Genomic DNA, 72,089 nt, shown 5'->3' on the forward strand with positions numbered 1-72,089 from the left:
ACACTATATTCATCAAAGGAAAAATTTTCCAAAAATTCTCAAAATCAGAACAGGGAAGTGGGAAGGGTTGGGTGGGAAAACAGGGGGAGGGAAGGGGACTGATGGGACTTTCGGGGAGTGGGGTTCCAGAAAAGGGGAAATCATTTGAAATGTAAATAAAAATATAAATAAATTTAAAAAAAGAGTTGATCATAAGCAATATTTGAATAAACTTTCCTAATTTGCAATATATATATATGTATATGTATATGTATATATATGCTCCAAATACAAGGGCACTCTCTTTCATAAAAAAAACTTTACTAAAGCTTAATACACACATTGCTAATCACAATAATTGTGGGTGAGTTCAACACCACAATCTCCTCAATGGACAGATCAGGGAAACACAAAATAAAGAGAGACACAGTGAAACTAACAGAAGTTTTGGACCAAATGGATTTAATAGGTATTTACTGAACATTTTATCCTAAATAAAAAGAATATACCTTCTTCTTAGCAGCTCACAGTACCTTATCAAAAATTGACCATATAATTGGTCACAAAGCAGACCTCAACAGATACAAGAAAATTGAAGTATAAGCATGCATCCTATCAGATCATTTTGAAGTAAGGGTGGTCTTCAACAACAACAAAAACAGAAAGCTCACATATACATGAAAGCTGAACAATGTTCTACACAATGACATCTTGCTCAAGGAAGAAATAAAGAAAGAAATCAAAGATATTTTAGAATTTAATGAAAATGAAGGCACAACATACCCAAAATTTTTGTGAGACTCTGTAAAGTTGGAGCAGGAGCTGTCTCTGACTCTCTATTCCCTTCTTTGGGGAATCTTTTCTTCCTCCTGGGTTGCCTCAACCAGACTTCACGTGAAAGTATATGACTAGTCTCATTGTTAGGCCATATTTGGTCAACATCTTTGGGAAGTCTAATTTTCTCTGAAGAAAAATAAAGAAAATTTTCTGAGGAAAAGATGATGCTGTTGAGGGAATGGGAGGACAATCTGTGGTCAGGATATAATCTATGAGAAAAAATAAATAATAAATAATTTAAAAACAAAAACTGTATTTGAAAGGGCTGGAAAGATGATGTGTCAGTTATGAACATTTTCTCCCCTTACACAGGAATTAGGTTCATTATTTAGCATCTGTATCATGACGCATAAATATCTGTAATTCCATTTCCAGGGAATAGGATGCCTTCTTTTGTCCTCCAAATACATACCATGAACACAGTATACATACACATGTAGACAAAACATCTACACACATAAAAATAATTCAAAAGCCCCACAGTATTTTAAATGTTCACTAATATGAGCTTTAATCACACTCTTATTCATATTTTACTCTGCTAATTTGCTTTAGGTATAAATTTTAATCTTATAGACCTAAACCAGTGTCTATTACATGCTAAATAATCTACCACTGAGACCTCTGAGGTTTATCCATAGATCACATGGAAATTATTATTTTGAGATTGACATCACTCACTTCCCTAGGCTGACTTGCATTCATTCTTAATCCTAAGCAGGCACTGAACTTACGAACCTCCAGTATCAGTTTCCTTAACCAATTTCAATCACAAACAGAATTTCCGTTTCCATATTCCAATGTATCATCTGTTTTATTTTATTCTGTTTGTGAATTTATGATTTAAAAATTATGATCTCTCACAAAGGTTGTATACTGTTATTCCAGGATTTCCTTTAAAACTTTGGAATTTTAATGAATTTCCCATTAAAAATTGTAAGTAAATATTACACAGGTGGGATTTTGGCTTTATTTGTTATTGACATTTTATTTTATACATACAATGAATATTTTCAATGGTTGTTAGTCAGTTAATTACATTTGCTAATGTGTGTGCTTATTAAATTATGATTCAAGTGTAAAATGCATGAAAACAGAAACATGAATAAATCTGAAAATTTCAACTTGATTAATTTTCAGAATATGAACATACATATGAATTACCAACTGTATTAGAAAAACAAAACCAAAATAAACCAAAAAATCAATAGTAGGAATTAGTAAAGTGTTTGTCATAAAACTTGGGAATTCTACAATTAAGCCCCCAAAACCACATTTAAAAGGCCAGGTTGTGATGTGACAATTTATAATTCCAGAGGTGAAAAAGAAGAAACCTTACATCACTTAGAATAGCTAAGATAAAAAAACTCAGATAACAGCAGATGCTGGAGACTATGTGGAGAAAGAGGAGTAGTCCTCCATTGTTGGTGAGATTGAAAGCTGGTATAATCATTCTGGAAATCAATCTGGTGGTTCCTCAGAAAACTGAACATAGTATTACCTGAGGACCTAGTTATAGCAATCCTGGCATATACCCAGAAGATGCTCCAACATGTAATAAGGCACATGCTTTACTATGTTAATAGCAGCCTTATTTATAATAGCCAGAAGGTGGAAAGAATCCAGATGCCCCTCAACAGAGGAATGGATACAGAAAATGTGGTACATTTACACAGTGGAGTACTATTCTGCTATTAAAAACATGAAATTCTTAGGCAAATGGATGGAGCTAGAAAAATATCATCCTGAGTGAAGTAACCCATTCTCTCTCTCTCTCTCTCTCTCTCTCTCTCTCTCTCTCTCTCTCTCTTTCTGTCTCTCTCTCTCTCTCTCTCTCTCTCTCTCTCACACACACACACACACACACAAACATGGTATGTACTCACTGATAAGCGGATATTAACCTAAAAGCTTTGAATACCCATGATACAATTCACAGACCACATGAAGCTCAAGAAGAAGGAAGACCAAAGTGTGGCTGCTTCAGTTCTTCTTAGTAGGGAGAACAAAATATTCACAGGAGGAAATATACAGACAAAGTGTGGAGCAGAGACTGTTGGAAAGGTCATCCAGAGACTGCCCCACTTGGGGATCCATCCCATATACAGTCACTAAGCCTAGACAGTATTGAGAATACCAAGAAGTGCTTCCCATCAGTAGCCTGATATGGGTGTCTCCTGACAGGCAATGCCTGAAACTGACAAATACAGATGTGGATGATCACAGCTGACCATTGGACTAAGGCAGATGCTCATATTCTACCACTGGACTGAGCACAGAGTCCCCACTGGAGCAGGTAGAGAAAGGACTGAATGAGTTTTAGGGGTTTGCAACCCCATAGGAAGAACAACAATATCAACCAACCGGAGCCCCCAGAGCTTGAAGGGATTAAATCACTAACTGAAGAGTACACATGGAGTAACTCATGGTTCCAGCTGCATATGTAGTAGAGGAGAGCCTTGACGGCCATCAATGGGAGGAGAGAATCTTGTTCCTGTGAAGGCTCAATGCCCCAATGTAGGGGAATGCCAGGGTTGGGAGGTGGGAGTACATGTCTGGGTCAGGGAACAACCTCATAGAACCTGTGGGAATTGGAAAGGGGGCTTTTGGAGGTGAAACCTGGAAAGGGGATAACATTTGAAATGCAAATAAAGAAAATATCTAATAAAAGATAAAAAGAAAAGAGAGAAAGTAGAGATGGGAAAATCCCTAAAGTGTACTGACCTAGCAGTCTATCCTACAAAATATGCTTCATGACATTAGGAGAAACTGTTTCAAAATCAAAAGTTGGAGAATTTACTGTAAAATGATATGGGGCATTGAAGATTGGCCTCCACTAATACATGTACATCTTTGTACACATAAACAAACAAATAATAAAATGGAAATACATTAGATAGTACACCATGAAAAAATTTTGTAGCCAGATATTTCCTTTCATTTTAGTGTGTGTGTGTGTGTGTGTGTGTGTGTGTGTGTGTGCATGTGCGTGTGTTTGTGTGTCTGTGTGTCTGTGTGTCTGTGTGTGTGTAGATTTAACCTAAGGTTACATGTATTGTGTCATGGATAGTCTTGCTGTCTACCTGTAGGCTCATACTTTTTTTTTTTTTTTTTTTTTTTTTTTTTTGGTTTTTTGAGACAGGGTTTCTCTGTAGCCTTGGCTGTCCTGGAACTCACTCTGTAGACCATAGTTGGCCTCGAGCTCAGAAATCCACCTGCCTCTGCCTCCCAAGTGCTGGGATTAAAGGCATGCACCACCACCATCTGGCTTCCATATTATCGTTTTATATAAAACTCAAAAGCATTTCACAATGCATCTTCTAGTGATAATTACTATCCTATATTTTGTATTTTTTTGTATTTTTATTTTTTATTAGATATTTTCTTTATTTACATTTCAAATGTTACACCCTTCCCTGGTTTCCCTCTGAAAATCCCCTATCCCATCCCCCTTCTCCTGCTCACCAATGCACCCATTCCTGCTTCCCTGTCCTGGCATTCCTTTATACCATCCTATTTTTTAAAGCTCAAAAATATTATGAAATTTTTAATTGTATATAAATGTAGACTATGTTGTGAGCTGTGATTTTCATATTCATAAAGACAACTGTTTATATTTTTCTATTGGGTGCTGTTCACTTATTTTTATTGCTTTGTAGTCTACTGGATATTAGCAGTGAAAGCTCCTTTCCAATTTCATGGCTCATTTAAGAAATCTTTGCTTTCATAGTTGGTTCTTTCTATAAATAATAAATAATATATATTATATAGAGATACAAATTACATATTATATAGATATGCAATGCTATATATTATATATGCATATGCATACATATATGTGTATATATATATATATATATTGAAAGAGAGAGAGAGAGAGAGAGAAAGAGAGAGAGAGAGAGAGAGAGAGAGAGAGAGACTATGTTAATCTCCTTATTTGATTTCCTGACCCTCTGTCCCTGTTTCCTGTGGAACTACAGGAGAGTCCTAGACACCAGGGAAGCAAAAGGCTCCCAGGATCCAAGAGAGATGACTTCAGCCCAAATTTGCAGTAAAGAGGAGATACGAACCTGTAGATATCACCTGCAGTAGACAGCCATGGCCCCTGACAGAGGGATGGGGCCACTCACCCATCTCAAAGTTTTTAACCAAGAAATGTTCCTGTCTAAAGAAAAGATAGGGACCAAAAATGGAGCAGAGACTGAAGCAAGGGCCATCTGTGGCCACCCACCTGAGGATCCATTCTGTGTACAGACACAAAGCCTGACACTGTTGTTGTTGTTGCCAAGTGGTGCTTGCTAACAGGAACCTGGTACAGCTGTTCCTTGGAAGGTTTGGCCAGCAACTGAGCAATGCAGATGTGGATGTTAAGAGCCAACCATCAGACTGAGCTCAAGGAAACTGGGAGGGGTGCTAGCAGAAGCACAGGAGGAACACAGGGGGATTGAAACATCCTAGGAAGAAAAACATCAGCTGGCTGGATGACCCATCTCACCAGGTACATATGTAGTGGAGGATGTCCTTGTCTAACAACAATGGGAGGGGAGCCCCTTGGTCTTGTGGAGATTTGATGCCCCAGCATAGAGGAATGCTGGAATGGTAGGGCATGAAAGAGTGGGAAGGTGGGGGAACACCCTCATAGAGACAAAGTGGAGGGGGTAGAGGGCAGATGTGAAGGGGATTTGGGGAGGGATAACTGGGAAATGGGATGCCATACTGGGATATAAATGAATGGAATGATTAATCAAAAAATAAAACACTGTCCAAGGGTAGTGATGGTAAAAATTAGCCTTAATTAATTCTATAAGGGAAAATGCAAACAGTTTTTAACAAAAAGCAAAATGCATTGGCCAAGGAAATTTTAACATCTACAGTAAAAAAAAATAGATTGTTTTCTGAAATTGTAATGAAGAAAATGAACTCAAACTGATTTTGCTGTCAAACCTAAAACTGCAAAAATTACAGCCAAAGTATGTGATGAATGCTTAGCTAAGATGGAAAACTACTTAATAAATGTTGTATATTTAAGTACATATGAAAACCATAGTTTATTGCTACCTGCAATTTCCTACATTTGCAGGGAATCTTAGAATGTTTCTAAGAAGGAATTACTATTTTCAACATTCCTTAGTCTTCAATGGTTTATTTATTCTTTTGGAAATATTATACTCTATTAAGATTTTGTACATTTTTGATACTTTAGCAGAAACAGATAAATTTACTTTTCTTTTAAGACTGTCTTGCTCATTATTGTTCATATATGCACATTAGAGTCAGCTTATTAATTTCTACTTTTTATGTTCAAAAAGTTTCTACCTAAGAGGCTTTGAATTTAATGTTAAATTGAATAAAACAAGATATGTAAAACATTGAATATTATCAACCAGTGAATAATTATTTGTTTAATTTCAGAAATATTTTGTAGATATATGTTGAACGAGTTTCTCAAACTTATTTTGGATTCAGAAACGGCTGGTTTTTAAATGTCTTATTGTTCATACATTTCTTTATTTAGTTAAGTGAAAGTATAAGACTGGAGGTATAAATATTCTCTAGAATGCATGAGGTCTTGTGATAAATTTCCTAGAACCACAAAAAAATTAAAAAATGTAATAAACTAAATAAAGATGAATTTTGCTCAATATTGACTTTGCTAAATACATTCTTGAAAATTTTGCTGAAAGACTTTATATATTTTACAATTTATTTCTGATAATTCCCTGCCAACTATCACATGCCAACCATGATAAACATGTGTGTGTGTGTCTGTGTGTGTGTGTTTGTGTGTGTGTGTGTGTGTTTGTATGTATACGTTCTCCTCATTATACTGACTTGTGACAGAATCTTTCTTTTTTGTATATATATATATATATATATTTTCTATATTCTTTGTTGCATTCCAAATGATTTCTCCTTTCCCAATTCCCCCCTCCTCATATGTCCCATAAGTCCTCTTCTCTCCATCCATTCTCCTATCTTTCCCCCTCTCTTTTCTCTGTCCTGGTACTCCCCTACAATGCTGGATCAAGCCTTTCCAGGATTAGGGCCCTCTTCTTCCTTCTTCATGGGAATCATTTGATATGCTAATTGTATCTTCAGTATTCAGAGCTTCAGGGCTAATTAATATCCACTTATCAATGATTGCATTCCATGTGTATTCTTTTGTGATTGGGTTACATCTCTTAGGATGATATTTTCCAGTTCCAACCATTTGCCTAAAAAAATCATGAATTCATTGTTTTTAATTGCTGAGTAGTATTCCAGTGTGTAAATACACCACATTTTCTGTATCCATTCCTCCACTGAGGGACATCTGGGTTCTTTTCAGCTTCTGGCTATTATAAACAAGGCTGCTATGAACATAGTGGAGTATGTGTCCTTATTACATGCTGGGGAATCCTCTGGGTATATGTCCAGGAGAGGTATAGCAGGGTCCTCTGGAAGTGTCATGTCCAGTTTTCTGAGGAACCACCAGACTGATTTCCATAGTAGTTGCACCATCTTGCAATCCCACCAGCAGTGGAGGAGTGTTCCTCTTTCTCCACATCCTCGCGAACACCTGCTGTCTCCTGAGTTTTTAACCTTAGACATTCTGACTGGTGTAAGGTGAAATCTCAGGGTCTAGTGCCTACGAAGACCAGAGTTATTAAGTGCTCCTAACCACTGAGCCATCTCTGTTTTTCTAGGACACTCCTTAAACTGTCAAAGAGTAGCAACAACAGTGTTATCAACAGGTGTCAGTTTCTTGTTTCTGTTTTGGAGGGAAAATTTCCAAACTATTAACAATTAACAAGATAGTTGTACTAAGAATTTTTATCAACTTTATTTAATCTTTAATTTTTCATTCCTGCTATAAATTAAAAGCTTTTAATAGAAAGCAACAAACAACATAAAGAGCGTCTCTAATGTTGATATATTACTTTTCTCTTTTTTCTCATTAATTTATAAAATAAAAGGGTTGATCATTTTATTGCTAAAAATGACCATGTAGCTTTTCAAAACATACATTATTTTCATTTATTTTATATGTTTAAAACATTTATCCTAATTTATATCTTAATTTATTTAAATCCACTTTTTAATGTATTGTAATTTTCTTGTTATATTTGCTTTATCATTTTTTTTACCAAAGAATTTATTGATATCAGATTTAGGACTGTTGCATCTGTTTTTACAAAAGGAATACACTGTGATATGACACCTCCATAAAGTTACTTGTAGGGTTGGGAGTAAAAACTGAGCTGCAGGAAACATGATGACGCATATCTATAATCTCAGAATTTGGAAGCTGCATGGGAGGATTGATACAAATCTAAGTCCTTCTTGGAATACATAATGGATTAGAGGTCTGTCAAGGCTATACAAAAAGATTGTCAGACAAACAATCCTCTCAAGTAGCATACATTATCATAACATAGTACAACCTAACAGAAAATAGAATAAGTTGGGATATTTACTTTATTTTATTTTTATATTTTGTGTGTGGGGTTATGCAGTGCAATGTTGGTTTTCTTTCTTATTTTTTACTTAAGATATCTTATTCTGATATATGTTTTTATTTTTTTTAATTCGATATATTTTTATTTACATTTCAAATGATTTCCCCTTTTCTAGCCCCCCACTCCCCGAAAGTCCCATAAGCCCGCTTCTCTCCCCCTGTCCTCCCACCCACCCCTTCCCACTTCCCCATTCTGGTTTTGCCGAATACTGCTTCACTGAGTCTTTCCAGAACAAGGGGCCACTCTTCCTTTCTTCTTGTAACTCATTTGACGTGTAGATTATGTTTTGGGTATTCCAGTTTTCTAGGTTAATATCTACTTATTAGTGAGTGCATACCATGATTCACCTTTTTGAGTCTGGGTTAACTCACTTAGTATGATGTTCTCTAGCTCCATCCATTTGCCTAAGAATTTCATGAATTCATTGTTTCTAATGGCTGAATAGTACTCCATTGTGTAGATATACCACATTTTTTGCATCCACTCTTCTGCTGAGGGATACTTGGGTTCTTTCCAGCATCTGGCAATTATAAATAGGGCTGCTATGAACATTGTAGAGCATGTATCCTTATTACATGGTGGGGAATCCTCTGGGTATATGCCCGGGAGTGGTATAGCAAGATCTTCTGGAAGTGAGGTGCCCAGTTTTCAAATATTCATTTAATTCTACTGTAAATTCTGACTATATATTTTTCAAATGTTTCAGATAAACTTAACGTTATGTTATATCCTAGCATACAGTCATATTTTAGAAGTTTCAGAATGATTTGGATAAAGGTATATTTATGAAAACTTTTAAGTTATGTATTTGTTCTCAGAACAGGAATCTTATGCCACCTTGTCTGCTTGCATTGCTCTGATATACCTGGATTAAGAAACAATGTAGAAAAACAAAACCAGATCTAACTCTGAAAGTAATAAAGGGAAATCTAATTATTTGCCAAAAATATAATTTTCTTATGAAAGAAAATTATTTGAAGAAATCAAATTTTAAAATATGTTAAAGTAAAAATAATAAAATCAAAATTAAAGCCACACCTCATAGGATAGAACCCTAAATCCTGGTTACTTTGGAGGAAGAGGCAAGAGAATTGAGTTCAAGTCACACTTCACTACAGTGAATGTTCAAAGGCAGCTTATACAATGTAATGAGACATCCCTCAAAATTAAAAGAAAATAACAAACAAAAATGGGGCTACAAGTCATCAATCTAAGTGGTTAATTGTCTGCTTACAGTGGGTGAGGCACTAAATTCAGCTACCAATAACATAAAACCAGATTAAGATAAATATATAAACACATGAAGTCTATTGACAATGTAATTATACTATATCAAGATTACCATTGATACAATGAAAAATATTCCATAAGAATGTTGACATGATTTACTGCAAAATTTAAAATGAATGTGAATGTTTTAAAATACTCTGATCAATTTTTATCTAAACTGTAAAAACTTTAAATTGAATCATCTCAGATTTTGCATAAGAAAACATTATATTTTGAACATTGCAATTATTCTTAAATTAAGAGTTGAACTTTTGAAAATTTATGTATAGTATCACAAAGATATTTTAAAAGATTGCTAGTGAAACCATCCAATTTTGAAATAGAAATGATTAAGTTAAGAATATCTTTAGAAATAAAAGCATAAGACTTTAAAATATAATATCCATATCTAATTGACCTGGATTGCAAATTGTAGTTATTATACAAATCTTAAAAAAAATACACAGCATACTGGTATATTTTTGTAGCTATATTAACAAATACTGAAATGAAGTTGTTTATTAAAATATTTCAAGTTTGTAGGTGAATGGGATATTGGAGGATACATAGCTGTACATTTTGAACAAAAATACAAATTCAAAGGTGCTAAATATGAAGCATATTCCAGAAGTAAGCATGTTTTCGCTATAAACTTGCAATAAAAAGTAAATGGAGCACCAAGAGTTATGAAAGCCAGAATATCTTTGGGTCAGTAACCAACATAATCATGTTAAGAAACTTTATTGAGAACACCTGGGGTGATCATGTCCCAAATTTTTCAACTCACAAACAGAACAGCTGGATGTAGTGAATTTTGCACTGAGAATGATGCTCAAGGAATTCATCTGGAAAAAGTCTCTTAGAAGGCAGGGTTGAAAGTTCTGGTCATTGTTGTTTGAGGAATAAATCATGCCAAAGTTGAGACATTATTCAAGATATTTAAAAGAAGAAATTATACATATAGATCTATTATTTCCAGAGCAAATGCCTTTGGTTTGAGAATTATTCTTAATATTTCTTGCTTTTCTGTTCCCTATTCATGCAGAGGTAAATAGGTATGTCAGGGTGCATCCTGCTTACTTTTACAGAAGTATAGGTCAGTTTTACATATGAGACAGGCACACTTGAGAAGGTATCCTCCAGCCATTATAGAATTCAATGACAAATAACATTGTAATTCATTCGGAAATACTGATAAACACTTGTGAAAAGACTCTTAAGCAGATATACAAAAACAAAGACATGGAGAATATCATACTAATTGAGGTAACCCAGACTCAAAAGATGAATCATGGTATGCACTCACTAATAAGTGGATATTAACCTAGAAAACTAGAATACCCAAAACATAATCCACATATCAAATGAGGTACAAGAAGAATGGAGGAGTGGCCCCTTGTTCTGGAAAGACTCAGTGAAGCAGTATAGAGCAAAATCAGAACATGGAAGTGGGAAGGGTTGGGTGGGAAAACAGGGGGAGGGAAGGGGACTGATGGGACTTTCGGGAAGGGGGGGTCAGAAAAGGGCAAATCATTTGAAATGTAAATAAATATATCAATAAATTAAAAAAAACAAAGACATAATATTATAATTACCATCTAAGAAGACAGTCGTAAGTACTCTGATTTTATTATTATCTATTGATGTGTATATATTAAATTATCATACTGTCTTCCCTAAGTATACACATAATATCTTTGAATAACAAAAAATAATGAAAGCAAAGTCAAAAGCTGTTAAACAGATTCAAGTAACTACATATGAGGACAAACTAGTCATCCAAAGCATTTCTGTGCTATAGAATGAACCAAAATCTCAAACTTAAAGGATCTATTTATTGTCTAAGCAAACTATATAAAGAACACACATAGTATATTTAACCAGTCCTGAATATATGGTTAACAATAGTAAACTGAGTGATGATTTTATAAACTCCATTACTTTGTATGTTAGCTTAAACTTATAAAAAGTAAAAGAAAGTGAATTTCTGGTAGGTAACAGTATCAATAAAAATCCTTCTCAAATACTTAAAAATAGAATTTCCATAGGACCCATCTACAACTTTTCTGTGGAAACACCCTAAGAGATACTTGAATACCTGTGTTTAATGGTATATTATTCACAACAGCAAATAAATGAAACTAGCCTAAGCATTTATAAACAGATGAATGGATTATGAAAATGTCATACTTTCAAATGGACATTTTATTCAGTTACAAAGAACAACAAAATTGTGAAATATGCAGCATAACATAAAGATAGAAGGATAAGGAAAATGGGAATAAGTATTATAAAAGTATTATATTAAGGAAAATAACCCAGATACAAAGATTAAAAATTGTATGTTTTTTTCTCCTATGTAGGTTGTCTCTATATGTGAGTGGGAGGATAGGCTATAAAACTAGGAAGGAAACCAAATGAGGGCAAGGGAATATGCAGAGACAGAAAGATTCTAAGAGCCAGAAGTGGTGGATGATTCCAAAGAAACTGCATCTTCCATACACAATAGAACTCATGTGAGTTCTCAGAGACTGTAAAAGCACACACATGTTTAAACCATACAAAATCCCAGCACAGAGAAGGGGAAGTTGAAACAAAATCCTACCTCTAACCAAAACTTGCAATTGATATCTACTATAAAATGGAAAATCAGTTTTCTTTATAGAATTTTCTTTAGGTATATCAACCAGAACAGGTCCCATGCTCACTATCTGGCCACCACAGAATGGCTACAGTGGTTTTTCTGAACTTTTATTTTGTTTTAGTTTTTATTTTGTCTTATTGGCTTCCTTCTCTCTCTCTCTTCTTTCTTCCTTCTTTTTATCTTTCCTTTATCCCTCCTTCCTCCTTCTTTTAGTTTGTTTTTACATTTTGTTTTTTTAGTTGGATGGAAAGTCAGGAAGAAAGGATGTGAGAGGAGTTGGGAAGGGAAAATAATACAATCAAAATATATTATATGAAAATATAAATAAATTTAAATAATTATTTAAGAAAGGATATGCAACAGGTCTCATGTAGCATGAAAGTATAAAGGAAACTATGGAAAAATACAGATGAGAATGAGGACTGGCCAGGGCTATGTAAAGGAGATCAATGAAGATAATAGATATGTATAAATTTTGTTTGATAAATTTTGTTTCATAATTAATCCTAATTATATAATAATTTAAGATATTGATTTTTAATTCACATGTTCAAAGAACATTCAAAGATTTCTTTAGACTTTTATAAGAAATAGCATTATTAAACAGGAAATATATCTATACAAATATCATTCTTATGTCACAAATGTCAAATCAATATATTTTCAGATATTTTTACACAAATTTAACTTTTACGAATACATTGGCCTAGAAAAATATTTAAAATAACAAAAAACTGTCAAGCACATTAATATGGCAATCGCAGGTGTCAGAGGATAAAAAAATTAAAATTCACAATATTTAATATATATAATCTAATAATCAAACACAGTTTAGTAAGTTTTGAACTTGCTAAAAATGTATAAAAATCATTTTAAATGGAAGCAATGTTAATTAAAAAATGAACTACTGTGTATCAGAACAAGAGTCAAATGTTATATATGAAAGCTTAAATACTGTTAAAGTGAGAAAGTAATATTAATTAAACATTATTAGAAAATTAGAAATCTATTAAGTAGTCATTTTTGATGAACTACACTTGAATATTTTTATATGAGAAAAATACTTTGTCATATACTCTCCTCTTGCCTTGTATAAATTATCATGCTGATAAGGAAAAATGTATATTTTTAAAAGCTTTTGCTCCCTCTATTATCTAATGATGACATCCATATTCACTTGTTTCTTTGTGAATTCTCCAGGTTTCTTGAGGAATAATTGGCAATGCACTGTTCCTATTCATGAACATAATGTAGCATCACAGAATGGTATATTGTTAAACAAACAAACAAACAAACAATAAACTTTAAAATGGAGAGCAAGTACATACAAAATATATTTGTATCAAACTTACCAAAGATATTGAAGTTATTAAGGAATAGTTATTAGGCAACACAAACTAATATTATATTCTAAGTCATCCTTCAGTGCTAAAGAATTTTATATTGCATATTGCAGTTTTATTTTGTTAAAACAGCTTCTGAGAAATTATTTAATGAGAGTTAGATTCCTTCTATACTAATTTACCATAATGAAAAATAACTATATGAAAAATATTCAGTCTCAGTAAAGCTCAAAAATGTATTTTATAGTAAATGTCTAATGATTTATTCCTATAATACTAGTGATAGGAATGCTGAGGAAGAAGGAACATGAGTTTGAGGCTACATTGAGCTATAAAGCAAGACCCTGTCTTTAACAATAAAAGAAAGAGTGATTTAATAACATTTAGGATAATCATATTAGCAAATGTTAAAGTGATAAACACAGTTTTGACAATGTGCGCTTTTTGATTCTTGTATAGGTATTCAAAAGCATAACCCTTCTAATAAATATTGAATGGCCTTCCCAGAAATGCAGTAAAGATATCTATGAGATGAACAATTGTAATATGTCATACCAAATATAATAGCAAAAGAGTTGAGTAAAATGCTTTAGGTTGTTAGAAATGCTCATGTACATTAAGCCCAAAGCCTATTTTCGTTAAGTACGATACAATTCACAGACCACATGAAGCTCAAGAACAAGGAAGACCAAAGTGCGGATGTTTCAGTCCTCAGAAGGGGGTGAACAAATATTCACAAGAGGAAATACAGGAACACAGTGTGGAGCTGAGACTGAAGGAAAGGCCTTCCAGAGACTGCCACACCTGGGGATCAATCTCATATAAAGAAACCAAACCTTGACACTACTGTGGATGCCAACAAGTGCGTGCTGACAGGAGCCTGATATAGCTGTCTACTGAGAGGCTCTGCCAGAGCCTAATAAATACATACGTTGATGCTCACAGATGACCATTAGACTGAGCAGGGGGACCACAATGGAGGAGTTAGAGGAAGGACTGAAGGAGCTGAAGGGGTTTGCAACCCCATAGGAAGAAAAGCACCGTTAGCTAAACAGAACTCCCAGGGACTAAACCATCAAAGAATCCAAATGGCTCCAGCTGCATATGGAGCAGAGGATGGCCTTGTAGTCAGGCATCAGTTGGGGGAGAGGCCCTTGGTGCTGTGAAGGCTCAACAGATGCCCCAGTGTAGGGGAATGCCAGGGCAGTGAGGTGGGAGTGGATGGATGTGTGGGGGAACACCCTCATAGAAACAGATGGAGGGGGGATTGGATGGGGGTTTGTGGATGGAAAACCTTGAATGAGTATAACATTTGAAAATGTAAATAAATAAGATATCCAATAAAAATAATATAAAAATAAAGAATAGGGAAAGAAAGTGAGAGAGAGAGAGAGAGAGAAGGAAGGAAGGAAGGAAGGAAGGAAGGAAGGAAGGAAGGAAGGAAGGAAGGAAGGAAGGAAATAAGTAAGTTTCTTAGCCAGGATTAAATTGCTTACATTCAATTGAGAAGTCCCAGCTCAGTGTCCTAAAGATGTTTTATAAAAAAAGATATAAGGCACCACAGATTTTATCAGGAAGAGCAGAAATATTGAGTTTTAGGAAGTAGTTGATATCATCATATTTCCTTCCATCATGGCAGATAAAAATGCCACTTCCCTTTATTAAAGGAGCATTTTGTAATAAGTTCCTTAAATGAATCTATATTTATTTGATATTTTGATAGATGAAATAAGAATTTCACATTTTTTGCTCCTAAATAGAAATACAAATCTGTCACTTGTGCTAGTTAGGCCTTTATTAAAGTGAGTTTTGCCACTTGAAGTCAGAGTAAGAAGGTTAGAGAAAAGTCAAGATTATTGGATAAAGTATTGTGACATATTACAGAGTTGGGTGTTGTATAGAAGAGGAGACATACAGCCATTTAAAGATAACCTTTTGTTTTTATCAAATACATACTCTATATTTTATCAGATTGACAAAAACTAAGTTTAGCTATTATAACTAAGCAAAAGAAAATCCAGCCATTTACCTAAATATTTTTGGAGTTAGATGGTAAGAATAGTCAGTAAATATTGAGAAATCTTCTAAAAGCATATAGATATTTATTTTTGTTTTATTTCCTTTTTATCTACTTTGATTCTGTAATTGTCATGTGCATATCACAATCCATATGTAGTTCTCTTATACTTAGGGAGATATGAACAGGTAAGAAGATGAGAAAATATAATAGTACTACATGATAATTAAAGAACATTTTATAATTGCCAGCTGTAGTTCTCCGTGCTTCACACCCTTTAGTAAGCCATTTCATACTGAAAACTATAAAGGATATATTATTGCCATTCCTATTTTACAGATGAGAAATAGGCAGGAAGTTATTGGTAGATCCAATATTTGAACTAAAGAAAAATGGTGACAAAGTTGATGCTAGTTGTCATTTAACCATTTGGTTCAAAACGCAATTGCTATATTTTATAATCTGATTGACTTATCGCTAATGAATATATCCTAGTAAGCTGAACAAGAATATGATTTTCGTATAAGTATCTGTAGAACTAAGATTTAATATAGCTTTTTTTATTGTCCTTGTCTCTGTGCTATGTGGCAGAAAGCATGGGAAAGTAGTCAAGTAATAATGATAATTTGTCTCCTTGCTTTTACTGCTTAGAACACATATAATCATTGTAATCCCTTAGTCAGCTAACTTTACCATTTACAGTGTAACTTTCAGAGCTTATGATACTGTTATAGACAAATAACATTGCTAAATATGATATAGATAATCTATACAGATCTTAAAATTTCAAATTGGCATTAATTTCAGTGAAAGAAAAATAATTATTCATTTGTTGTTCACAAATACATGTGTTCTGCTACCAATAATATCCAAATTAAAAAAAAGTATTTCATTTCTATAGTAAATAAAATTACAAATTATAACTAACCTATATAACTTTATTGAATGTTTAATATAGTGATTATTTCAGGAAAGAATTCTTAATAATTTCCCTCAACGTATACACAGTGAGAGGCAGTCAAATTTTAAATTGGTTTGCAGAAGTAAAACAATATTTCTGGAAACAGTTATGATACATAACTGATCTATAAAGCCAGTAGGATACCCGACATAATTCAAAATTTAATAAGAAAAAATAAAATGTTTGATAAATGATTTTTCTTCTATTCAAAGTTAAGCTGTTGGGAAATGGTTTCAGAGGCTTAAGCAGGAGCAATAGCTAGTGGAGCAGTGGTGATGGTGACAATGGCAGTGACAGAGAGCAAAGGTAATGGTAACTGATACTAGCCTCTAACACTGTGGCAGTGAGGGATACCTGTTCTCTTAAAAGGCCTAAGACTGACAATGGCTGGCTATCAAAACCTGTTGTAGTAAACAGAACTACATGAGCTGGGGCAAGCCACCCCATATCAGGAAATCTAATGAAAGTGGCATTGAAACTTACCTTGTACAGTAAAACCTATAGTCATTTCTACCCATCAGCTATATATAGTTGCAATTACTGACAATTGACTAGCACTGGCAGAATTAGAAGCTGTCTTCTAGGTTTGCAATATAAACTAGTTATTAACGTTATATATAATGCCACTAGACTTTCTATGGACATGAGAGAGCCATAAGTGAGTTCTTAAAAACATCACCTCCCTTTCTATGACAGAGGGTCAATGGAGAAGAGGTTCTGAGAGTGCTGAGGGTAAAACATGTAGGCCAAGGCTTAGATGAGGTGGGGATAGGTTCTCACTAAGGACAAGGAACCAAAAAGGGTTCAGTAGAAACATCAAATTGGATTTTGCAACTCTTGTTTTAGAACTTGGTTATGTTTGCTGCATTCTTGGTAGGCAAGAAAAGATTCTCTTACTCTCTGCTGTAAAGGCAGAGCAATAGGCCTAAAGCAAACAAACATACAAACAAATTTATTGAGACAGGACAGGTTCTATTTATGTATTTATGAAAACATATATCTACATACTTATGTGTTTAACAACAACTAGAGAAAAAAGAAGGCATGTATTTGGAAGAAAGCAAGGAGAAACATATGGCAGGATTTGAAGAGAAGAAAGAGATGGGGAAAATTATGTAATTATAACCTCAAAAAATAAATAAAATAATTTTATGAAAAACTAAACTTGTAAAGAAAAAGGACTCAAGGAGTAAGACACTTCTACTAAGTCTGACCACCTGAGTTCTATTCCCATAGTAAACAATGAACCCATGTGATTTGGCCTCTGACCTTAACACTACACTACTACATATGCACAGAGGCAAATTACATAAATAAAGGCATTGAAACATTTTTTGAAGTAAGTCTAATAGGGGTGTACTTGACAAGGGTTCCAGGAATTTTGAGGCAGAGCTTCTAAGCAAGCTTAACTTGGAAAAGTCAGAGACTAGATTGGAACATGGAAGACATGCTAGTGTTGTTTATTTGTAGAGGTGACTCTTTGTGAGAGGGACCTAAATAATTGACTCATTTCCTAATATCAAGATTGTCTTGCCACTTCTAGGAGGGAGAAGTGAGGGATTATAATTATAAAAGAGAATCATCATGTGTCATTAAGAAGGGTCAGACAGCAGGGTTCTATCTGCCTAACTAGGGCCTTAATTAGATATCTGGAACCTACATGGTGTAATTATAGAATCTACATAACTCACTTCTGAAACCTGCTCTAACCTTAACATGCCCATCATGGCATGTGTGTATCTGTGTGTGTGTGTGTGTGTGTGTGTGTGCGTGTGCGCGTGTGCGTGTGCGTGTGCGTGTGCATGTGTGTGTGTGTGTGTGAGAGAGAGAGAGAGAGAGAGAGAGAGAGAGAGAGAGAGAGAGAGAATGCACATACCCTTTCACACACACACACAAACATACACAGGGAGAGAAAATAAATAAGCACATGTAAAATAAAAAACTACAAACAAAAAAGCAGCCTATCATTAAGACTCTTCAGGTCTAGTATGTCAGACTAGGCTTAGAGAAAAGGCTGGTTACTGACAGTGAAGAGATCCTTAGGAGGCCATAGAACACCTGCACCCCAACTTCCTATTTCTAGGTAGACACATTTCTTTTATAGTCAGAAACTAGCTAGCAGGTTGAGTCACACAATACCCTCCCCCCATTTACCACTCCAGGATGTTCAAAACTTCTTGGCCTGGTTGCTTCCTCAAAAGACATTGGTAAATTGTAATAGAGTGACCAATAGCTATATATCAAATACACCAGAGAGGCCAATAGCTATATAACCACTGTCAGAAGCATGGCAACTATACATTTCTTATCCAAGGGATATAAGTTGGTGGAGTCAAACTTCAGGACCTACTGCAAGGGATAGCACTGCCTATGCATTGGTTTTGATGACTACAGTTATAGTTTACCAAACCCTGTAGCCAAAACCCACAAACTGAATAGATATTTTGGAATGAGAGCAGTGTTTCATCACCCCACAATCCTGAAATTATAATTCAAGACTCTGCCACTGGACATTGCTCATCAATATGCATTGCACAAACACACTACCTCCTCTTAGAAAACAAATATATAGCCTCCATCATAATTCCAGACACTGTAACGGATTAAGCTCACTATATCAAGAATGCCAGTTTTGTTTTGTTTCCTTTTGTTTTACTTTGGTTCTGAGGATCAAATAAGTAGGTCCTCAAAACATAAGGTTATGCCAATCTTTTCTTTAAGGAGGACATTTTAGAGATCTCTCTGATTATTTTCTTAGGATACAAATACTTTAACATTTGTTAGAGGTTATATAAAAGTAATTTCCACTGATCAATAAGAAGTAACTGGTGATATAGTTCATATTTCTGGACATGCTTTAATCATGTAAAATACTACCTTGTCAATCCCATTGAAGATTTAATTTGTAGTCCCTTATGTAGTTGAATAACTTGTAATTTCCAAATTCATGTGTCAGAAACTTCTCATCTAATAAATATGATCACATGTCTTATTCATATTTCATTCTACTTTTCTGAAATTTAGAATGTAAATTTGGCTGCTGATTTCTATAGTATCTATGCTTTGAAATTAAGCTGTCAGTCATAAAAGAAAACTACCATGTTCACTGTATATGGAAAAAAAACTTGAGACTGATTAAAAGATATGAAGCTAAACAACAAAAACAAAAATTAAAGTCAAAGTATCAGAAGTCCATCAGTCTGTTAACACAAAGCTCTTAACAGGGCCTGTATCTCTTTGTGAAACTCCCCTCCAAGCCTCTTTTCTCTCAGTCCTTGCCTTTATCCAACCCCAGAACTGCTATTTTCTTTGAAACACCTCTATAAGGAAACTTCCTGTATTCAGGAAGTTTATTTTTTTCAGAGGTCTTGATAAAAGCCATTGGTGAGAAATGTCATCATTTGTAAATCCTTAAGTGCTTTATTTTTTATAGTGTTCCCATATTCTTGTTACTGTTTCCAATTTTTATGGCTATAAACTTTATTATAGAAAATTGTGCAAACACATAAAAACATCACTCTACTTCCTCTTTCCTTCTTCTTTTCTTATAGTTTCACAAATGCTATCACGTTCCATTTCTCATTTTTCTCTCAAAACCATTCATGAAGTTGGGTAAATAATACATAGCATCATTTTATAAACAGGCGAGTTGTAGTACAGCTACATAACTAACTAGTAGTCATCTTTCATAGTGAAAATAATTCTACAAGGTAGGGTTCTTTGCTGTATATACATACATATATATATATATTCTAAATATATATATATATATATATATTCTAAAAGGAATGATACAATGTATGTAAGGATCAGAGCAAAATTGCACCGTATAACCTTTAAATTCTCCATTGTGAAATAAAATAATATTTTGCTTTAATTGTAACTAAAAAAGAATCAGTCAGCAAGTTATTACTCAGATTAATGTAACAGATCAAAATATAATTGAAAAAGTCAATTACATAGATTTAATCTAATTCTTTCATGAAATTCTCTGAATAAATCAGTCATAGCTTCTTATAATTGATAAATATATGCTGAAAACCCAATGGCGAGATTATTACATTTTTTCTAATTATCTCTGTTAATTTGCTCTTACTGTTCTTAATAGATTTTCCCTACTGACTACCTCCTTCATTTCTTCAGAGTAGCAATAAGAAATCAAAGTAAAAATTCTGTTCTGGATTTAGACAGATAAACTGTAAAATCCTTACAGGCTCTCTTGCACATTGCAAAATGGGAACAACATATTAGGAGGAGAAAAATAGCCTTCTTTTAATTATAAAAAATGCAGGTGCATTTTTTTTCCAAGCTCAGTAGTGAGAAATAATAATCCTATACTGTGGTGTTCAAACCACAGGTAATGTTCTGGTCTTGACGTACCAGGCATGTCTGTTGGTTATAGGTAAACTTTGCATAAGTTTGGAGATAACATATGTGGTTGTTTGAATGAAAAATGACCATGTTGCGCTCAGGTAGTTGAAAGCTTGATTACCAATTCGTGGACTGTTTAAGGTTATGTAGGAGGTGTGTACTTGCTGGGGAAAGTATATCTCAGGAAACACACTTTGAGATGATGCAGTTTTACCCTATTTGCTGTTCAAGCTTCCTGATTTCATTTGAAGATGTGAATGCTCTGCTTCCTGCTCCTGCTACCATACCTGCAACTTGTTTCTATGCCCTTCTTCTCTAGTGGACTCTTAATCTTTTGGAACTGTAAAGCAAAATAAACTCTTTCTTAAATTGCCTCTGTTATGGTGTTTTATCACAAATAAATAATTAAGTAATTCATCCCGTTAAACAAGCTTCTACATAATAAAGTGTTCAGATAGAAAGGTAAATACCTTCTAACAGAAAACATCTAGGGCCATAATGGTTATACAATAAGACAGAAAACACTGAATCATTAATGACCCAACTAAGTTTTATCAGTTTTAACTCCTTAACCCATTTCTATGCATGAATTTCAACAAACCTCTAAGTCCTGGGAAAAATTTCTATTGAGTTAGCAAGAATGGTGATCTTCAATCAGTATGAGACAAAATATAATATAAATAAAATATAGTTTGCATACATAAGCTTGATGCACCAAGTATCACTCTAGATAGATATTGGATAGATAGATAGATTGATTGATTGATAGATACATAGAATCTATGTATATGTGAGTACATGTATGTCCCTTCCTTTCCTTAATTGCCTCTTTTTGTCCCTCCTTGAATAAACTCTTAGAGAGAATATTTATAGGTGTGAATGAACAGACATATGTTGATCTTTTCTTACTATATGATATTCTTTGCACCAATTGAAAAAAACAATGAATCAATATGTTTGGATCTCAAAAAATTTTAGCCAGATACAAATGGAGAAATTAACTTTATATTGTTAGAAAATTTTCAACACATAATTTTCAATTTTGAATAGTTGCTAAAATGTGAAAAAAACAATGCTTTCTTAACTTATTTACCAGAGCTAAAGGTAAAACACATGCATAGGCCCAACAAAAATACGAGTCCTTTCTCTTTCATGTTTCTGAGCAATGATTTTTAAAGATTTATCATAAAATAATAATATTCTATCCTGGGGTGTGGTATTTATGCTGTGACCTGCTTCACTGTTCATCTCATGAACCATTTCCAGTCACTGAATGAAAATAAGAACATTTCTTTTTAGTAAGACCTGACTGATAATCTGGCTTCCACAGTTAATTTTTTGATGAACATTTTTTTTTCATATTTTAGGAAAATCCCTACTAAGATCTTATATTTTTCTCTGTATCTAACACAGATTGGTTTCTTTATAACCCACTTTAGCAATTAAGGACATGAACAAATTCCTTCTCATATGCTATATGGCCATTATTGGAATACCTAACAATAGGAAATTTCCTAGGAATATATTCAAAGTATAAAAGTTAATAATCTGAAACCCTATTTTCATTAATTATATAAAAATCCTGCTCCCCCCATAAATAGGTCATAGGGACTATTGTAATGAAATTTTATTGTTTTCCCCATATTCTTTCACCCCCATCTACCCTTCTTTTCAGTACTGTAGATCTAATCTACTGCCTTTCATATGATATGCAATCGTTTTACCACCGAGGTATATTCAAAGCTCTCTTTTCAGCTGTTTTTTTATACTGAGATTTGTTCTAAGATGTCACATTTTCTTCAATATTACTGTGAATTTCCCATCATCTTGTTTAATCTGTTATGTAGCTGGAATGATAGATATGTGTAATAATGTTATATATTATAAAAACTAATTAAAGAAATAAGGTGGTACAGGTATTTCTTTAGATAAAACTTTTCTGAATCGTATGTTTTATTTTTCAGATTTAATCACATAATAGAATTACTTTTCTCAAATTTTAGGCCTGAATATTGACCTTGATATTATATTAAATTGAGAAATGAAGATTACAAACTTATAGAATATCAATTAATGAAGGTCTTGATTTAATTATCACTTACCAAATGCACCAAATCTAAGATTTTCCTTCAGCATAACAATGGTAAATGATCTCTAAACACATACTTTCCTATCAAGTAAGACATTAATTATTTTTTAAAATTAGAATATCTAAAACCTAAACTAGCACTTCTCAACCTGTGGGTCACGATCCATTGGGGTTTGAACAAACTTTTCCCAAGAGTCACATATCAGATATCTTGTACTTCAGATACAAACATCATGATTCATTAACAGTAGTAAATTTATGGTTATGAAGCAGCAACAAAAATGATTTTATGGTTGGGAATCACCATAAACTGAAGAACTATGCTAAAGTTTCCCAGTGTTAGGAAGGTGGAGAACTATTGGACTAATCGATATTATCAATCTACATTTAAGTGAAAAAAAGAAAATAATTTTTTTAAAGTTGATGTGTTAGAAAGATTAGTCAAAAATGAAGAAAAGTAAAAGGTTACAATTAGATGTGTCAGAAATTTATTTAATATGTAATTTAGACAAGAAATAAGCCAACAATTATCACACATTATGTTGAGATGAAAAATCAAAAGAGTCCTGATGCAGAATGGCCTGTTCTATTTGTAAGTACTGGTCATCTCCATCTCATAGTTATTGAAAACTGAAAAAGAATGTGGAAAAGGAAAGGCACAGCTGGAATATTTCTGTGGGCTAAGTCTGAAAGTAGATTATATGATTTGGCTAAATCTCTGCTGTTACATAACATGTAACTGAATGGACACCTGTGAAATAAAGGTTATCTCTAATTTCAGATAGAAAGGGATTGTTTATTGTTTGTTTATTTATTTTTTAGGTAAAGTTCTGACATTCCTTTTCTTATTCTCTGTATCTGATTAAGAAATACTGAGTTGGAAGGATGGAATAATGTCTAATTCAGTTCTCAGCATCCGCATTGTGTCTTATAACCATCCATAGCCTTAGTTCCAGGATGAATGTGTATATGATCTTTATACATACATAGAAAACACTCAAACACATAATATATAAATAAATATATGTAAAATAAAAAGGAACTAATAACAACAACAAAAAAGTACTCAGTTGAACACTTGTGTTACCATTTTACTCTGTGGCTCTTAGCCAAACTCAATTTGGCCACAACTTGAGTACTAGAAGACAAGGGAGTATGCCAATAATCATCTCATTTTACACTGTGCTAAGTGATCATATCTAAAGGTATCTGTTAGATGGAGATTATTTTCATTTTAATTATTTATTAAGAGAGGCAAAGAACATATGTGTTGAAGTTATTTCAGATGTTGTATTTTCCTTCATCCATGTGGGTTACAGAAATACAACTGAGGTTCTCAAAGCTTGTCAGAGAGGACTTTAGCCACTGGGGCATGTCACCAGTTTTCATTCTTTTTTTTTCTGTTTTTTTTTTTGTTGTTGTTTTTTGTTTTTTTTTTTTTGTTTGTTTGTTTGATACAGGGTTTCTCTGTGTAGCTCTGGCTATCCTGGAACTCACTCTTTAGATCAGGCCAGCCACGAACTCAGAAATCCACCGGCCTCTGCCTCCCAAGTGCTGGGATTAAGGCATGCACCACCACCGCCTGGCTATAGCTTTCATTCTTAATCATTTAATTGCTGCATAATTTTCCTTACACATTTACTGCTTATATGCTATTATAACAGATATTGAAATACAATAAGTAGCTAAGGATAAAACAAATCTCAACACATTTTTGAGAAAGTGTCTCATAGATCAGAGGCTGACTCTAAAATCCCATATGAGGCTGAGGATATTCTTGAGTTTCTGATGCTTTTGCACCCATCTCCAAGAGATAGGATTACATGCATGTACTACTATACCTATTTTATGCAGTATTATGGCTAGTACCAAGAATTGGGGCATGTAAGTTAAACACTAAAAACTGAACTACATGTCCATCCCCTAAGATATTTTTAACATTTGCTTATTTGTTTATTTGCTTGTTATATCTGTTTATATGAACACTAATAGATTACTCTGTTGATAAAACAGGATTCTGGAAAGATTACAAATGACATTGCTCAGCATTATCTGTCAGCATAGAAAGAAATGCCTTTTGAGACAACCTGTCTCACAAGGTAGCCTGCCTTCCCTTGGACAAACTCTTATAGGAGGAGAAAAATTGCAGGCTAAGGTTGCAATTATTTTCTCATTCTCAAGGCCCTCTCATATTGCCTTATAAAGTGCCACAGCGTGTTTTTTCCTTGACAGACCCTTCATTTTCCCAAAGATACCCCTTGATGTGTACAATAATAAAAATCATCTTATTTTTTGTGACTCCTGTCTCTTTCAGCCATCTGTACACATGTGGTGCTGACTCTTTGGAAGGAAATATGAGCTCATTGGTAGGGTAGGGCCAACTATATCTCTCAGGCAGCTACTTTATGTCATTCACATCTTCCTCCTGTGTGTTTTGTTCTTACACAAACTAACTTCTAGACAACACAGCAGCCAATATTTAAGGATAAGTTAACTTGTGTGACCTAACTCAAATGTGTCCCAGTTAGGTATCACCGGAGCTCATTCTGTCTTGTTTTGAGACTGCTTATTCAAAGGTTCTGGGAGCTTTCCCAATCCTGTGAGCCTTGCTAAGTCTAGAATTTCAGAAACTTTCTGCCACCCCAAATGAAACTCGCTCACACAAATATTGCAAGACCTTTCCACTGGCTTTGTAGTCTATTGACTCTTGGAGGGTATAAGGATTGGAGAAGCCCCGTCTACTTTCGGATATGTTTGGTCAATCCAGAACATGACAGATACATAATGAGCAAGAGGATTTAACCCCTTTTATACTTTGATTCCACTCAGAACCTGCCAAATCATACACCCTTAGCCTGTCTGTAGACGTATCTAACAAGAAAGCTCCTTTTGAGAGACCCCAGACTGATGTTTGTTCAGCTATTGGTCCAAATTTGGACTCAATATACATTTGACAATGGCTACATCTGCCCTAAATCAGCAACTTTACATTTTAATATCTAAGTTGATTAAGACAACTTTATAAAATAGAGAATCCCCTCAAAGTAGCCTTTTTTCTATCTCTGCTGGATCTGCGTTCTCTAACTCCCAGACTGAAGTCATAGGAAGAAGAGACAATTCAAAAAGTGAATTAGTCTTTATTTCTAAGTTCTTAAGTTCTCAAAAAGTTTTTGCAATCGCTCTCCTCCAAAAAGTTCTCTCTATTAAGTTCTCTCCTTTCTTCTCTGAACCTTACTTTCTCCTCCTGCTTTTTTGTATTAATAATAAGAAGAAGAATAATAATGCCCTCATTCCCAATGCCTTTACTCCTAATGCTTTAAAATGTAATATTTCCTAGTGTTTTTTTTTTTTAACCTTTTCTAGGATAATAGATCACATAGTATTTCCAAGAATCACTTATTTACAAAAGTTCACTAACAGATCAAACATAAATTCAATAAGTTTACAACAGAGAATGTTTACATGCATATCCATTAAGAGTAAAAATCTGGATAAACATCCATTATCTATCATTAGCTCTACAAGTTCTTTGAAAGTTACAAACCATAATTTTGTGACTTAGGTATTATTGAAGTTTTATATAGATAAATTCACTCAAATTTTTATCTTCTGTCCTTGTACCTATAGTAAAGCATTATCTCCTTTTTTGGTATGTTTTTTTTTCTTTTGAGACATGGTTTCTCTGTGTAGCCCTGGCTGCCCTGGAACTCACTCCTTAGACCAAGCTGGCCTTGAACTCAGAAATCCACCTGCCTCTGCCTCCCAAGTGCTGAGATCAAAGGCGTGAGGCACCACAGCCTGTCTTATCTCCTTTTTATAACCTTTGGTTAATTGTTTTACAACGTTTTAGAATGTGCTCCAAATTGAATATGACTGCTTGCTATCTCAGAAGCAATTAGCTCCTGAAGTGAGAAGACTGGCATAGTTTTCATTGACATTTTGACATCAAAAAGGACTTAATAGCAGTCCTATTATAAAATATGTTATTACTTACTAATATGATTTTAAAAATGTTTATAGAATCATCATTAAGAATTAAATAAATTGTCTATATGGCATCACTATGAAGTATATCTTCTTTGTTCTTCAGAAATAAACTCAAAATGGTAGGCTAATACCGAGTGATTATTCTATATATTTAAGAACAATAAGAAAAAAATATTAATAGCAGGAATATTTCCTATATGGTAATCTTATTGGCCTTGCCCAAAGAAATAAAACCATCAAAGATGTATAGTCTATGGCAGAACCATCTCATGAAGATCACTTGTTAATTTTTAGCTTAATGGTTCCTGGCACTTGCCACACAGTCCCCACTAGGATTCCACTGCAAATCCTGAATACCTATCATTTTTATTAGGTTCCCCAAGCCTACTTATCTAACTGAGATAGAAAATTTTCTGTTCTTGAGATGCTTTTGCCTTATGCTTATGATCTGTCTATGTTTCTGCCCCCCAATCCCGGATAGTCTTACTTTTATTTTGAAAGTTTTCTGTTATAATGGTCTCTTAGTAATAGGTATTTATATTATTGGCAACTTGTTGCCTTTATAAGAGGAAAAATACTTGTTATGCTTTTCAAGTTTTCTGCACTGGTTATGGGTATGTAGGTAACTAGGTTCAGTCTTCCAGAATCAAATATTTTGGGGGTATAGATAATATTGGAAGATTGTCACATATTGTTTTATTTCACTGAAAGGCTGGCTATAAGGAAGGAATTTGGCCTGCCCACTTCAGACATGTTTATCTAAATGTTTCTTCCAAAGATTCTGTGATATGGAGAACAAAAAACAAGACTAAACAAAACATTCAAGCAAAAAGACACCATGTGCTTGAGAACCGCTAAAAGGTTTATAAACTATTTCCAGTAAATGATATCATTTCATGATATTTAATTTTTCCAGTCAAGGTAAATATTAATTTTAGGATTCAGAACTGACAAATCTGGCCTAAAGCCTTCCTAGCCTCAGTTAACCTCTCTGTCTCACCAGCTTTCATAAAACCTTAGAGAATTTCAGAGCAGCTAAACATCCTTCAGAAACCACTTAATTATTTTTCTGCCATGGTACTCCAAAATTTAAAAAGACTAGAATTGACTACTGCTTAAGCATCATATTTGTGTCTTTTGCTAACACACCAAGAAATCCCAACTGGTTTGAGATGAGGCCCAAAGACACAAGGACCAGAAAAATATTCAACCATAAGCCTCCTCCTATGTATATGCTTTTGGTCCAATTTTGGATCTTCCTTTTGATCACCTCTTTCCTCCTTGCTATTCCCTTCCTTATGTTTTCCTTCCATCTTTTATATATTTTACTTACTGAACTTCCACCTATACCCAAACAAAATGTTCCTTGTAAGCTCTTTCCCTGTAACAGCTACATCTGTTTCTAATACATCTTCAAAACGATGTTTTAGGTGCTGTAGAGAAGCTCTAGCTGCAGAGGACCCTCATCTCTTCTACTCAAGGCTGGTCACAATTCTTTATATTAGTCCTCTGCTTTTTCCCGTTCCCTTCCTTTGATGCTCTGTGGTTCTCTGTTGCTTCTGATAGTTCACTTTGGTGCAATACTACTGGCAGTGAGATTTGCCACGGCCAACCTGAATCAATTCTAGATCTACTTCTTCTCACAGGCTCACTCTGACTCTCCCACTTCTAAACTCTGACTCTCACCAGCTTCTTTGGAATTCTCTGTTTCACTCTGTAACCAAATCATTTATGTATAAGCCTATAATAATTATCTTTCAAAACTTTATTTCTGGAAAGGCAAGATGAAAATCCCATGATCCATTGCAGTCCATAAAGTTAAAAATCTTCTTCTACTAAATGACCTAAGGATTCTCTCAATAACAGATATAAAACTATTTCCCTCAGACAACAATCCTTCTCAGCTTGAAGCAGTTAAGAATGAATCAATATCCTTCTTCCCCATTCTTTTAATAACACACTCTATATTTTTACTCCCCTCCCACTTCTTTTAAACATTTTAAGTATTGGAATGATAGAGTAATGTGGTGATAAAACAGAATTCATGTGTATAGTACAAATGACTTTACTCAGTTTTATTGGTCAGCACAGAAAGGAATGTGTATAGGGACAGCCTGTATCCCAGGAGTGTCTTTCTCCAATTGAACAAACTATTTAAGGTAGGAGAAAAACATGGGTTGTGGCCACAAAAATTTCCTCATGTTTAAGTCAAAGAGACCACCCATATGAATATGTGACAACCTGCTTTTTCCCTTGGTAGACCTCTCAATTTTCCATGGAACAGAGGCTGCCCCTCCCTGTGTGCAGTAATAATTACAGTCCCATCTATTGAAGGTCAGACTTTCCTCAGAAAACTGTCAAGTACATACGTACATACCTTGGTGCAGCTGTGAAGCTAAAAAAAAAAAAAAAAAAAAAAAAAAAAAAAAAAAAAAAAAAAAAACCAAACAAACAAATTTTGGGATTGAGTTGTCACCATCCACCACATCAGTTCCTGGAATAGAACTCACCTGGCCAGGCTTAGTGGTAGGCTCTTGTACACACAGCCATCTCAAAATACACACATTGACACTTCAAAATATTTCTGAAATGAATTGAAACATACTATTATTTTGTAGTGAGCATCCCCTAATATAGAGCTAAATGAGACCCTTCTTTTGACATTTTTGTCATTGAAACTGTGTTATGTTTGCTGATTTGTTTTCAGTGCACAGAATAGAATAGAAGTGATAGCCTTAGGGACAAGGTTACAAAAGAACTTGGCATCCATTTTTGCCTTTAATTCATATGTTTGCTCTGAGGGAATTCAATTACTATATTGTAAGCTGCACTATGGATAGCTTGAAAGGAAACTTTTGTCTGTAACTAATATCTAATAAGGAATTAAAATCCAGCAAGAAAAATATGAGTAATTCCAGAAGCTACACTTATCCACTTGAGCCTTGACCTGCATCCTCAGCTGAATTGATTTCAGTCACATAAAACATTCTAACAGAAGCTGGGGATATGGTTAGATGCTTAAGAATATATATTATATGGAGGACTGAAGTTCAGTTTCCTGTATCCTGGTCTTATAGATCACAACCACCTGTAACTCCAGTTTCAGAGGCATCAAACACGGTTGGCCTCTTTGGAACCTACATACATGTGCACATATCCCTACACTGGTACATGCACTGGTTTAAAATATTTTAAAAGTAAATATTTACCCAGGAATTATGGCACCTGTCAGGCAGAGGTGTTCTGTGAGTCAAAGATCAGCCTGATTTGCATAGCAAATTATAATTCCAGCAGGAGTATATAGTAAGAACCTGTTTAAAACATACAAATAAATAAATGCATACATACATACATACATAAATACATACATAATTAAAACGTGCACATATGCACACACAGAAGTTGCACAAGATCAAGATCAAGACAGTTAAAATTTTTATTTTTAGTGGAGAGGGCTTACAAGGCCACTTTCTAGCTTAGGGTCTACTGGCAGTTAGTGGCTGCTAGGGAAAAGAAAGTCACTTTTTAATCAGAGGGTATCCAAAGTTAGATTGACCATTCTCCAGTGAACTTGGTGCTATTAAAAAAAAAAGGGAAACAAACTTTCCAAGGAGATGTATTCAGAAGGACCCACTAAGGATTAGAAGGTAGAAATGGACTTTGGAAATCAGTCTGGCGGTTCCTCAGAAAACTGGACATGACACTTCAGGAGGACCCCGCTATACCTCTCCTGGGCATATACCCAAAGGATTCCCAGGCATGCAATAAAGACACATGCTCCATTATGTTCATAGCAGCCTTATTTATAATAGCCAGAAGCTGGAAAGAATCCAGATGCCCCTCAAAGGAGGAATGGATACAGAAAATGTGGTATATTTACACAATGGAATACTACACAGCAATTAAAAACAATGAATTCTCAAAATTTTTAGGCAAATGCTTTGATCTGGAAAATATCATCCTAAGTGAGGTAACCCAGTCACAAAAGAATACACATGGAATTCAATCTCTGATAAGTGGATATTAATTAGCCCAGAAGCCCTGATTACCCAAGGCACAAATCGCATAACAAATAACTCCCATGAAGAAGTATGGAGAAGGTCCTGATCCTGGAAAGGATTGATCTAGCATTGGAGGGGAATATAAGGACAGAGAATAAAGGAGGGAGGTGATTGGGGAATGGATGGAGAGAAGAAGGTTTATGGGACATATGGGGAGGGGGGATCCGGGAAAGGGGAAATCATTTGGAATGTAAACAAAGAATATAGAAAATAAAAATATTAAAAAAAAGGAAGGTGGAAATGGGAGGAAAAAGATAAATAAATAAATAAATAAATAAATAATAAATAAATAAATAAATAAGCAAGATCAACATCCTATAAATGTGTGTATATGTGGATTGAGATTGAGCCTTTTAGAACCAGAGCTCACCTAGGTCAAATAAACCTAAGTCATCCAACTCTCAGAGTGGTACTAGGCTTCTCAAAGATCTAATTTCTGCAACAAATGGGAATTTACAGTTGCTCTAACACCATGCACACAGCCATTTTTAAGCAGAGGGTGGGTATATGTGGTTGGGGAATGTAACACTAAAATAAGCCTTGCTACACTCCAAAGAATTTGAAGGTCTCTGTGACAGTGAATTTCTGATATAACAAAGCTTGCCATCAACTTTGGTGGACAAGAATCTATCCTCTTTTAATAATACTCTTATATTGGACCACATATTGACAGATAAATACTATGATATGCTTATTGGCCCCATCACAATAAGCACAAGACTATATCCTGGAGCTAGCATGGCACCTGTGAAACCTAGTCATTGTCATATACTAACAGATTCTTACATCTAACTGTCCGGGAGACAGAGACTCTAGTACACCTATAGTGCAAGGGGAAGATTATTATCCCAGTCTATTGAATTTCAAGTCTGGCTAATACCACTTGTGCATAGATGCAATAATCTGGAGCCATAATAGAAATCCTGCAACAACATAGGTTACTTACAGCCTATATCAAATGGACCTACTAGATATTTATAGAATTCCATCTAACAGATTGTGAATATTTTTTAACCTATGTAAATATTTTCATCACAAAGCAAAGGTCAATGTGTGAAAAGACAATTATATTAACGAGATGTAAGCACTATGCTATTTACTACAATTAGCATTATAATACATTGTATAATGCACAGCACATACATGCATTGCATGTTACATTAAAATCATTCCATTAGTTTCCTTTGAAAATTTTATTTATTATTGTGAATTTGTGTGTATGATGTATGTGGGGGAGGGAGGTGTTGGCAGAGTACATGAGTAAAGGTCAGAAGACAACGTTGTGTCATATATTCTCTGCTTCCATCTTTATGCTAATTTCTGGGACTAAGCTCAGGTAATCAGCCTAAGCAATATCATTTATCCATTGAGTAATCTTGCTATCCCTTTTGTATTCTTCAGTGTTCTTGTAGCCTAGGTTGGCCTCATTCTCATTATGTAGCTGTATGAATTACTTTTCTGTTGCTGTGATAAAACATGACAGAAAGCAGCTTTAAAAAGGAATAGGTTATGTAGTTTACAGTTCCGGAGGGAGTGTTCTTAAGTCGCAGTAAGTCATGGTAGAAGTTAGCAGAGCAACAAACTGAGATATCTTCAACCAAAAGCAGATGGCAGGAAAGCAATTGGAAGCATGGTGAAGTTATAAACTCTTAAGTCACACCCCAAGTGATAGATACATTTTCACAATCAAGGCTGCACTTTCTATAGCTCTCCAGGCACCACTAACTGAAGATCTGGCTCTCAAACACTTGAGCCTATGGGGAACATTTTTTTTTATTTGATATATTCTTTATTTACATTTCAAATGATTTCCCTTTTCCTTGATCCACCTTCCCCGAAAGTCCCATAAGCCCTCTTCCCTCCCTCTGTTCCCTGATCCACCCCTTCCCATTTCCCTGTTCCGGTATTCCCCTGCACTGTTGCACTGAGCCATTCCAGAACCAGGGGCCATTCCTTCCTTCTTCTTCTTGGACATCATTTGATATGTGGATTGTGTCTTGGGTATTCCAAGCTTCTAGGTTAATATCTGCTTATCAGTGAATGCATACAATGAGTGTTTTTTTGAGGCTGGGTTACCTTACTTAGGATGATGTTCTCCAACCCCATCCATTTGTCTAAGAATTTCATGAATTCATTGTTTCTAATGGCTGAATAGTACTCCATTGTGTATATATACACCACATTTTCTGTATCCATTACTCTGTTGAGGAACATCTGGGTTCTTTCCAGCTTCTGGCTATTATAAATGGGGCTGCTATGAACATAGTGGAGCATGTATCCTTATTACATGCTGGAAAATCCTCTGGTTATATGCCCAGGAGTGGTATAGCAGAGTCTTCCAGAAATGTCGTTGCCAAGGCTTCTGAGAAACCGCCAGACTGATTTCCAGAGTGGTTGTACCAGCTTGCAATCCCACCAGCAGTGGAGGAGTGTTCCTCTTTCTCCACATCTTCGGGCAACACCTGCTGTCTTCTGAGCTTTTAATCTTAGCCATTCTGATTGGTGTGAGGTGAAATCTCAGGGTTGTTTTGATTTGCATTTCCCTAATGACTAATTATGTTGAACATTTATTAAGGTGCTTCTCAGCCAACAGAAGTTCTTCAGGTGAAAATTCTTTGTTTAGCACTGTACCCCATTTTTAATAGGGTTATTTGTTTTTCTGGGGTCCACCTTCTTGAGTTCTTTGTATATATTGGATATTAGCCCTCTGTCAGTTGTAGGGTTGATGAAGAACTTTTCCCAATTTGTTGGTTGCCAACCGAATCCAAGAACACATCAAAAGAATCATTCACCATGATCAAGTAGGCTTCATCCCACAGATGCAGGGATTTTTTCAATATATGGAAATCAATCAATGCAATGTACTACATAAACAAACACAAAGAAAAAATCACATGGTCATTTCATTAGATGTTGCAAAAGCATTTGACAAAATTGAGCATCCTTTCATGCTAAAAGTCTTGGAAAGAGCAGGAATTCAAGGCCCATATCTAAACATAGTAAAAGCAATATACAGCAAACTGGTAGCCAACATCAAACTAAATGGTGAGAAAAATTGAAGCAATTCCACTAAAATCAGGGACTAGACAAGGCTTCACCCTCTCTCCATATCTTTTCAATATAGTACTTTAGGTACTAGTTAGAGCAATTAGACAACATAAGGAGGTCAAAGGGATACAAATTGGAAAGGAAGAAGTCAAACTATCAATATTTGCAGATGATATGATAGTATACTTAAGTGACCTAAAAACAACTCCACCAGAGAACTCCTACAGCTGATAAACAACTTCAGCAAAGTGGCTAGTTATAAAATCAACTCAAGCAAATCAGTAGCCTTCCTCAAGGAATAAAGGATAAGCAGGCTGAGAAAGAAATTAGTGAAATGACACCCTTCACAATAGCCACAAAATATATAAAGTATATTTTGTGTGTGACTCTAACAAAACACGTGAAAGATCTATACGGCAAGAACTTCAGGTCTCTGTAGAAGGGAATTGAAGAAGACCTCAGAAAATGGAAAAATATTCCATGCTCATGGATTGGCAGGATTAATATAGTTAAAATGGCCATCTTGCCAAAAGCAATATACAGATTCAATGCAATCCCCATAAAAATCCCAACTCAGTTCTTCATAGAGTTAGAAAGAGCAATTCTCAAATTCATCTGGAATAACAAAAACCCAGGATAGCTAAAACTATTCTCAACAGTAAAATATTTTCTGGGGGAATCAGTATCCTCTACCTCAAGCAATACTACAGAGCAATAGTATTAAAAACTGCATGGTATTGTACAGTGACAGGCAGGAGGATCAATGGAACAGGACTGAAGACTCACAAATGAATCCACACACCTATGGTCACTTGATCTTCGACAAAGGGGCTGAAAACATCCAGTGGAAAAAAAGATAGCCTTTTCAACAGATGGTGCTGGTTCAACTGGAGGTCAGCATGCAGAAGAATGCAAATTGATCTATTATTATCTCCTTGTACTAAACTCAACTCCAAGTGGATCAAGGACCTCCACATAAATCCAGACACACTGAAACTGATAGAAAGGAAACTGAGGAAGACCCTTGAGGACATGGGCACACGGGAAAAGTTCCTGAACAGATCACCAATAGCGTATGCTCTAAGATCAAGAATTGACAAATGGGACCTCATAAAATTACAAACTTTCTATAAGACAAAGTACACAGTCAAAAGGACAAATCGGCAACATTTTTTATTTAAACCATCATAATAGCTAAGTCTAGTGTCAAACTCCTGATCCCTCTTGCACCTATTTCACAAATTCTGGGATTATTATTATTCTACCCACCATTTCTGGCTTACTTACTTTGATTTCACATATTAATTTGAAAACTAATTAATAATAGTAACAAAATACATTCTTTTGGCATTAACTGTTGCAAAAACTTAAAATTTATTTGAAAAAGTTAAGAAATTTCACTCTAAATTTACCTAAAGTTGGTCTTTATACTGACTGCCTATTATATCAAGTAATACAGTTTAAACAAAATACAAGATACACTAAAATGTTCCAAGTATATGGAGTTCAAGTCAAAGCAAAATTAATCTATAAATTATCCTAGAAGTTGAAAAGTAATCATTTCCTCAAATTAAAAAAAAAGGAAAAAAACTATCTAAGGAGATGTATTCAGAAATTAGATCTTCGAGAAACTTAGTACCACTCTGAGAGTTGGAGGACTGAGGTTTATTTGGCCTGAAGCTTATGTGAGCTCTGGTTCTGAAAGACTCAATCTCAATCCACATGTACATACATTTATAGGATGTTGAGCTTGCTTATTTTTTATTTATCTATTTATCTATCTATCTATTTATTTATTTATTTAATCTTTTCCTCACATTTCCACCTTCTAAAGATGAGTAAAAAGGCATATGAGGAATTTTTGGGAATGGCACCATTTTTGAATTTTAATATTTTATACTTAAATGTAAATTTCAAGTATCTATACAGTTTTAATTTTAAAATGAAATATATGCATTTTGAACCTCATTAAATTCTTTAATTTGACTTTTAATGATGGTGTTATTAGATTTCTCTTTCTTTCTGGAAACATATTTATATGCACTATTTTGCTAAATTTTAGTATTTTTGTGTATGAGGTCCTACCATCTATAGATCAAGCGTAGGTATAGAGATCACTAGAATTAGGGGCTTTCAGATTAAGCTAGACCACGTGGTAAGGAATCCTCTTTTCTGTGCTTTCCAAGCACTAAGTTTAGACACACATGCAGCAGCATCCAGTTTTCATGTGGATTCTGGTATCAATTTATATTTCCATACTATCAGTGTAAGTACTTTACCAACTTCTCTACTTCCTTTTGCCCAGCATAGGCTTATATTACTCAAACATTTTGTAAAATGGTATGGTAAATTGCCAGAATTATGATTGCTGCAAGATAAATATTTTCTTCTTAATATTTAGGGAATTAATGGCTTTTTTCCTTTCTTTTATTTGATATATTTTTGTGTAAACAATTATTTTTTATTGATATATTTTTTATTTACATTTTAATTGATTTCCCCCTTTCTGAGTCCCCACTCCCCACAAGTCCCATAAGCCCTCTTACCTCCCCCTGTTCCTCCATCTACCCCTTCCCAATTCCCTGTTCTGGAATTCCCCTAAACTTTTGCTCTGAGTCTTTCCAAAACGAGGGGCCACTCCTCCATTCTTTTTGGACATCATGTCTTAGATATTCAAAGTTATCCACTTATCAGTGAGTGCATACCATGATTGATCTTTTGAGACTGGGTTACCTCACTTAGTATGATGTTCTCCAGCTCCATCCATTTGTCTAAGAATTTCATGAATTCGTGGTTTCTAATGGCTGAATAGTACTCCATTGTGTAAATATACCACATTTTTGTATCCATTCCTCTGTTGAAGGACACATGGGTTCTTTCCAGCTTCTGGCTACTACAAACAGGGCTGCTATGAACATAGTGGAGCATGTGTCCTTATTGCAAGCTGAAGAATCCTCTGGGTATATGCCCAGGAGTGGTATAACAGAGTCCTCAGGAAGTGTCATGCCCAGTTTTCTGAGGAACCACCAGAATGATTTCCAAAGTGGTTGCACCATCTTGCAATCCCACCAGCAGTGGAAGAGTGTTCCTCTTTCTCCACATCCTCGCCAACACCTACTGTCTCCTGAGTTTTTGAACTTAGCCATTCTGACTGGTATGAGGTGAAATCTCAGGGTTGTTTTTATTTGCATTTCCCTAATGATTAATGATGTTGAACATTTCTTAAGGTGTTTCTCAGCCCTCCGAAGTTCTTCATGTAAAAATTCTTTGTTTAGCTTCATACCCCACTTTTTAATGGGGTTATTTGGTTCTCTGGGTCCTACCTTCTTGAGTTCTTTGTATATATGAGATATTAGCCCTCTGTCAGATTTAGGGTGGGTGAAAATCCTTTCCCAATCTGTTGGTTGACATTTTGTCCTTTTGACATTGTCCTTTCCCTTACAGAAACTTTGTAGTTTTATGAGGTCCCATTTGTCAATTCTTGATCTTAGGGCCTAAGATATTGGTGTTCTATTCAGTAACTTTTCCCCTGTGCCCATGTCCTCAAGGGTCTTCCCCAGTTTCTTTTCTATTAATTTCAGTGTGTCAGGTTTTATGTGGAGGTCCTTGATCCATTTGGAGTTGAGCTTAGTACAAGGAGATAAGAATGGATCGATTTGCATTCTTCTGCATGCTGACCTCCAATTGAACCAGCACCATTTGTTGAAAAGACTGTCTTTTTTCCACTGGATGCTTTCAGCTCCTTTGTCAAAGATCAAGTGACCATAGGTGTGTTGGTTCATTTCTGGGTCTTCAATCCTATTCCATTGGTTTGCTTGCCAGACATTGTACCATTACCATGCAGTTTTCATCACTATTGCTCTGTATTAAAGTTTAAAGTCTGGGATACTGAATCTCCCTGAAGTTCTTTTACTGTTGAGAATAGCTTTAGCTATCCTGCGTTTTTTGTTATTCCAGATGAATTTGAGAATTGCTCTTTCTAGCTCTATGAAGAACTGGGTTGGGATTTTTATGAGAATAGCATTGAATCTGTAAATTGCCTTTGGCAAGATGGCCATTTTAACTATATTAATCCTGCCAATCCACGAGCATAGAAGATTTTTCCATTTTCTGAGTTCGTCTTCGATTTCCTTCTTCAGAGATCTGAAGTTCTTGTTATATGGGTCTTTCACTTGTTTGGATAGAGTCACCCCAAGATACATTATGCTGTTTGTAGCTATTGTGAAGGGGGTCATTTCCCTAATTTCTTTCTCAGTCTGCTTGTCCTTTGAATATATAAAGGCTACTGATTTGCTTGCATTGATTTTTTAGCCAGCCACTTTGCTGAAGTTGTTTATCAGCTGTAGGAGTTCTCTAGTAGAGTTTTTAGGGTCACTTAAATCTACTATCATATCATCTGCAAATATTGATAGTTTGACTTCTTCCTTTCCAATTTGTATCCCTTTGACTTCCTTATGTTGTCTAATTGCTCTAGCTAGGACTTCAAGAACTATATTGAAAAGATATGGACAGAAGGGGCAGCCTTGTCTAGTCCCTGATTTTAGTGAGATTGTTTCAAGTTTCTCTCCACTTAGTTTGACGTTGGCTAACATTTTGCTGTATATTGCTTTTACATGTTTAGATATGGGTCTTAAATTCCTGTCCTTTCCAAGACATTCAGCATGAAAGGATCCTGAATTGTGTCAAATGCTTTTTCAGCATCTAATGAAATGATCATGTGGTTTTTTTTTCTTTGAGTTTGTTTGTATAGTGGGTAGCATTGATGGATTTCCTTATATTGAACCATCCCTGCATCCCTGGGATGAAGCCTACTTGATCATGGTGGATGATTGTTTGGATGTGTTCTTGGATTCGGTGGGCAAGAATTTTATGTAGTATTTTTGCATCGATATTCATAAGGGAAATTGGCCTGAAATTCTCTTTCTTAGTTGGATCTTTGTGTGGTTTTGGTATCAGCATAATAGTGGCTTCAAAGACGGAGTGGGGTAGTGTTCCTTCTGTTTCTATTTGGTGGAAAAGTTTGAAGAGTATCGGTGTTAAGTCTTCTTTGAAGGTTTGATAGAATTTTGCACTGAAACCACCTAGTCCTGTGCATTTTTTTGGTCGGAAGCCTGTCTATGACCCGTTCTATTTCTTTAGGGGTTATGGGTCTGTTTAGATGGTCTATTGATCCTGGTTCAATTTTTGTAATTGGTATCTGTCTAAGAAAATGTCCATTTCCTCCAGATTCTCCAGTTGTGTTGGGTACAGATTTTTGTAGTAGGATCTGATGATTTTTTGAATTTCCTCGGTTTCTGTTGTAATATCTCCATTTTCATTTCTAATTTTGTTAATTTGGATACTTTCTCTGTGCCCTTTGGTTAGTCTGGCTAAGGGTTTATCTATCTTGTTGATTTTTTTCAAAGAACCAGCTTTTGGTTTTGTTGATTCTTTGTATGGTTCTCTTGTTTCTACTTGATTTATTTCAGCCCTGAGTTTGAGGATTTCCTGTCTGCTTCTCCTACTGGGTGAATTAGTTTCTTTTTGTTCCAGGGCTTTCAGTTGTTCTGTTAATCTTCTAGTGTATGCTTTCTCAAATTTCTTTTTGGAGGCACTCAAAGCTATGAGTTTTCCTCTTAGCACTGCTTTCATTGTGTCCCATAGATTTGTGTATGTTGTGCCTTCATTTTTATTAAACTCTAAGAAATCTTTGATTTCTTTCTTTATTTCTTCCTTGACCAAGGTATCGTTGAGTAGAGTATTGTTCAGTTTCCATGTGTATGTGGGCTTTCTGTTGTTTTTATTGTTATTAAAGACCACTCTTACTCCATAGTGATCTGATAGGAGGCATGGGATTAGTTTGATCTTCTTATATTTGTTGAGGTCTGTCTTGTGACCAACTATATGATCTATTTTGGAGAAGGTACCATAAGGTGCTGAGAAAAAAGGTATATTGTTTTGATTTGGGATGAAAAGTTCTCTATATATCTGTTAACTCCAATTGGCCCAAAGCTTCAATTAGTTTCACTGTCTCCCTGTTCAGTTTCTGTTTTCCTGATTGGTCCATTGGTGAGAGTGGAGTGTTGAAGTCACCCACAATTATTGTGTTAGGTGCAATGTGTGCTTTGAGCTTTAGTAAAGTTTCTTTTATGAATGAGGGCACCCTTTTATTTGGGGCATAGATGTTCAGGATTGAGAGTTCTTGTTGAATTTTTCCTTTGACCAGGAAGAAGGGACCTTCCATGTCTCTTTTTATGACATTAGGTTGAAAGTCAATTTTATCTGATATTAGAATGGCAACTCCAGCTTGTTTCCTGGGACCATTTGCTTGTAGAATTGTCTTCCAGCCTTTTACTCTAAGGTAGTTTTTGTCTTTGACACTGAGGTGTTTCCTGTATGCAGCAAAATGTAGGTTCCTTTTTATGTAACCAATCTGTTAGTCTATGTCCTTTTATTGGTGAATTGAGTCCATTGATGTTAAGAGGTATTAAGGAGTAGTGGTTATTGCTTCCTATCATTTTTTATTTTAATTTTATACATATGTGGTTATCGTCTTTGGGTTTGATTAAAGAAGCTTATTATCCTGCTTTTTCCAGGGTATAGTTTCCCTTGTTGTAATGGTGTTTTCCCCTTATCCTTTGTAGGGCTGGGTTTGTGGAAAGATATTGTGTAAATTTGGTTTTGTCATGGAATATCTTGGTTTCTCCATCTATAGTATTGGTGAGTTTCGCTGGGTATAGTAGTCTCAGCTGGCATTTGTGGTCTCTTAGAGTCTGCATGAGCTCTGCCCAGGATCTTCTAGCTTTCATGGTCTCTGGTGAGAAATCTGGTGTAATTCTGATAAGTCTTCCTTTATATGTTACTTGCCCTTTTTCTCTTACTGCCCTAAGTATTCTTTCTTTGTTTAGTACATTTGGGGTTTTGATTATTATGTGACAGGAGGTATTTCTGTTCTGGTCCAGTCTGTTTGGAGCTCTGTAGGCTTCTTGTATATTCATGGGCATCTCTCTCTTTAGGTTAGGGAAGTTTTCTTCCATAATTTTGTTGAAGATATTTGCTGGCCCTTTAAGTTGTAAATCTTCATTCTCATCAATGCCTATAATCCTTAGATTTGGCTTTCTCATTGTGTCCTGGATTTCCTGGATGTTTTGGTTACAAGATTTTTGCATTTTGCATTTTCTTTAACTGTTGAGACCATGGTTTCTATGGTATCTTCGGCATCTGAGATTCTTTCTTCTATCTCTTGTATTCTGTTGTTGATATTTGCGTCTATGGTCCCTGATTTATTCCCAATGTTTTCTATCTCCAAAGTTGTCTCCCTTTGCAATTTCTTAGTTGTTTTTACTTCTGATTTTAGATCCTGGATGTTTTTGCTCAGTTCCGTCATTTGCTTGTTTGTGTTTTCCTCTAATTCTTTAAGAGATTTTTGTGTTCCCTCCTTCATGACTTCTGCCTGTTGATCAAACTTCTCCTGTATTTCTTTAAGTGATTTTTGCATTTCCTTCTTATTGGCTTTTGTATTCTATTGAATTTCTTTCAATGATTTTTGTGTTTCCCTTGTAAAGGCTTCTAATTTTTGATCCATTTTCTCCTGAATTTCTTTAAGTATGTCCTTCATGTGTTCCTGTACCAGCATCATGACCAGTGATTTTAAATATAAATCTTGTTTTTCTGGTGTGTTGGGGTGTTCAGGGCTTGCTATTGTTGGAGAATTGGGTTCAGATGCTGCCATAATGCCTTGGTTTCTGTTAGTAACATTCCTCCGTTTGCCTTTAGCCATCTAGTTCTCCCAGGTGTTAGATCATCTTACTGTCAGTGGCTGGTACTTCAACCTACTGTGGATCTTTAAGGTTATTTCTGTAACACTGGATGACTGGGTTTCCTCTGGAACAGATTACTGATATGCTGCCTTCCTCTTTTGTGCCTTTGGAGCCCTGCTCAGTCTTGCCTCAAGCAATGTTATACTTAGGTTATCAAGGTCAACCAGGTGTTCTCTGTCTGATCTATTATGGAGCGAAGATGGTGTGGTAGGGTCACTCCCTCTGTTGATTCTCACCTAGGACACAGGTCCCACGATGGACTGGTTTGCAGATGAACCGCCTATGTGCTCAGTTCCTGAGTGCAGGCAGACCCCTGGAGATTTGCACCCCAAGAGATCTAAAGCTCAGGGTGATCCATTACTTAGTGATGCTTTTCTGTCCAGGCAGGGAGCGAATATGGCCACAGGGAATCTCTTCCTCTGCTGTTCTCTGGGCAGGAGACAGTCCCCACTCCTGGCGGGCTGGCAGACAAACTGCCTATGTGCTCAGTTCCTTGGTGCAAGCAGACCCCTGGCGGTTTGCACCACCAGAGATCTAAAGCTCAGTGTGATACAGTACCTAGTGACCCTTTTCTGTCCTGGCAGGCGGCGAATATAGCCTGATATATTTTTTATTTACATTTCAAATGATTTCTCCTTTTCTGGCCCCCCACACCCTGGAAGTTCCATAAGCCCCTTTCCCTCCCCCTGTTCTCCCACCTACCCCTTACCACTTCCCTGTTCTGGTTTTGCCCTATACTGTTACACTGAGTCTTTCCAGAACAAGGGGCCACTCCTCCATTCTTCTTGTACCTCATTTGATGTGTGGATTGTTTTGGGTATTCCAGTTTTCTAGGCTAATATCCACTTATTAGTGAGTGCATACTATGATTGATCTTTTGAGACTGGGTTACCTCACTTAGTTTGATGTTCTCCAGCTCCATCCATTTGCCTAAGAATTTCATGAATTCATTGTTTCAAATGGCTGAATAGTAAGTACTCCATTGAGTATATATACCACATTTTTTGCATCCATTCTTCTGTTGAGGGATACCTGGGTTCTTTCCAGCTTCTAGCTATTATAAATATGGCTGCTATGAACATAGTGGAGTGCTGCGGTGACCCAGTGATACTTGTAAAAATGATATTTTACAGACAGAGGCAGAAAAGAAATGTCTCCTGGGAATAAAGGAACTCTCTATATATTTGGAAGCTGATAATCTCACCTGGCAATTTACTGTACTCTCTTACTTTCTGGCTGTTTAAGATGGGCCCTTAGTTCTCAAGTAGCAGTTTGCCCTTACTTCCTCCTTTTCTCTCTTTACCAGGATTCCTAAGGCCTGGCTGATAATTCCGTCTTCGAAGTTGACTCACTGACTGCCAACCCCCCTTTTTAGTATTGCAATGCTTTGCCTCATAGTTGTTTACATAATTACTACCTTCCAACCACATGCAGGTTTTTATGGCTGTGCATATGTATATGAGGATGACTCTGGCACTCTGATACTGAAAGCATTGATTTAGTCAGGAAGTTTTGTTTTAAAAGGTAAAAGGCTAAATATTAGATAAGGATTTCTCACAAGAACTTGTTAAAGACCCAGGTGGTATAAGAAACTTCAAACTCTTTGAAGGTTTACTGTAAACTATGAGTGATTTTATATGCTAATCCGGTAGTTTGATGGCATCTGTAAATTGATCTTCTGTATCTGTTACTTGAGAAACTTTGTACCTGATTGATGTTGCATTTCCTTGTACCAAATGGCTATGATAATTGTGCCTGCCTCACTGGCTACATCTTTTGAAATGGTAATACCAACTCTTCCTGTATAAAAATCCTTGCCTCAGAGCTCCAAAATACATTCAGTTCAAACCACCTCTGTGTGTGTGTGTGTGTGTGGTTTGTTCTGTCTGTCCTCTCAGCCGGACCTGTGCCTTCCTGGGCCAGAGGACCCTGGTTATCCCACAGCAGACCCACGGTCTGTAACAGTGGAGCATGTATCCTTATTACATGCTAAGGAATCCTCTGGGTATATGCCCAGGAGAAGCTAATAGAAAAGAAACTGGGGAAGACCCTTGAGGACATCAGTACAGAGGGAAAGTTTCTGAACAGATCAGCAATAGCATATGTTCTAAGATCAAGAATTGACAAATGACTCTCAGACATCAACACAGATCCCTGCTGCTCCAGGGTCACAGACCCAGACATGACCTTCAGTGCCCGCTCAGGGTCCTCACCACCCTTGTGTTTCCAGTTTCTCTTCTCTTCATTGTGTACAAACCATTCTGATTCTCTTTCTCTCTTTATCACATATTTCCTCATCATAGAGGTGCCTCCCCATCCTCCTGCCTCTGCAAGGTGGCTGGTGATCTCCAGCCTATTTCTTTAAATCAGCATCTCATGATGCATTCCAGCCATTCAGGTGACTAGCTTCAAACAGGTAACTCAAGTGTAGCAGGAGCAGCAGGGCTGCCTCTATGTAAATGCTGGGGGCCTTGCAGCTGCAGAAGCATCTCCTGCAGAAGGACCTAATTGAGGACTGCTTGTGACACCAGCATTCCTGTAGGAGGACCTAATTGAGAACTGCTTGAGAGAGCAAGGATTGCTGGTGCAAATAATGCCAGCTAACCAGGAACTGCTGTTTAAAATACTTTCTTGGGACTAACGGGGGGGGGGGGTATTAAAAGAGCTTACAGCAGTATTCAGATGAACTTACTGAAGCATTTCTCACCTGCTCCATGATTCTGAGCCAAGTAGCTCCCAAACCCAAACCCCAAGAGCAGGTAGGGAGGGGATGGGGTGGAGAAGGGTGGGGGAGAGCTGTCCAGGGCGCAGGCAACGATGCAAGGATAAGGACATTTGAGCATAGAAAGACTGACAATGAAGTTCATTGTGAATGTTGATGTGCTTTTTTTATTTGTTCATTGTGTGTGTATGTACTTGTTTTGTGTGTTTGAATATTTTATATATGTGTGAGTGCCCCTGTGTGTGGGCGTTCATGTATGAGTGTGCACATATATGTAGAGACCTGAGCGTAATGTGGGCAATCACCCTCCATCTTGCTTCTACTACACTCATTGAGGCAGGGTTTCTCAATCAAACCCAGAGCTCACTGATATGGCTTCTTCTGGGGATCTATGGTCTACGACAGAGGCTGGAATTATCAGTGAGCCAATGAGGTCTCCCAGCATTGACATGGGTTCTGGGGATTCAAACTCCATTCCTCATGCTTGTGTGGCAAGTGTTTTAACCAATGAGAGTCTCCCCAGCCCCCTTTGTATTGTGGATAACAAAATGAATCACATTAACTTCTTTAAGTGTCATCAAGCACTATTTCATTTTAATGTCTGATAAATAATAGTAATGCCAGTAATTTAAAAACAAAACAAGTGGGAGGTCTATTGTGTTCTCCCAAATGCTAAATATCAAAAGAAAAGTCTTATTCTAGAAATATATGTGAAAGTATGTCTAAGATTATCTTAAGGCTGCAGGGATCTGTGTTGATGTCTGAGAGTCATGCTACCACCAAAGGCCCTGGGAAGGTCCCTGGTCTGGGCTGCCACCTGGGCCATGGTGATGTCTGAGGGCTGGCTCCACCCCTCACTGGCTGCAACACAAGAGAGCACAAACCTATGCACTTTGCCTGGTCTTACTGGAAAGCTGTTCCTGGTAACAAATATGCAGATGTGCCAGCCTGAGGCTGTGAGAATGCTGGCCCCACCCATCACCTGGGCAAAATAGGAGATTGGCCCTGGTGGTACTGGTACAGGAGAGCTGGCAGAGTGACCAGCTCAGCTTCCCCCCAGGCCCAGATCGAGTTTTTAAGCTGGCTTATCTGACATCTGCCCCATCTATGAACTGCTAGAGTTTGTGAAGAGACTGGTCCTGCAGATCCAAAACAGCAGGATCTCCATGACACATGATATGCTAGAGGAGTCCTGGTCAGGATCCAGTAAGGATGATGTAGCAGAAGCCAAAGGCCTAAAACCATACCAAAGACTCATTGCAATGAACATTTGTAAGTGAAGCTGTTTGGGCAAAAGGGTCTATATTGTGTGACACTGTGAAATGCTGCACCTTCCACAGTAAGATGTTTTTGGGTTTTTGTTTGTTTGTTTCATCATCATCTATTATTATTATTATTATTATATTTGTTTTCTTCTCTTTTGGAGGGAGGTTCCAAGGGTGGAGGGCAGATGTGGAGGAACAGGGGAATGAGTGGAATTGGATGCATGATGTGAAATTCACGAAGAGCCAATAAAACAGTTTTTTAAAGGGAAAAAAAAAAAAAAGAATTGACAAATGGGACCTCATACAATTACAAAGTTTCTGTAAGGCAAAGGACACCATCAAAAAGACAAATCAGCAACCAACAAATTGGGAAAAGATCTTCACCAATCCTACATCAGAGATTTCACCTTACACCAGTCAGAATGGCTAAGATTAAAAATTCAGGAGATGGCAGGTGTTGGCCGAGGATGTGGAGAAAGAGGAACACTGCTCCACTGCTGGTGGGGTTGCAAATTGGTACAACCACTCTGGAAATCTGTCTGGTCGTTCCTCAGAAAAATGGCTTTTATTATTTGAAAATACTTTCCTGTTTTATATTATAATTTTGTGTGTCTGAGTGTTTTGCCAGCCTGTAAGCCTGTGCAACACATGGACTCAGTGGCCAGAAGTGGATATCAAATTACCTGGGGGTCTGGAGTTATGGATGTTTGTAAGCGGTCATGTTGGTACTGGGAATCCAGGTTCACTGAAGAAAAGCCAATGCTGTTAAATTCTGGTCCACTTCCCCAGCCCATTTTAATATAATTTTAGATTTAATGGTTATGTTACTGTTAAATTCTATTTGAGCCCCATCTTAGCTTAATAATTTTGGAGAGCCTATTTAAATTCTTAAAACTTAAGTTTTCTCTCTATTTAAACACGTTTCCTGTGAAGAACAATGAGAAATTATGTTTACTTATATATAGGACAGTATATTTCTGCATATGAATGTTTATAGAATAGTGCTAGAGTTAAACAGAGAGGTGAGGACCAAGAGGAATAATGTATAATGCAATGTAAAACCACAATTCAAATTATATTTTGAATCAGTCTGTCATATGTCTTCTAAACTATCTTCCAATGAAAACCTCCAAGAAAGCTTTAATTCTCCCTAAAATACATATTTAGAATAGTGTAATGGTGGCTGGAGAGGTGGATCAGTAGGTAAGAGCATTGACTGCTTTTCTAGAAGACCTGGATTTGATTCCCAACCCTAGTATAGCAGTTAATAACAATCTGAAATTCCAGTCCCTGGGCATGCCATGTCTTCTTCTGGAACCTGTGGTCATCAAGTACCTAGAGGGTACACATACATATATGTAGGCAAAACACTTATACACATACAATAAATATGAATAAAATAAATATTAATAAAATAGTATTATGGGTACTTGCCACCAAACCTAAAAACTTGTGTCCAATGTCTGGGAACAATATGGTGAAAAAGCAAAACCAACTCCTGCAAGTTATCATCTATATTCTACACTGTAGTTCTACTCTGTTTCTGCCCCCATCTCAACTCCCCTCCTGCAATTCTCTCCAGCCAGCACTTCCCCTGCACCAAGGAGATCACCAAACAAAACCAAAGAAATATAAATATCAGGGGTTTTTATAAGTCTCAGATGTCAACACTGCACAGTAGTTGTCTTGCATCATGGCCTCTCACTGACCTCCAACAGAAAGGAGGTAAGAGGATGCACATACCATGACTCATACAACTCCAACTACCTACAAATCCACCCCTGGTAAACACTTAGAAAACAAGTGGCTACATAAACCTCTCTTGCAAGAGTGTGCCTTCTACTGGAGGGATGAAGAAACCTCATCCATATAGGCCTGATGCTGGAGTACTCCTTGAAATATCAGGTACTTTAAGAAGTTCGCTAAACTTCTGATTTGCAAGGTTCTCTTTCAGCATCTGGTGACAGATATTGTTCAGGATTTCAAAACAGATCTATGCTTCCAGGGTGCAATTACTAGTGCTTTTCAGGTGGCAAGTAATACTAGTCAGCCTTTTTATAAAGAAATAGTCCTGTGTAATATCCATGGCAAACGTCTAATGATCATGTCACAATATACCCAGATAGCATGCAGCACATACAGAGAACATGCTTAAGAACTTGGGATTCATCTCATGGGAGGGCACCAAGGCCAGACACTATTACTGATTCTGTGATGTGTTTACAAATGGGAGCCTGGCGTGGCTGTCCCATGAGAGGCCCTACCAGCAGCTGACTGAGACATATGTAGATACTTACACCCAACCATTGGACTGAAATTTGGCACTCCTATGGTTGAATTAGGGGAAAGATTTAAGAAGTTGAAGAGGAAAGCGACCTCCCGGGAAGAACAGCAGTCTCTACTTACCCACATACCAAGCAGCTCCTAGAGACTGAGCCACCAACCAGGCGCATACACAGGCCAGTCCTTGGCCCCTGAAATAAATATAGCAGAGCTTTGCATGGTCACGCCTCAGTGGGAAATGTGCCTAATCTTTGAGAAACTTGCGGCCCCAGGCAAGGTCAGAGGTCTGCTGTAGGGGGAGTGCCATCTCAGAGGCAAGGCAGAGTAGGAATGGGATGAGGAATTATAGGAGGGGAGAACCGAGTGGTGAGAACAATGACAGGAACGTAAATAAATAAATAATAAAAATTTGAGGCAAAGGCACATGGGAGGGGAACAGAAGGAGGTTTATCAAGATGGAGGAAGCAGAAGACTCTCTGGGAGAACAGGAAGTAGTGTCATCTAAGCCACTGTTTGCAGGGTTGTCTGATGTGTCAATTTCACAGGACATTCCCATAGAAGGAGAGATTACTATCCCCACAAGAGCTCGTGCTCAAGAACATGACAGCTCCACACTAAACGAATCCATTCATCGGACCATTATGCGAGATCTAAAAGCTGTGAGAAGGAAATTTATGCACGTTTTATATCCAAGGAAAAGTAATGCCCTGTTAAGAGATTGGGATTTGTGGGTCCCACTGATACTTTGTGTGACAGTTGCATTGATGTTACAAAAGAGTCCCATTGATGGGGAGAAAGATGGAAGAGGACCAGAATTTGCAGCAGTATTTGTTATCATCTGGTTTGGAGCAGTACTCATCATGCTAAATTCCAAGATTCTTGGCAGAAACATTGCTTTTTTTTTTTTCAGAGTCTCTGTGTATTAGGATACTGCATACTTCCTTTGAATGTTGCAATGCTGATCTGCTGCCTGCTGCTTTTGGCAAGGCAGAAACCAATAAACTTCATGATTCGACTTTTTGTGATGTTAGTGATAGTTGTTTTGTCCATGATAGCATCTACAGTATTCCTTGCTGACAGCCAGCCTCCAAACAGAAAAGTCCTGGCAGTGTATCCATCTTTTTATTCTACTTTGTTATCAGTTGGATGATACTCACATTCACTCCATAAATCTGGATATACACATTTAATACCAAGGAACTGAAGGCTCACCTGAAACATAATGCTTATCAACAACTTCCCCCCACTCTTGTTCAATTGTTGGGGTATTAAAAAAGAGCTGCATACCACTGTTGTCATTTATATAAGAAACTGATATTTGCAAGGCTGTCCTTTTCCTTTTAATGTTATTATTTTCAAATACTTGTACATACCATATTTGTGTCAACCAGTGACTGGAGCAAATAGATCCACCCTACAAATTACAAAAAGTTGGTGACCATCTTCATCTTAGAGAATATTTGTTCTGGTGCAGCTCTTAAATACATTGCCTTATGACTATTAGACTATGCCTCTTTTCTTTTTTTATTTTTTAAATTAGATATATTCTTTATCTACAATTCTAATGTTGTCCCCTTTCCTCATTCCCCACCCCCTGAAAATCCCATAAGCCATCTCCCCTTCCGCAATCAACCCTCCCCAGCTTCCCTGTCCTAGTATTCCTCTACACTACAGCATTAAGTCTTTCCAAGACCAAGGGCCTCTCCTCCCTTTGGTGTCCAACAAGGCCATTCTCTGCAGCCTATGTGTTTGGAACCATGGGTAACTCCATGTGCACTCTTTCGTTGATGGTTTTGTCCCTGAAAGCTCTGGGAGTACTGGGTGGCTCATATTGCTGCTGTTCCTCCTATGGAGCTGCCAACCCTTTCAGCTCCTTGGGTCCTTTCTCTAACTCCTCCATTGGGGACCCTGTGCTCAGTTCAGTGACTGGCTGAGAGTGTCCCCTCTGTATTTGTCATGCACTAGCAGAGCCTCCTAGGTGACAGCTATATCGTCTCCAGTCAGTAAGTACTTGTGGGCATCGATAATAGTGTCTGGGTTTTATAACAGTATATAGGATGGAACCTTGTGTGGAGTAGTCTCTGGGTGGTCTTTCTCTCAGACTCTGCTCCACCTTTTGTCTCTTTATCTCCTTCTGTGGGTATTTTATTCCCCTTTCTACAAAGGACCCAAGTATCTATACTTTGTTCTTCTTCCTTCTTGGGCATCCTTTGATATGTGAAATGTATCTTGGGTATTCAATGATTCTGGGCTAATATCCACTTATCAGTGAGTGCATACCATGTGCCTCTTTCCATAAGTAACAGACTGTATCCATTTTGTACTGGCTGGTTTTGTGTGTTAACTTGACACAGGCTGGAGTTATCACAGAGAAAGGACCTTCAGTTGGGGAAGTGCGTCCATGAGAACCAGCTGTGGGGCATTTTCTCAGTGATCAAGGGAGGTCCTCTTGTGGGTGGTGCCACCTCTTGGTTCTATAAGAGAGCAGGCTGAGAAAGCCAGGGGAAGCAAGCCAGTATGAAACATCCTCCAGAGTGGCCGCTTGTTCTGGAAAGACTCAGTGAAGCAGTATAGGGCAAAACCAGAACAGGGAAGTAGGAAGGTTTGGGTGAGAAAACAGGGGGAGGGAAGGGGGCTGGTGGAACTTTCAGGGAGTGGGCGTCTAGAAAAGGGGAAATCATTTGAAATGTAAATAAAAAATATATCGAATAAAAAAAGAAAAAGAAACATCCCTCCATGGCCTCTGCATCAGCTCCTGCTTCCTGACCAGCTTGAGTTCCAGTCTTGATCTCCTTTGGTGATAAACAGCAATTTGGAACTGTAAACTGAATAAACCCTTTCCTCCCCAACTTGCTTCTTGGTCATGATGTTTGTGCAGGAATAGAAACCCTGACTAAGACAAATTGGTACCAGCGTAGTGGGGTATTCCTGTGACAACCTGACCGGGTTTTGGGAGGACTGTGGAAGGATTTAGAACTTTGAGCTAGAAAAGTTATTAGGATATTAAGAGTTCTGTAGGAACAGTGCAGAGGATGGAGGCCTGGCTTGTGAAATTTCAGAGGGAAGATTAAAGACTCTTAACGGGGCCATGTTTTGATTGTGAAGATTCTGTGGTTTTGGTTAGCTGGGGCTGAAGAATCAGCTGTGGTTAACAAGATACCAGAACCACTAAAGCAAACCTTTGTGTTACTGGGACTATTGATGCTGGTTAGCTGGAGCTAAGAAATTAGCGGTGATTAAGAAGAGACTAGCATCACTGAGATGAAATCTTCTGGGAAGTGCTTTCTGAGAGCACAGAGGCTATGTTCCAGGGAAAGCCACAGCTGTATTTTGTGCTGTGGCTGGACTTGGTACTGTGTAAGAGTCACCCATGTGGTACTGGTTTTGAAGGCATGAAGGGGTCATGAAAAGCAGCTGAGGCTTGGCACTGTGATAGGCCGTGGAAGGCCATTGGTGAAGGTGCAACCTCAGTTGCAACTGATGGCGCAGGACTGAAGGGATCATGTATAGGAGTTGAGGCTTGGCACAATAAAGAGCACCTATGAGAGGCTATTGGTGAAGCCTAGAACAGCAGAAGTCAGCAGTGTTTTGGAGATGTCAGTGCCATGAGATGACCAACAGGAACAGCAGCTGCAGTGGAGTACAGGCAGCTGGAGCCTAGAAGACTGGCTGTGTGCTACAAAGGGCAGAGCTTGCGAAGCTCCAAGCCCTCCGAGGAGCCCATAAGATCATGAGTTGGATCCCAGACATTGAACCATTTGAGTTTGAGTTTTGCTTTTGTTTGTGACTGTGCCCAGATATGTTTCCCTCTTGAAGGAAGAAAGTATTTTATTGGAGCCCAAGGTTAAGAGACTTTGAATTTTAAAGATATTAGACATTTTAAAGGGATTGAACTTTTAATATGTAAAGACTGTGGGACTTTTAAAGTAATTTATATCTTGGGGATGAATAAGAAAGTAAGGGTTGAGGCTTAATAGTGATATGTTTGTGTGTCAAGTTGACAAGGGGTCAATTGTACTAGCTGGTTTTGTGTGTCAATTTGACACAGGTTGGCGTTATCACAGAGAAAGGAGCTTCAGTTGGGGGAAGTGCCTCCATGAGATCCAGCTGTGGGGCATTTTCTCAATTAGTAATCAAGGGGGGAGGGCCCCTTGTGAGTGGTACCACCTTTGGGCTGGTATTCTTGGGTTCTATAAGAGAGCAGGCTGAGAAAGCCAGGGGAAGCAAGCCAGTAAGGAACATCCCTCCATGGCTTCTGCATCAGCACCTGCTTCCTGACCTGCTTGAGTTCCAGTCCTGACCTCCTTTGGTGATAAACAGCAATTTGGAACTGTAAGCTGAATAAACCATTTCCTCCTCAACTTGCTTCTTGGTCATGATGTTTGTGCAGGAATAGAAACCCTGAATAAGACACATTTCTTTTCTTCCCTAAACTCAAGAAGGCAAGAAGAGTTTAGGAACAAGGTTTGTAGATGTGGCAAGAGAAAATATGTTAACTAGTTTTAGATTTTGATCAGAGGTACTGCTATGCTTGGTTTGTCATTTGTTTTTAAGCAAACAGCATATAAAGAATCAGCTTTAAAAATATTTTTGTGTACTTAACTTTCTGTCACGTGTAACAGCACCTCAGCTTACATTGTAGATTTTAATCTTTCATACAATGATAGCAGTCAAACATGCACTTTGACTGAAGTTCTTGATGGTTTAATGTTTGAGCGTTTCTAAGTAGTAGAAGATCTAAGAAATCTAGGTTTATGGTTTGGAATGCATATTGTCACCTTCCTTTAAGGTATTGCTTAGATAGTGCCTATCTAAAATAACTTATTTTGTACAACCCAGCCTTAGACTGGAAAGGAAGGCTACACATCAGAAGCTTGCATTTAACTAAATGGACATAGAGATCTATTGTTCTGGATAATAATGCAAGAGCTGGATAATAGAAGAATGATTACATACATGATGATTAGTTGAGCATACATCTACTGCCTTTCCATAGTGGGCTCAGTAGATTTTTTGGGTTTTATTTATCTGTTTTTTTTTGTTTTTTTTTTTTATTATATATGGAGTGGTTTCTTTTGGAGTTGGGCTAGGGAATAGAATTTTTTTGTGTGTGTTTTAGACTTTATTTATAAAGCTAATTAGCTTCTCTTTAGATATGTACACTTTGCAAATGTGCATCTACCTGTGTACTCTAAAATATTTATGCACAAGAGTGAAGGCTTTTCAGGGAACAGAACATCTGAGGCAGGCTGATTTTCAGCTAAACAGGACTCCTGTAAGATAGTAAGAACTGGTACCTTCTGTATGTTTCATATTTAACTCTAATAGATGAAGTTTAGGAGTCAGAAAACATTCATTGTAAATATGCAGTTACTTGTAAAGATAGAAATTTCTTATTCTGTGTGTTTTATCATAGAATTTAAATATTTATTGATTTTTGTTTTTAAAGACTACCTTCATATAAGCATATGATTCTAAAAACATATTTTTTCTCATCTCAGAGTAACCAAATGAGCAACACTAGGCCAAACGGTCTCTGTCCCAACCTTATCTAATGGTTTGGGGGTATATATTTGAATTCATTGTAATTTATGTATCAAATTGTAAACCCTGTAAGGATAAATCTGGTATTTCAACATTGAAAACTTTAACCCTAAAAATTGTAATTTGTCACAAAATATTATTTCTTTCCAGTATCTGAAAAATTTAAACTTTCTATTCAAATATCTTTCCAAAGTTGTTTTTTAAGTCTGCCCAATTGATTATAATAGTTAAATAACAATACTTCTCAAATTTAGTCTTTACTGGATTTTACTCAGGTGAAACATGTACTCTGAAATTCCTAAGACCACAAATCATAAGGATTTTGGAGGGTTAAACATATTGGACATAATGCAGTTTGATCCTATGTGTGTCAATCTGTTGCTCTTGGATGATTTGATGAATGGTTTGGTATCCCTCAACAGAAGAGTGAATGCAAAAAATGTGGTATATATACACAATGGAGTACTATTCAGCCATTAGAAACAATGAACTCATGAAATTCTTAGGCAAATGGATGGAGCTGGATAACATCATACTAAGTGAGGTAACCCAGAATCAAAAGATGAATCAGGGTATGCACTCACTAATAAGTGGATATTAACCTTGAAAACTGGAATACCCAAAACATAATCCATACATCAAATGCGGTACAAGAAGAACGGAAGAGTGACCCCTTGTTCTGAAAAGACTCAGTGAAGCAGTATAGGGCAAAACCAGAACAGGAAAGTGGGAAGGGTTGGGTGGGAAAACGGGGGAGGGAAGGGGGCTGATGGGACTTTCGGGGAGTGGGGGTCTAGAAAATGGGAAATCATTTGAAATGTAAATAAAAATATATCGAATAAAAATTTAAAAAAAGGGGGGGATGTAGGACTGGGGATGTAGATCAGTGATAGAGCATTTGCCAGGCATGCTCAGTACTCCAGGTTCAACCCTTAGCATTGTGGAAAAAAAGTAGATAAACTGGAGGCCTAATTATTTTTTCCTGGAATTAAATGATCAAAGGATATAAATAAATTTAATATATTCAAAAATCTGTTGCTTTCCATGACAAATGAAGTCCTGACTCTGGAAGTTGTAGTATAGCTTTTCCTGGTTGACAGTAGAAATGAGGACTGGAAGGGCAGAAGCATCCAGGAGAGGAACTCCAAATGTAAGATGGCAGTTTCATGTTTCTGGTGAATTTCAAACTTTTGAGTATCCCTGCAGAATGTGCATGGGTATCATAGCCAACATGGATGGTCACCTGCTGCTTCTACATCTGAGACCATGACAGTCTTTTCCATGTCTTAGCAATAGGAAGAGTAAAGGTGTGATTTAATGGGGTTCAGATTACAAATACTCTAATGATGACAGCATATTGGAATGTTCTAAGTTTCTTAAAATTCATCAAATATTAAGGGTTTGTGCGTGTGTGTGTGCATGTGTGTGTGTGTGTGTTTTGTTTGGTTTTGGCTTTAAAGTTATATAAGTTGAATTTGATCTGTGGGATCTTTTGTTGGAGAAAATTACATAGCATGAGAATGATAAGCATTTCAATGTTGACTGTCTTTTATAAACAGTATCCTCAAAAATGTGATTAGAAGGCTAATAAACCTATACTTGGATATATAATATAATCTGTTGACTAACGGTATTTGAGCTGCTTACTTATTCCTGGAGATGAAAATGAAAATTGTCCATTGATATTTTGGGATACCATCAAGTCGTGCTAGTATGCTTTGAGCACTGAAGTGATCTTTAACTAGACTTTTGGTTTCTAGGATGGTTGGATGGAAGTAAATGTATGAATGTTGTTGGATCCATGTATGTAAATTAGAAGTCCTTCTCTAGATTCTATGAGCTTTTGTTATAAATATAAACAGGGATAATAATTTATGATTATTAATAACTAACATTTATTAAGCATTTACTGTATACTGAATCACTATTCTAGTTTTAAAAGATTTTTTGTAATATCTTTATTAAAGTACATTTTACCATGAAAATTCATCCTTTCAAAGTGTACAATTCAGAAGTCCTTACTATCATCACAAAATTACCCAAATGTAATCACTATCTATTTTGAGACTGTCTTTCTTTATCACTCTGGACAGAAATAAGTCGGTCCTGTTCTCTAGTCACCTTAAGTCCCTGTCGATTACCAGTTTACTTTCTATCCATCTGGCCAGGCACTATTCTTAATGCTTGCTCTGGTTCCTCTACTCTTCAACATAGAGTGCTACAATTCTCATTTTACAGGAGAAAATTTATGCCCAGAAATGTAATTGCCCAAGTGTTCATGTATTGATGCATGCAGGTGAATTGATGGGAAGAACACATTAGATGAAATACAGTTTGTATTGCATTGTTAGGTACACGGAGTGAGCACATTCCTTCCCAGGGTATGTCCCCTCTTACTCACCTTTGCAACCTGGAACTGTCTGGAGTTAGATATGTCTTTTTTTTTTTCAGAGTAATGAGCTCTGGCATCTGAGCACACGAAGCAGGCAGACGCAGGTTTGCTGTCCTTCTTCCTCCTTGAACCCCCTCTCCTCTCTTCACACACACATAATCTATTTTTCTTTAAGCTTGAAGAATCAAACTATTACTTAAAATTTTTCCATTTCACACATACCACATAGGATACTGGGCCTATTTCTAAGACTTAAGATTAAAGTCATTCGAGAACTGAATGCCTTTCTATTTGGATTGATGTGGTAAGAATAAAGATTTTTGCCTTAATAAATAATTAAAATAAATAAATAATAAATATAAAATAAAATAATATATATAAATAAATATAAATATAAATAAAAACATAAATATAAATATAAAATAAAAATAAAATAAATAATTAAAATAAAAAAATAAATGAGTGTAAAATAAAACAGCATATTCAAATATGTAAAATAAATAAAAATTGCAAGAACCATTTAAAAAAAAGAAATCCACTATGAGGGCAAACATTTAATTTTCAAAATGTGTTTTCCCTTTTTCCTGTTATCATTAATTCTGAATGCTAAATATGTTCAGATAGGGTCAAAAGTTACTTAAACATATGATTGTGAATTGAAAAATAGATGATAATAATGAGGTATTGGCAATATTTCCATTTTCATTTGTGTGTGATTTTTTTTTATATAAATACAAGATGTAAAGTACTGATGGAAGCAAACTATTTCACTGAAACATTTAAACAATTCAACATTATAATAAGTACAAATAAACCTGCTCAAATATTCTGGTTAATGCATTTTTTATCATACAGTAGATGCCATTCATTCATTATATATCTGAGTTGTCCTATAGGAAAGTAGATGTTTTTAATGTTGTCTGTCTTCAAGGCTGTTTCTGCAAGTTTACTGTTAAAATTCACTAAACTACTTAAAAAATAATGGTAGTCTTCTTGTGAACTTGTACTCTTCATCTTCAAATTTTCATGATTCAGAAAACATATATTCATATTTACTGAATGTTCTACCAGGATATAAAAATTAAGTCTGAATTTACTCTCATTCACTTTTGAAATTCAAATTTAGATAATTTAAGATAGTGGGTGTGCCAGGAAGTAAACAAAAGAATATGATTTCTCTGTGTTATGTTTTTGGCTCATAGTATGCTAGAATGAACATTGCTGTCACCTTGGACTAGCAAAATTTTGGAAACTTTGGCCTGTTCATTAGCAATTATTATTTATTATAATTCTTTTCAATCTCTAGTCTTTTCCACACCTGTACTTTTAAGGAAATGCTGCCTACAGATGTCTTTTTTAAATGTACAGTTTGCCATGATACAACTTTATGCAACTACATTCTGTGCATAATTAGGAGACTACTCCACGAAGGTCATGGAAATCTCTAAAGAACTCTTCTGTAGATATTTCAAATTGGAATTAAAATAATGTTCTGAAAAACTGTAGCAAAAGTGGAGTTTTGTTTGATTATTAAATTGAAATTGCTTTCCTCACTGTCTCACAAGATAAAACTTTAGTCTGTATGTCTTTATTATACACTAACAGGACCAATGTATGCAAAAATAAAAATCATGTGTGATTTCTAATTACTACACTACCTTTACAATTTATTAAATAATTTATTTATCTTCTTATGTATATGGTATATATATATATATGTGTGTGTGTGTGTGTGTGTGTGTGTGTGTGTGTGTGTGTGTGAAGCTGTCTTCCTCTACTGCTCTGTACTGCATTTTCTTGATGCCAGTTTTCTCACTGAACCTGAAGCTTCCTGCAGCTGCCTAATAGACTCTGGGGAATCTGTCTCCCAAGGCTGTGTCACTTACTAATCCTGTGGTTGCAGTCATGTGTACCCCTACCCAGCTTGGTGCTGGAGATATGAATTCCAGATTTACTGCTTGAAAATCCAAGAGCTCTTACCAACTGAGCCCTCTCTGTAGCCCCCATTTTTATCTCTATATCTTTGTACTTTTGTTCTGTTTTGCAACAGAGGTTTGAAATATACCCAACCTTCCCATGATCTTAATATGTATTCCATATAAGAGAGTACATGTCTGAGGAGTGAAAATCCAAGAGCTCTTACCAACTGAGCCCTCTCTGTAGCCCCCATTTTTATCTCTATATCTTTGTACTTTTGTTCTGTTTTGCAACAGAGGTTTGAAATATACCCAACCTTCCCATGATCTTAATATGTATTCCATATAAGAGAGTACATGTCTGAGGAGTGAAGTAACAGGTTTTTGCCTATATTTTTCTCAGATTAAATATTACTTTTCCTTCTATATATGAGAATTGTGTCAATAGAGAGATAACACACATTATATATCTATTTGATACATTATATATATTTATATATTTATTTAAATTTCTTCCTTTATTACCAATAATACCACAAAATTATAAATATTACAAATCCCACTGACTTCGAAATTTATCTCACATGCTTGTAGGGCAGAAGAGTTTGCACAGCTCAAGTTCTGTCACAATAACAGAAATATTCTGGGTGATACACGTTTAACCAAGTCTTTAAAAAATAATATTTAAATTCTACTTGCCTGTAGGAATTGGCTCATTTATATATGTGTGTGTGTGTGTGTGTGTGTGTGTGTGTGTATGTGTGTGTGTATGAATGATGTCTGTACACATGTGCCTGATGCCCACAGAAACTAGAATAAAGCATCATATTCCCTGGAACTAGAATTCTGGATAGTTGTAAGCTACTATGTGGGTAGTGGAATTGAACTCAGATCCTCTGCAAGGGCAAGGGCAAGGGCAAGGGCAAGGGCAAGGGCTCTAAAGCTCTAAGCAATCCCTCTAGGCCCTAGCTAAGATGTCCTAACACATTTCTTTCCTTGTTTGTTTGCTTGCTTCATATATTAGAAACTGAAGTAAAAAATTATGTAAGAAGCAATGGGTGTGAAAATTTGAAAGCAAATGTAGGTGGGGATATCTCTGAACAGTAATGCAGGACTGGAACAGGTGCTGATTTCTTATTGCTTCCACAAACCCTGATGCTTATGGTATGGTCTGAGTGTCCTACAGAAGAAGGCACTTCTTTACACAAAGCTAAAGAATACAAGAGAAAATATGCAGATCTGGAATACTTGTGGACTGTGGTAATACCCAACACAAACAAGGGTAAGCCCACATATGAATAGCAGTGTACATGAACAAATCTACCCTGGCATATCTACCCTTACTCTCTGAAAAAAAAAAATGTAAGTCACTACTTTATCTTTCAAATCCTTTTGCCAAATACCTATCATGACAAAAATATCTGAGATACAATCAGAAAAACCTGAAAGACTTTAGGTTAACTGACTTAATACAGTAAAAAATCTATACAGCGAGTCCTTGTTTTTACAAACAGAAGTAGAAAAGGAACTACCAAATTAGCCAGTTTTTATTAGTCAGTTTACATAAAAATGCATTAACCAGAATATTTGAGCAGGTTTATTTGTATTTATTATAAGGTTGAATTGTTTAAATGTTTCAGTGAAATATTTTGCTTCCATCAGTACTTTACATCTTGTATTTATATAAAAAAAATCACACACAAATGAAAATGGAAATATTGCCAATACCTCATTATTATCGTCTATTTTTCAATTCACAATCATATGTTTAAGTATCTTTTGACCCTATCTGAACATATTTAGCATTCAGAATTAATGATAAAAGGGAAAACACATAAATAATTAAAATAATAAATTGGCAGTCACTAGAAACCACCAATGTTATGTTAATATTGATAGCATACATACTACCCATTTTTAAAGGATGCTCCAAACTCGAGATCTTAGTTAAGATCTCTTTATGTCCTCTCATTTTTAAACATAAATTGTACATGTATATGAATACATTTGCAGGCTTTTCTCTATGAATAACCAGAGTTTGTATCAGGAAATTTCAATAGCTCTCTACTTTCTATGGAGGCACAGGTCTCTTGGTGAACCCAGGTATCACTGTTTGTACTAGTTTGGTTACCTAGCTTGCTCTAGAGCATTTTGTTCCACTTCTCATACTCAGGATTACACAGGCAACCTGTCAAACACACCAATCTTTTATATAGGTTCTAGGTATGTAAACTCCACTATTTCTAATTGCAGTCAATGCTTTAGCCACTGAGCCATTTCCCAAGACTCTATGCCTTATTTTAAACCACAGTGCAAAGTTCAGACTTGCTGGTTTCTTCAAGCAAATTTCTTTGGGATCTCTGCTGACCTTTTCTTAAAAACCAACATGTAGAGTCTTCTTTAGGCTTTAGGGTCCCCAAGTATTTATCCCTAACAGTGAATCTCGGGGAACAGAGAAAAAGATTAACTCTTACTCCAATGTATATCTTATTGTGAAAATTTCTCTACATGCTCTCATGGGAGGAAACATATTATCAATTTCAGGAAGAATTATTGAAGGGCAGCCACTGTTGGGATGTTCAATTACATCCTTCATTTGAACAATAATCTGGAAAGAAGGATATATTTTAATTTATGTTATAATTTATGGAAGTTTAGAGAAGTTGAGTGTTTGCATACATATATATATGTATACATACATATATATATATGTATGTATATATGTATATATAAAATAGAATTTGGTCACTCACCATGCACAATTTACGTTAAATAACACAAAAAATAAAACAACTTAAACTCTTCTAAATTATATTGCAGTTTTAAACACTGTTTAGATGCCAAAATTCAATTTGATTTCTTTTAATTTTTTTTTTTTTATAATTTACCTGCAAGTGTGTCTGTGTACTAAGTGCATGCCTAATGTCCTCGGAGGCCAGAAGAGAGTTTTGGATGCTGTGGACATGAAGTTACAGCCAGTTGTGAACTGTCATGTTCATGCTGGGACTCAACCTGAGTTCTTTGGAAGAGCCACCCCTGCTCTTAACCACTAAGCCACACCTCTAGCCATCAAAAGCATTTTGCTAATAGTTTTATATAGAGTATTCTTATAAAAATAGAAACCATCTGTTATTGCTGTTGTTACAGTTCTAACATAAAGGAATTATTCAAATTTAGTGGGAAACTCATAGACAAACATTAACCAAGGAAGATTTTTTAGAAGGTAAATAATGGTATTTCTCAATCATAACCTTTCAAAAACATTGCAATGGCAGGCTAAACAACATAGTGATTGAATCTAATTTCTTTCCAGCTTTAATGTGCTTAAATAATTCCATATTATTAATGTAGATTCAGAAAATGTTAATAAACCGAAGGAATTATATAATTCCTTATCTTATTAGGAAAATAACTTTATCCTCTTGTCCTTTTCTGTGGCAGAAAGCCAAAGAAGAAAATGTGGTGTGTGTGTGTGTGTGTGTGTGTGTTGGGGGGAGGCATGATAAGTAGTAGTATGGTTTCTGTTTGAGCTAAGGCTAAAAGCCCCAGAGACCCTAAAGGGATGGTGAGAGTTTTGCCTGTTCCCAGGCACCAGGACCCTGTCACTAGCCACAGACCCCCCTCCTCCTATAGATTTGTGGCCATAAGTCACATAAGGGCAACACTGAAAGCCCATACACATATAGAGGACATGACTTTTAGTCACGTAGGCTCAAGAGAGATCTTCATTTTAATGATGTACCTAAAGGCCTGGAGGGCTTAGCCAATAAGCTTTCCTTCCCAGATATTCTTCCCTAGAAAAGGTATTTAATCTCAGGCTCACCCTGAGAATTGGGGTATGGTTTTATACACCTACTTTCTGCCATGACAATAAAGGCCTTAAAACCATGAACTGCCTCTTTTCATCAGGATCCACCATGGAGAAGGCCTTCATCTATAGAGGCATTGTCTAATCTTCCATAGGAGGCCTCTTTGAACCCAGAGTCACAACCACCACCAAGCTCAAGCCTGCCACTGTCAAGCCCCGGAGCAGCCAGAGCTCCCCACAACCCTAGCCCTGGCCAGATCCAGCCCATGGGGCCAGATTCCATTTTCAGCTTTTCCAGGACTTCTAGAGGTATGTGGGTGTCCAAGATCCTGGGAACCCCACGACCCTGGCCTCTTTGCAGGCCTGAGGACCCCAAACCAGCTGTGACTGTTCTGTACCTCACACTGCTTTTCAATCCCTTAAGTGGTGTCCAGGGGCTTCCGTATTGCCCCAAACCTTCCTAGTGACAGCATGAGGTAAGCATGGTCAATTTCCTGCATCCTGTCTCTGCGAGTGGCCAAGCCCTCTTGTGGAATAGATGCCAGACTCATAACCACCCACGTGTGTAGTCAAAGGTTTACTTTAGAAGAAAAACACCATGGTTTATTTTATTTTACTTTACTTTAGAAGAAAAAGTTTCTTAATATTTTACAACAACCTTAATATTTAGAATCAAGTCACTGAATATTTTTTAAACCAACAATTTTTGAAGAACAGAAATAAGATCTTACATGACTATTAATTTTTTTTCACCAAACTCAGGCAATTCTATAGGTTATCTGTAAGAACACAAAATAAGCCTCTTGAATTTCTATAATCATGGAGTATACAAGGTAACAAGGAATAAAAGCAAGTAATATAAAGGTGGGAGAGAAAATGTGGAGAGGAATTAGAAATACTTTCATTATAAATCCCTGCCAAAAGAAGGAGAAAAAAACCTACTACTCAAATCTGTTTTGAAAAGTACTATGAAGTGGTATTCAGCTTTAGGTGGTATCTCAGGACATCGGTTAAGAAGCCTGGCACTGTGATTCTTGTTGGTTTTCTTCCTCAACAGAGCTGCTGGAAGAGTCACTGAAATGTCCTCCTCCAACATTAATTCTAATACCTCTCCAATTGCGTTGGTAATTTGACTGTGTTAGGTGACTCATAAGAAACCAAAGCATGTGGTTGTCAAACAGGGAAGTGTGGTGCAAGGTGAAATTATCTCGTTTCAGCTTATTAATTTTAACCACATTCTTTAAGCCAGCAAGCTTCTTGGAAGGTTCAGCTATGGGTGACCAGATCTTGACTTCATGGTCTAGCCCACTGGATGCCAGTACAGGTAGGTAAGGATGGGGATCAATACAGTTTATTGTTCCTCCTTCATCTGCCTCTAAGAACTGAACTATCTGGCTGGATGATTTTTCCCAAATGAAGATATGCCCACAATCACTACCACTCATCACAAATTGACTTCTTGGGCCATAGAAATGTACACCTTTCACTGTGGCATTATTTCTGTGTCCTTTATATCTCTTAGCATATTGAGCTCCATCACTATCAGAAGCGTTGAAGATATAAATATCTTCATCATTATAGCTAGTCAGGATCTCTGTGCCATCATAACTGTACATCAGAGAGGTGATGTATGCTGGGTAATCACAGCTAAGAAGGTGATGAGGGCAGAATTTTTTGAGAACTCCATTGTTGACATTCTCATCAATTTTCCTTTGGTCATAAATCCTCACAAACTGATCTTGCCCACCTACAGCAAATTGGTAGACATTGACAGGATTCACAAACACTGTATACAGTCCCACTTTCTTATCACCATCTTTGGTTACCACCAACTTTGAGGCTGGCTGGGCTTGTCTGAGGTCAATACTAAAGACAACTGCATCTTCACCTGAAGTTAAGAACCTAAAGGGGGAATCTGGTTCCAAACCCAATCTATGAGATGCTCCTGCATGCTTCACCAAACGCTTAGTTATGTGGGTGCCTGCCATAGTAGACAGCTGTGCAACTCGTACTTGCCCATCACGGCCACACATAGCCAAAATGGCATCATTACAGTTAGGAAGGAATTTAACCTGTAAAACATTATTTTTGTGGCCACTGTCAAAGTTCAGTACTGGTCGTTGATGAACCCAGTCCCACACAATCACTTTTAGATCGTCACTGCCACTAGCCAGCAGGGTGCCACGTTGGTTAAAATGAACAGTGTTGACACATCCAGCATGGCCTTCAAAAACATATTGTAGGGATAATCGCTGCACAAATAATCTTGCACCACAGGCTTCATACACAAAGCGACCTCTTGAACCCAGCTCCCTATCCCGAAGGGCACTAAGGACATTCCATCGAGGTCTTGGGAGAGGAGATGTCTCTAAGGCCATCCATTCATCTATTGAACTATCATCATCAATGTCATATTGCTCACTGCTGTCCTCACTGGTTTGTTCATGTACCTCAGAGCCCTCTTCCTGATCATCCACAACCACACCTTCCTCCAACACATGGTGGTGGAATGGGCTTTCGAGTCCCTGTTCCTCCACAATTTCACGAGCCCCCAAAACATGGTGGCGGCTTTGGAACAAGCTTCCAACTCCATCCTCCTCAACCTCACCTTCCTCCAACTCATGGTTCTGGATCAGGCTTTGTACTCCCTGTGCTTCCACAACCTCATTTTCCTCCAACTCACAGTGCTGGACCAGGCTTTGTGCTGTCTGTGCTTCCACAACCTCACCTTCCTCTAGCTCACAATGATGGAAATGACCTTGCACTCCCTGTGCTTCCACAACCTCTCCAGCCTCCAACTCATAGAGGGGAAACAACCTTTGCACTCTCGGTGCTTCCACAACCTCATTTTCTACCAACTCATAATGGTGGAACAGGTTTTGGACATCCTGTGCTTCTACAATCTCTCCAGCCTCTAGCTCATAGTGACAGATTAGGCTTCCCCCTCCCTGCCCTTCCACAACCTCACCATCCTCCAACTCATAGTGTCGAAAAAGCCTTCCCAGACTCGGCTCTTCCACAACCTCACCTTCCTCCAACTCTTGAGGGCTGGATGAACTTTCTGAACTGCTGATACAATTGTCAGAGTCCTCCAAACTGGGAAGATTGGAGTTGTTGTCATCATCATCATCATCTTCATCATTATCACCATCGTCATCACCCTCGTAACCCTCATAACTGTCACCAGAATTTTCATCAGTACTTTGAGGGCTGGAAACTCTGCTGTCTTCAGTGCCAGTAACATCACTGCTTGGTGACAGACTCACTTCTGGATCCATCGTTTTGATGTCAGAATTTGTCTCTGTGTCTACCAGCACACCAGAAGTCTCATCCAAGCAGCTGAGTAGACTTACATTCTCCGAGGTCTCTGTGATGTTTGTGTGACTCTTGTGAGATGACATTTTGAAGGAATTTGCTCTAGTGGATGTGAACTGTGGAAATCACTAACTACTCAGACCTAAAGCTGACAGTTTCACCAAACTGACAGATGACAGAATGAAGAAGTGAGAGTCCAGGAGCTGTGAGCACTCTGCACGGTCATCACACTTAAAAATGATCGACCTGTAAAATGAGAGACTATTAAATACAAAAGCAAAATGGCAGAAATGAAACAGCTTGCTGATGTGATGTACATTACAATAGCTGATGAGGTTCATAAAGTTTCTTATCTCACCTTTCCAGGTAACTTAGAGCAACTTCCTGTTTTTGTTTCTCTTTTTCTTCTCTTCTAGATGGCAGATTGTCAAAGCAAGAGGCAAGGAGCAGTAAGAACTCTGCAAGGTCCTCACCTGCAAAATGAGAGACCTGTGAAATGGGAGACCTTTAAATACAAAAGCAAAATAGTGGACCCGAACCAGCTTGCTGGCGGCGTGACTTACATTACACCACCCCTTTCTCACCTCTCCAGGTAAGTTATGGCAACTTACTACTTTTATTTCTCCTTTCTCTTCTTTTGTTCTCTTCTCTTAAGGAAGATACACTGGAAAAGCACGGTCAAGAAGCAGCAAGCACTCCACACGGTCTTCACAGGTAAAATGAGAAACCTGTAAAATATAAGGGCTTTAAATACAAAAGCAAAATGGGGGACCCAAACCAGCTTGTGGGCAGTGGCAGCGTGACTTACATCACACCACCTTTCTCACCTCTCCGTGTAATTTATGGCAACTTAATGCTTTTATTTTTCTTCTTCTTTTTCTTTCTCTTCTTTTGTTCTCTTCTCTTCACGAAGACACACTGGAAAAGCAGGAGGCAAGGAACAGCAAGCACTCCACACGGTCTTCACAGGTAAAATGAGAGACCTGAAAAATATAAGGGCTTTAAATACAAAACCAAATGGTAGACCCGAACCAGCTTGCGGGCAGCGGCAATGTGACTTACATCACACCACCTTTCTCACCTCTCCGGGTAAGTTATGGCAACTTACTGCTTTTATTTTTCTTCTTCTTTTTCTTTCTCTTCTTTTGTTCTCTTCTCTTCACGAAGACACACTGGAAAAGCAGGAGGCAAGGAACAGCAAGCACTCCACACGGTCTTCACAGGTAAAATGAGAGACCTGAAAAATATAAGGGCTTTAAATACAAAAGCAAAATGGTAGACCCGAACCAGCTTGCGGGCAGCGGCAATGTGACTTACATCACACCACCCCTTTCTCACCTCTCCGGGTAAGTTATGGCAACTTACTGCTTTTATTTCTCCTCTTCTTTCTCTTCTTTTCTTCTCTTCTCTTCACGAAGACACACTGGAAAAGCAGGAGGCAAGGAGCCGCAAGCAGTCCACACGGTCTTCACAGGTAAAATGAGAGGCCTGAAAAATATAAGGGCTTTAAATACAAAGGCAAAATGGTAGACCGGAACCAGCTTGCGGGCAGCGGCGGCTTGACTTACATCACACCACCCCTTTCTCACCTCTCCGGGTAATTTATAGCAACTTACTGCTTTTATTTCTCCTCTTCTTTTTCTTTCTCTTCTTTTGTTCTCTTCTCTTCACGAAGACACACTGGAAAAGCAGGAGGCAAGGAGCCGCAAGCAGTCCGCACGGTCTTCACAGGTAAAATGAGAGACCTGAAAAATATAAGGGCTTTAAATACAAAAACAAAATGGCGAACCGGAAACAGCTGCTGACGTATGTATACTATAGTAGCCGGTGAGGTTCATAAAGCTTTGTATCTCACCTCTCGGGTAACTTATTGTTCTTCTCTTCTAGACAGCGACTGGAGAAGCAAGAGGCAAAGAGCAACAAGCACTCTTTAAGGTCCTCACACACAAAATGAGAGACCTATGAAATGGGAGACCGCTAAATACAAAAGCAAAATGGTAAACCTGAAACAGCTTGCTGACGTGATGTACATTACAGTACCTGTTTCTCACCTCTCCGGGTATCTCAGGGCAACTTACTCTTATTTCTCCTTTTTTTCCTTTTCCTTTCTCTTCTTTTCTTGATCTCGTCTCTGTTAGGGAGCAGCAAGCACTCCGCACGGTAGTTGCCGGTAAAATGAGAGACCTGTCAAATAGAAGATCGTTAAATAAAACCAAAATGGCAGACCGGAAACAGCATGCTGACATAATTACAGTAGCCGATAAGGTTCAGAAAGCTTCATTTCTCACCTCTCCGGTATCTCTGGTCAATTGACTGTTTTCTTTTTCTTTTCTCCTTTTTTCTTTTCTCTTCATTTATTCTTTTCTATTCTCTTTCCTCCTCCTTTCTTTCCTTCTCTTCCCTTCCCTCCTCCCACCCTCTCAAAACTTTAAGAGCCCTGCTTCGACAGAGATTAGGCTGCTACATGTACTGCTTATTCTCATTTTCTTACATTTTTCTTCTATTTTTAAAGTTTATTTGTGGGGAGTATGAGGGAGTCCAGTTCTTCTGTGAGTTTTTGGGGATTTGCCTGGTGTCTTCAGGATTGGTTGCAAGCACTTTTACAAGTTGTAATATCTTTTTAGCTACACAAAGTTCTTTGGAATATTGTTAACTTGGTGCACTTTTGGAAATCGACTAGTGGAGAACTATTAGAAAATAAGTGGCTCTCTTTATGTAAAATTATTTTATAAACATCTCTGCTTTGAAGTAAATGTTCAGTGTGAAATGAAAATAAAATCAGGTGCAAATAAAGGTCAACTAAGAGCTGGTAATTTTGTAACATATAATAAATTTAAACAATTCAACTATTTTGAGAAAGCTTTGAAAACAAAAATATTTATTTGGCAAAAAATGTATCAGAGTGAACCACAAATGACAGTATAGCTAACTGATTTTCAAACCAGCACTTTTTAGTATGAAGAGATGTCAGATTCTATATTAGACACACTTTCCCATAGAAATTTTCATTGTTATCTAAAATTTGAGATTAATTCAAGTCTCCGATACTTCCTACAGGATCCAAAATTTAGCTCTATCTACATAATCAAGGTTAAAGTCAACTGGGGAATTCAAAGAGTACATGGACATGAATACTAATTTAAGACAGAAGTATGTTCTCTGTCTCTTTCCTTCAGAAACACTGTACACATATTTTTAAGAGTCCATTCAATTTAAAGCACTTATGGAGCATGTCTTAGGTTTTACTGCTGTGAACAGACACCATGGCCAAGGCAAGTCTTATAAATGACAACATTTAATTGGGGCTGGCTTACAGGTTCAGAGGTTCAGTCTATTGTCATCAAGGTAGAAGCATGGATATATCCAGGCAGGCATGGTGCAAGAGGAGCAAAGAGTTCTACATCTTCATCTGAAGGAAGCCGGGAAGAGACTGGGAATCCTCAGCCTTCTAGAGGGAAGATATCCAGCCCATTCTCACAGTGACACACTTCCTCTAACAAGGGCACACCTTCTAATACTGCCACTCCCTGGGATGAGCATATATAAACCATCACAGAGCACCAACCTAATTTTATGAAGAAAAATGAAATTATAGAATGACCAGAATATTTTCCATAGCCTTCAGAATGTAAAGCAGTCTTTGTATAGTATTTTAAGAAAGTAGAAGAGCTACACAAAGAGATTTCATTGATGTTACTGCATTAGTTGCCTTCAAATTTGAATAATTTGAATTAGGATGATAATACTATTTTCTTTTGTGTGTGGAAGAGTGATTGATTTGGTGTATATGCATATATTTGTGTGTGTACATGTACACAAGCATGCATGCATGTGCATATTGGTGTGTTTACATGTACATGGATGCTTTTCAAAACTAGAGAGTGATATTGGATATCTTACACTATTTTCAAGAAAGGAACTCTCAGTGAACCTGAAACTTCCCTTTATGACTATATTGGATGTCCAGTGAGTCTCTGGATTCTACCTGGCTCTGCTCTTCAGCAGTGGGCTTAAAAATGCCACTGTCATGTCCAGCTTTTTACCAGTGCTCTAGAGATCTACACTTAAGTCTTCATGCATCAAAGCAAACACTTTCCCCAGTGACCCATCTCTCCAGCTGCTATTTCTAAGTATTATAGTAATTACTGGCAGAAATAATGCCATAATAAGAAAAATAAAGATCTCTGAAAATAATTCTAACAATGAAATTTGATAAAAGCAGTAATATAAAGTCTTCAAAGGAGAAAAATTCTAAGGTTAATGATAATGGAAAAAAACAGATGAAAGAATACTCATAGCAACATTTTAAGAATAGTAGAGTTGCACGAACTCTAACAGAAGTACTTCATGATTAATGTGGTGAATTGATCAACATATATTCCTATAATGAGTAGGACATAAAAATGAGAATAAATGAACTAAAACGTACTACATCAATTTGAAATGGTGGCTCAAACCTGTTACCTTAGCACTTAGGACTTAGAGGCAGGAATATCAGTATTTCAAGGGCAGTGTTGACTACATATGAAATGCAAGGCTAGCCTGAAATACATGAGACATTTTCTCAAAAAAAAATTAAAATGTATAATGATGGATGAAGCTTAAAGCATAGTATTGAATGAATATAATAGTGGAAAAATGGTAGCTAATAACTTGAAATTTATGTATATCTATATAGTTTTTATCCCCAATATAATTGCTTTGAAAGACAAGGAAATGAGTGTCTTACAAGTCAGAACAAAAATCATTTTATAGATTTTTGGAAGTTGGGCACTGTTCTATTGCTGTGAAATGACACCATGACCAAGGCAATTCTTTACAAAGAAATCATTTAGTTAGTGGCTTGCTCAAAGTTTCAGAAGTTTAGTACATTATCATTATGGCAGGAAGTATGATGGCATGCAGAGTAGTGGTGGAACAGTAGATATAAGCTACTTAGTTATGTTTTTATGTAAGCTGAAAGACTCTAAGCCTGGTATGGACTTTTGATACTTCAAAGCTTACTTTCAGTGATACACTTCCTCCAACAATGCCACATCTCCTGAAATCCCTTTAATCCTTTCAAATAATGCCACTCCTTGGTGACAAAGCATTCAAATATATGAGCCTATGGAGACCATTCTTATTCAAACTTCCACATTCCACTCCCTGGCCTCCATAGGCTTATATCTATACTACAATAAAAAAATGCATTTAATGGAACTTTAAAAGTTCCCATAGTCATTCACAGTCTCAAGACTGCTAAAAGTCCATACTTTAAAATTTCTTCTGATATTCAAGGCATTTTCTTAACTCAGTAACATAAAAATAAAAAATCATATTACATACATCCAACATACAGTGCCACAGGATATACATTACCATTCCAAAAAGTAGAAAAAGCAACAAACATAGCAAGGAAATACTAGACCAAAACAAGAACAAAAAACAACTGGGCAATCTCCAGACTCTGAATTTCTGATGTCAAAGTGATTTTAATTTCTCTAACTTCTGGATTCATTGTCTACAACATACTTCTCTCTCATGATCTGTTTCTACTACTACCTGTTAGCAGCTCTCCTTGGAATGTATCAGAAGACTCTGGCATCTCTTACATCTTGGCGTCTTTCACAGCTTCACTCACTGGCCTCTCTTTGCCTCCATGTAGAGACATTCCTGACACAGACCAGGCCTCATCACCTTTTCCCAACCACAAAGAAAGATTGTATATAACCTTTTCTTGTATCCATCATTTTAAGATCCAGTCTGAAACTGCTAAGTTCTGCTGCTTCCTGAAGCTAGAATTTACTCCCCTCCTTCAAATACATTTGCCTAAGCTTACTATTGTTGATGTTTCCTTTACTGCTTAAGCTTTCCTTTAATTCCTTTTCACAAATTGGAAACTTGGCTGGGAGGAGAATTATGTTGAGGTTACCATTCCCTTTATTACATTTAACATCAAGTTTTTCTTCAGACATTTTATTTTCTTGAGCACTGGACTTAGTTCTAACATTATACTTCTTGGTGATCTTTTTTTCCACAAACTATACATTTTATATTTTTCCTTGCTCCGCTTTCTCCATTTCATTCTATATCTGTATAATAATGACTACTAATAACCAAGCAACATAGTCAACACCAGGCTGCTTTCAAATCTCCTCAGCCAACACCATTAATGCCAAAAGCTTCAGTTTAACTTGAGACAAAATTTTAGGACAAGGGCATACATCAGCTACATTCTTTGCCAATATATCAGAAGTATGGTCTTTAGGCCATTTACTAATATTTTCCTGTTTGAAATTTCTTAAGCTGAGCTCCTACAGTTCAAAACACCTTCCATATTCTTTTTCATGCTTCTCCTAGGATGGCTTAGTCAACCCTTCTTAAAATATCCAACTGTTTTTATACTCTAAAGTTATAAAGTCTTCCATATTCTTTCACCAAATGGCATGATCAGTTGTGTCACAGTGATACCCCAATCCCTAGTGTCAATTTCTGCCTTAGCCACTATTCTATTGCTGTGGAGAAACACCAGTAATGAGGTAATTTGTATATGATTGGCCCAGGGAATGGCCCTATTTGTAGGTGTGGCCTTGTTGGAGTGGGTGTGTCACTGTGGTGATGGGCTTCAGACATTCCCTAGATGCCTGGAAGTTAGTCTTCCTCTAGCAGCCTTCAGATGAAGATGTACAACTCTCAGCTACTCCTGTGCCATGCCTGACTGAATTCTGCCATGTTACCACCTTGATGATAATGGACTGAACCTCTGAACCTGTAAGCCAGCCTCAATTGAATATTGTCCTTTATAAGATTTGCTTTGGACATGGTGAATGTTCACAACAGTAAAACCCTAAGACAGAAGTTGGTACCAGGAACTGGGATATTGCTGTGGTTTGCCTGACCATGCTTTGTATGGAAGCATGTGGATTTTGGGACTTTGGATTTGGAAAGCACTGGGTTG

At 36.8% G+C, this 72,089-nt stretch overlaps 1 protein-coding gene and 1 pseudogene across 1 annotated transcript; one reads left to right on the forward strand and one right to left on the reverse strand.

Moving 5' to 3' along the window:
• Positions 1-48,629: 48,629 nt before the first annotated feature.
• On the forward strand, positions 48,630-49,344 carry LOC127675691 (protein YIPF6-like; annotated as a pseudogene).
• Positions 49,345-62,844: 13,500 nt separating this feature from the next.
• LOC127675786 (DDB1- and CUL4-associated factor 8-like) lies at positions 62,845-65,235 on the reverse strand. Its single transcript, XM_052171890.1, has one exon. It carries the CDS (start codon positions 65,233-65,235, stop codon positions 62,845-62,847), a length of 2,391 nt encoding a protein of 796 aa, XP_052027850.1.
• Positions 65,236-72,089: the final 6,854 nt, after the last annotated feature.

This window comes from Apodemus sylvaticus, chromosome X (assembly GCF_947179515.1).
Source record: "Apodemus sylvaticus chromosome X, mApoSyl1.1, whole genome shotgun sequence".
NCBI lineage: Eukaryota > Metazoa > Chordata > Mammalia > Rodentia > Muridae > Apodemus > Apodemus sylvaticus.

Excerpts from the sequence above, each read along its gene's own strand:
- LOC127675786 (XM_052171890.1), bottom strand. The coding sequence starts at position 65,235 with ATGTCATCTCACAAGAGTCACACAAACATCACAGAGACCTCGGAGAAT.